Below are 72,089 nucleotides of genomic sequence, written 5' to 3'. Positions count from 1 at the left end.
ACCTTGGCTTGTGGTTTGAGTTCCTAGGATACTAGAGCCATAATGTTTGACATTTAGTTTTAATTCTTGGGTAGTTAGTTGACTCTTGTTTCTATTGACACTAGCTCTTTATAAACTAGTTTGGTAAGTTAGCTAGGACTTATGGATTAAGGTCAATTATGCTTGCTTGACTTACTCCTCGATGATTGGGGTTGACTAGGCGAGATTGACTCATCATAATTACCATAGTTGTGGTTATGGCGATGATAGGATTCCTTGGACCCTCATTCCCAAGTCAAGGCTCTTTTATTGCATTTATAGCATTTCCACTAGTTTTGATCTTGTTTCCTTGTTGCTTTCACTAATTCTAATTTTGCTCATTGCTTAGTTCTTTGATTTCTTAGTTTCTTTAATCTTTCGTTCTTTGATTGCAAAACCCCTTTTTGCCTCTACAACTGGAAGAGAAACACTCCCAATTGTGTCCTAGGGAGAACGACCCCGAGGTTGAAGTACTCTTGATCTCGGTTATTGGATTTGAATTTAAACATTTGATTTATGATAATCAGTTGGTTTTGGACTATACTTGCAACGGACAAATCCTATTTTTATTGTGAAATTCAAACCTATGCTTTTGGTCATTTGTCAGGAGGCCTTCGAAGCGATATTCTGAGTTTCGTTGCACCCATGGAGATCCGGGTATTTTCGGAACTCGTGAACAAGAGTCAAATAGCTGAAGAATGTGTGAGGAATGCAGCCGTGGCAAAGAATGATAACCGGGAGTCCCGCCGAAGAGATTACCGTCAGGACTTGGCACCAAGGAGTCAAGAATTTAAGAGGACTGAGAACTACTGACCCAATAGGCTGTATAAAAACAAGCAAGGACTGTGTTACCGATGTGGATCTCCCGGGCATCTAGTTAAGGACTGTCCTAGTCCACGTGGTGGAAACTCATAATGCAGAACGATCACCATCACCAGGTTGAGGTAATTGCAATGATTGAATTTAAGGAGCAATGTATCATTCTAGAATACCATGATTACTCATAGCCTAAGATAGGAAAGAAAGACCCAGGTTAGAACTGCAAACCAAACTAAATCGTTCCGAATAGGGTATTGCCGTCAAAGCTTGTAGAGCTCAGTGAAGTTTTGGTTGGCATTGCACGAATAATCAAGACTCTTAGAGATGAGCGAATTATGGGAAATAAGGTAATAGTTTGTTCACGTATGAGGGCCTAAGATGACGGTGGGTCACCAGAAAGAGGAGGTAAACTAAAACTGATACTTGAAATTTTGTTTGCATATAGGAAGTGAGACATCACACTTATCCATATTTACAATAAACTAGAATTGTAGGTGTCAAACTTAATAACCCAAAACTGCGAGAAAGAGGCATTTGAGTGCTGAATTTGCTAAATAATGGGAGTTATATATGTGGGCTTGGGCCCAACATGGCTTGGTTCAATCGTTTTAGCCTGTTGGCTCAATTTTGGACCAAAACCTTTAAGATTAATGTTTTAATTCATATTTTAAATATTTTTATTTTTCAATTATAAAATTTTAAATTTTTAACTCTTTTTTCTCATAATTAATTTATTTCTTAATTATTCACTATTTAACGGAATTTTACACTATCGATGAATCTAATTTTAAAATATATTTTTGAGTGATTGTTATTATTCTTAGTATTATTGTTGCTGATGGTGGTAAGGGTGAAATTTTCAGATGAGATTGGGATGGGCCTGTGAAGTGTGTTGGTCTTAGATGGGACTGTGAAGTGTAAGAGATGGCAGGGTGATAAACTATTATTTTATGGTTTATATTGTATTTAATTGTGTGGTTTTATCAAATCTTTACCCATTTATTCATTAAATTAGCATGTATTTACAATTCCTTCCTAAAATTACTCCATGGTTGAAAACTTACTTCCTAGAGACTTTTAATTATGTATTTTAATTCTCCTTTATTCCATTCGATGCCGTGATCTGTGTGTTAAGTGTTTCAGACTTAATAGGGCATGAATGACTTGGAGATTGGAAAGGAGGCTTGCAAAAATGGAAGGAACAAAAAAAATTGAGGAGATGACCAGCGAGAAGCGACGCGGATGCATGGCTCACGTGACCACGCGAATTAGAGGAAATTGCAGTGACGCGCTCGCGTGCCTGATGCGAACGCATGGATTAGAAACTGCACAAGTGATGCGAATGCGTGGACGATGCGCACACGTGGCAAGGCGAAACGTTGGATGACGTGAACGCGTGGATGACGCGATCGCGTGACGTGCGCGATCTGCAGAATCTGCAGAATTCGCTGGGGGCGATTTTGGGCACTGTTTTGACCCATTTTTTGGCCCAGAAAAGCAGATTAGAGCCAGGGAACATGCAGAGACCAAGAACAACAATTCATTCCGCATAATTTTAATTTTAGATCTGATTTTACTCCTCCTCTAGGTTTTCTCTCTACACATTCATAGTTCTTAGGATTTTGATTTTATTGCTTTTTGGATTGGGATATTGAGAAGAGTTGTTACCTCCGTCAAGACTTTGTCATTCTAGTTTGTTTCCTTACTTGTCACCTACTTTTCATATCCTTAATTTCTTCAGAGTTACTATTGGATTATTTTTAGAATTTATTAATACAAGAACTATTTTTATTTTAATTGATCCTTTTGATCATTATTTATCATGTCTTTCTTTATTTTCCTTTCTTATTTCATGAATTTTACATTTATAATGAGCGAGTAGTTCCATAACTTGATTGGGAGTTGGTTGAAAGGAGGACCTTGAGTTGGAATGCCCAAGAGTAAAATTATAATTGGGTTTAGCATTTGGTCGCCATCTAGTTACTGACACTAGTCCTTCCCAAGGGAGAGGATTAGAACTTGTGAGTAGAAACTGATTTCCAACTTGCTTAACTTTCCTTTATCCGGTAAGGGATAACTGAGCAGACAACCTTCAATTATCAATTGATCTTGGGAGAACTCCAACAAGGATAGGCCTTCTGACTAATCTACTCCCGGTCAAGGTTTTTTATTTAAATAACATAAATTCTCTGATTTAATTTCCTGTTTATCAACTCAAACCATTTTAGAAAACATCTGATTAATAAAATAGCACATCTTTCTGCAACTCGTTGGGAGACGACCTGGGATTCATACTCCCAGTATTTTAATTCTACTTTTGTGACAACCCTTCTAAATTGATAAGCGAATTTTTGGTTGGTTAAGAACTATGCTTGCAATGTATCTCTTATAATAATTTCTTAACTCGCCAATTTCTGCCACGTCAATTTTTGGCGCCGTTGCCGGGGAGTTGCAATAGAGTGCTAAGTTATTGATTGGAATTTATTTATTTGCATTTTATTTTATTTAGCTAGTTTGAGCTGCATGTTTCTTTCATTAAATGACGCGTTCACTTCCTGATCCAAGCTTGCCAGTATTTGATCCTGAGATTGAAAGAACTATTTCACGTATAAGGCAAGCTCGGCGTCGGTTAGTCCTCCCCGAGGGCGAATCTGAAACATTACGTAAGGGAGAAATAAGCTCCCGTTCTACTGATTCGGTTGATTTACGTGCAGGTGACATGGCAGCACCTAGGAGAGTTACTATCCAGGAGGCTGGAGCCCCTGATTTTACAATGCAACTGTTTCAAGCGCATCACCCAGCGGTGGCTACAGATTTTGAAATAAAGACTGCACTACTCAACTTGATGCCTAAGTTTCATGGCTTACCTGCTCAAGAGCCTATCAAGCACCTTAGGGATTTCCAAGCAGCCTGTTCTACTATCAGGCGTGATGGTGCAGATGAAACTTCTATTCTGTTAAAAGCCTTCCCATTCTCTCTTGAGGGAAAGGCAAGAGAGTGGTACTACACTCAACCCGCAGCAACCGTTTCTGACTGGGATACGCTTAGAAGAGAATTTTTGGAAAAATTCTTTCCAGCTGAAGTTACTGATAAACTGAGGAAAGACATTTCCATGATTGTTCAGGACGAGTCCCACAGAAGCTGTTGCAGATGTATCTTCTAGCAAGGAGACTATTGCTCTGACTCAGAGTATATGTGAAATGACCAACTTACTGAAGCAGATGCAGTTGAATCAACAACAAGCGCAGCAAAGCCAACAGTTAGTCCCACAGAGAGTGTGCGGGATCTGTGCTGATTATAGCCATTATACTGATGAATGTCCGCAGCTTCAGCAGGAAGACAACACTGTGGCAGCCACTCATAACTTCTATGACCGCCCCAACCAAGGATACAATCAAGGTGGCAGCTACAACCATGGATGACAGGACAATTCCAACCAAGGTTGGAGAGATAATTCTAACCAGAGTTGGAGGGACAACAATAACAGAGGAGGTAGAGATAATCAAGGAAATCAGAGGTGGAATAATAACAACAACAGGCAGCAGAACCAGAACCAGCCTTATAGAGCACCTCACCTGAGGCAATCCCAAGGAGCACAGCACAACCAACAACAAGTTCCGCAGATCACTCAATCTAATTCCTCTCCGAGTGATGAGGCGCTTCAATCCATTGCGCAAGGACAAAGGAACGTGGAAAGTTCCCTTAATGGCCTAGCATCCGCTCTACAAGCTCTCATCTCTCAGCTGGGATCATCCAATACTTCAAACACTCAACATGCAAGCTCCAGTGGAATTCCTTCTCAATCCTTACCCAATCCAAAGGGTGGCATCAATGCCATCACCCTAAGGTCCGAAACCACACTGCAAGAGAGGAATTAGGAGGAGCCAATCCCATCAGAACACGCTTCAGCTGAAGAGGTGGTGGAAGTAGAGGATGCTGAAGAGGAAGAGGACATACAAGACATGGTTGAAGAAGAAGAAGCTCAACCACAGAAAGAAGCACCAACGGATGCAGACGCTGCAGTAAATGCCCTTCCTATTCCATTTCCACAAATTGCAAGGAAGCCCAGGAAGCAGATGGAACTTGATCCTAAAATGGTAGAAATATTCAAAAAGGTTGAGATAACTGTTCCCCTTTTGATGTTATTCAGCAGGTACCTAAATACGCAAAGTTTCTAAAAGATTTATGTATACATAAAGACAAAATTAATGAATTAGAAACTATTCCTTTAGGTAGTTCTACATCTGCTTTAATGGGAGGTATACCTAAAAAGTGTAGTGATCCAGGTCCATGTATGGTTAACTGTACTATTGGAGGTGTGATATTTTCTGACTGCATGTGTGATTTAGGAGCATGTGTTAGTATAATGCCTTTGTCTATACATGATACTTTGAGGCTCCCTCTCTTAAAAAGGTCGGCAACTCGTTTTGTGTTAGCAGATAAAAGTATTATTACAGTGGTTGGAATTGTTGAAGATGTATTAGTGAGCATTAAGAGGCTCACGTTTCCCATTGACTTCTATATCCTGGAGATGCCCCCTAATGACTCAGGAAGGCCATCATCAATCCTGCTTGGAAGACCATTCTTGAAGACTTCAAAGTTCAAGCTGGACGCATTTTCCGGAACTTATTCTTTTGAAATAGATGGCAGAATAGTGAAATTCAGTTTAAATGGAGCTATGGAGCATCCTCCGGATGATCATTCTATCTCCCAATGTGACATCATAGATGAAACTGTGGCTGAAGTTCACCAGGAGGAATTAGAAGAGAAGTACACAGGAGAAGGTCCAAGTGTGGGGACACTTTCAGAGGACAATGAGGGCACTTTGGCATTATCACCAGCTCCGGATGACCCAGAGCCTGGCCATGAGCAGAATTTGGAATTAAAGCCCCTCCCTCCATACCTCAAGTATGCTTACCTTGAGGACAAGTAGAAGTTTCCAGTTATCATTGCAAGGGAACTCACTTCTCAACAAGAAGAACAGCTACTCAGTGTGCTGAGAAAACACAAGAAAGCAATTGGATGGAGCCTGGAAAATATAGTAGGCATCAGCCCTCAAGTTTGTGAGCACAGAATATTCCTAGAAGAGGGAGAAAAGCCCGTCCGTCAACCTCAGAGAAGACTGAATCCCACCATCTTAGAAGTTGTCAAGAAAGAAGTGACTAGGCTACTTGAAGCAGATATCATTTACCCCATCTCAGATAGCGAATGGGTCAGTCCAGTACAAGTGGTGCCCAAGAAGTCTGGAATCACAACAGTAAGAAATGAGCATGGAGAGCTTCTGACAACTAGAGTACAGAATTCATGGAGAGTTTGCATTGACTATAGGCGTCTCAACCAAGCCACTCGCAAGGATCATTACCCCTTGCCATTCATTGATCAGATGCTTGATCGCCTGTCAGGTAAATCACATTATTGCTTTTTAGATGGTTATACAGGCTATTTTCAAATCCATATAGCTCCTGAAGATCAGGAAAAGACTACTTTTACATGTCCTTTTGGCACTTATGCTTATAAGAGAATGCCCTTTGGCTTGTGCAATGCACCAGCTACTTTCCAAAGGTGCATGATGAGTCTTTTTTCTGACCTTATTGAGAACTGTATGGAGGTTTTTATGGATGATTTTAGTATTTATGGTGATTCATTTAGCCTTTGCTTGGATAGTTTATCTAAAATATTAGATAGATGTGTCAGTACAAACCTTGTATTGAATTTTAAAAAATGTCACTTTATGGTAAAACAAGGGATTGTACTAGGACATGTTGTGTCTAATACTGGCATTTCTGTAGATCCAGCAAAGGTGGATGTTATTTCTAGTTTACCTTACCCCTCCTCTGTGAGGGAAGTCCGTTCGTTCCTTGGCCATGCAGGTTTTTACCGGAGATTCATTAAGGACTTTAGTAAGGTAGCACTACCCTTATCCAGATTACTGCAGAAAGATATTGAGTTCGAGTTCAGTGAGGATTGCAAACAAGTGTTTGATAAGCTGAAGACCGCCCTGACTCAAGCTCCAATTGTGAAAGGACCAGACTGGAGCCAGCCATTTGAAATCATGTGCGATGCTTCCAACCATGCAGTAGGAGCAGCGCTGGCTCAGCGTGAAGGTAAGGATCCTTTTGTAATTGCCTATGCATCTAAGACTTTAGACACTGCTCAGTCTAATTACACTACTACTGAGAAAGAGCTTCTGGCTATTGTTTTTGCTCTGGATAAATTCTGAGCCTATTTACTTGGTGCTAAAGTAGTAGTGTACTCTGACCACGCAGCTCTAAAGTATTTATTAGCTAAAAAGGAGTCCAAACCAAGGCTTATACGTTGGATACTGCTACTACAAGAATTTGATTTAGAAATTAAGGACAGGAGTGGTAACCAGAATCTAGTGGCAGACTACTTGAGTCGCCTTGAGCACATTACGGTTACCTCCACTCCTATAAATAATAATTTCCCATTCGACAACTTCCAAGCAGTCACTGAAGTAGTCCCTTGGTATGCACCTGTAGCTAATTATCTAGTTAGCCGCACTTTTCCTCCAAACTTTACTAAGCATCAAAGAGACAAGCTAAAAAGCGAGTCTAAATATTATATATGGGATGACCCATATTTATGGAGATGTGGCACTGACCAGGTAATTAGACGGTGTGTGCCTCAATCAGAATTCCAGTCCATTTTAGAGGCCTGCCACTCATCTGAGAGTGGAGGACATTTTGGCCCTCAAAGAACTGCTAGAAAAATTTTGGACTGTGGATTCTGGTGGCCTACTCTTTTTAAAGACGCTGCTGAATTTTGTAAATCTTGTTCTCCGTGCCAAAGGTTCGATAATATATCCAAGAGGGATGAGATGCCTCAACAGACTATGCTTTTCTGTGAAATTTTTGATGTTTGGGGCATTGACTTCATGGGTCCATTTCCAAATTCTAATGGTTATTTTTATATATTGTTAGCTATAGATTATGATTCTAAATGGGTAGAAGCAATTCCTACCCGCGCTGATGATGCTAACACCGTTGTTTCCTTTTTTAGAACCCATATTATTTGTCACTTCGGATCACCACGAGCAATCGTGAGCGATCAAGGCACCCATTTCTGTAACAGGAAGCTAACAGGATTACTGAAGAAGCATGGAATAGTTCATAAAGTGGCAACAGCCTACCATCCCCAGACTAATGGGCAGGCTGAGGTGTCTAACAGAGAGATAAAGAGTATATTGCAGAAGATAGTCAAACCTAATAGAATATACTGGAGCACCAGGCTACAAGATGCACTCTGGGCATACAGAACAGCATACAAGACACTCATTGGGATGAGTCCCTTCTGCTTAGTTTATGGAAAAGCCTGTCACCTCCCGGTTGAGGTAGAGCACAAAGCCTTTTGGGCAGTAAAGGAGTGCAATATGGAATTTGAGAAAGCCGGAGTTGAAAGGAAGTTGCAACTGCAAGAATTAGAAAGCCTTCGCCTAGAAGCTTATGAGAACTCAAGGCTGTACAAGGAAAAGATGAAGGTTGTGCATGATAAGCACATCAAGAAGAGAGAGTTCAAACCTGGGGACTTTGTCTTCCTTTACAACTCTAGACTGAGGCTCATGCCAGGCAAGTTAAGATCAATATGGGAAGGTCCATATAGAGTAGAGAAGGCCGAGCCATATGGAGTTTTCCACCTAAGTCATCCTTCAAGCTCTGAATTCATCAAAGTTAATGGACATCGCTTAAAGCTATATCATGGTGAGAAGGCGACAAAAACCAAGGAGCTAGAGATCTTCCTCTTGGAGGATCCACCCACAGCAGAAGACTGAGCTAGTGGAGCGTCCAACTTAAGGACGTTAAAGCAAAGTGCTGGGTGGGAGACAACCCACCATGGTGTGATCGTTTCTTTCTTTTATTTCTTTATTTCCTTTCTCAATAACTCTTCCCAGTACTAGTGCCTATAGTTTACATCTTCATTTGCATATTGCAGAAAAAAAAAGAGGGGCACGTGACGCGATAGCGTCGCCGACGCATCCGCGTCGCAGGTGAGCAAGAATGAAAAATAAATCGAACAGAAAGTTACGGGAGAGCGTGGCTGGAGGCGTGCCTTAGGCACAAATTGATCCACGCAACCGCGTCGGTGACGCGTCCGCGTCATGTGGGAAAAATGCCTCCCACGTGTCTGCGTCACCCACGCGGACGCGTGACCTGAAAATCGACATAAGAAAGGGTGCATGGCCAAAAGTTGTGCTGTAGTGGGGCTGGACTGGCGCTAGACGCACAAGCCTTACCATGCAAATGCGTGTCTCACGCGTTCACATCGTCTTCCAATATTGGCCACCCTCGCGATCGCGTCCACCACGCGACCGGGTCACCCTGGAATTTGGCAACAATGAGTTTCAAACAGAGAGTTGTACGAGCGCGAGGCTGCCCTTGCGCCAATAGCACCAAACGAGTCACGCGTCCGCGTGACCGACGCGACCGCGTCGATTCATATAAGCGCCATCCGCGTGAACGCGTACGCCACGCGTCCGCGTCGCTTGCGCCGCACAGCTTATCCTAATCTGCCAAAATATCTTATCTTTCTATTCCCCAAATCCTACTTTTTCTTTTCCCTTTTTATTTCTTTCTTCCCCTTTCCTCCTTCTTCCCTCTTTCTCGCTTTCTACTTTCTCTCTCTCTCACCACCATTATCAAGGTTTTTTTCTTTTCTTCTTCCCTCCTTACTTTTCTATTCTTCTTCTTTATTTTATGTTTTCTTCTTCCGTTCTTTTTTTCTTTTTACTTTCATTATCCATGTTTTCTTTTTCTTTCTTTTTCTTTTAATTGGTGTTGGAAATTTATTTGGGTCATTGTTTCTTATTATATGCTTGTGGATTGTTGCAAAATTGTTTGGCAATTATATATTAATTTTTTAGGGTTGCTTGCATGTTCAATTTATTATTTTCATTAGCTTATTTACCATGCATGCTATGTGTTTGTGAAAACGCCCGTATGGCATTGTGCACTGTTTTGCAATATCTTTTCTCCTACTACTCTAAAATGCTTGCTTTTCACAAAACCCTTTTTCATATCATATTAATTCAATATAATTGTCATTACAAATAGGTTATTAGTTTGCAAGGCTTGGTAATCTAACTTGAACATTGAATGCTTGATCTATGCTACTCATGCCTTTGCCTGCATGCCAATAAACACCTTGCATTTAATTGTCATCATGTGCCCTTGCTATATTTCCGTTGATGATTTTTCATATGTAGTCATGACCATGTGTTAACATTATTCATCTTTTAATGTGCATTGATTACTGATGAGCGGATATTTTATACGCTTTTTGGGGTTAATTTCATATAGTTTTTAGTATGTTTTAGTTAGTTTTTAGTTTATTTTCATTAGTTTCTAGGCAAAATTCATATTTCTGGACTTTACTATGAGTTTGTGTGTTTTTCTGTAATTTCAGGTATTTTCTGGCTGAAATTGAGGGAGCTGAGCAGAAATCTGATTCAGGCTGAAAAAGGACTGCTGATGCTGTTGGATTCTGACCTCCCTGCACTCAAAGTGAATTTTCTGGAGCTACAGGACTTCAAATGGCGCGCTTTCAATTGTGTTGGAAAGTAGACATCCAGGGCTTTCCAGCAATATATAATACTCCATACTTTGCTCAAGGATAGACGACGTAAACTGGCGTTCAACGCCAGTTCCATGCTGCAGTCTGGCGTCCAGCGCCAGAAACAAGTTACAAAGTGGAGTTCAACGCCAAAAAAGGATCCAAAGCTGGCGTTGAACGCCCAAAACAGCCCTATGCACGTGATTAGCTTAAGTCTCAGCCCCAGCACACACCAGGTGGGCCCCAGAAGTGGATTTCTACACCATCTATCATAGTTTGTTCATTTTCTGTAAACCTAGGTTACTAGTTTAGTATTTAAACAACTTTTAGAGGATTATTTCGTATCTCATGACATTTTAGATCTGAACTTTGTACCTTTTGATGGCATGGGTCTCTAAATTCCATTGTTGGGGGTGAGGAGCTCTGTTGTGTCTCGATGAACTAATGCAAGTATTTCTGTTTTCCATTCAAACATGCATGTTCCTATCTAAGATATCCATTCGCACTTCAATATGAATGTGATGAACGTGACAATCATCATCATTCCTCCACGAACGCGTGCCTGACAACAACTTACGTTCCACCGTAGAATGAATGAATATCTCTTAGATCTCTTAATCAAAATCTTCGTGGTATAAGCTAGATTGATGGCAGCATTCAAGAGAATCCGGAAAGTCTAAACCTTGTCTGTGGTATTCCGAGTAGGATTCAAGGATTGAATGACTGTGACGAGCTTCAAACTCACGAGTGCTGGGCGTAGTGACAGACGCAAAAGGATAGTAAATCCTATTCCGGTACGATTGAGAACCTGCAGATGATTAGCCGTGCGGTGACAGCGCATTTGGACCCTTTTCACTGGAAGGATGGATGGTAGCCATTGACAACGGTGATCCACCAACACACAGCTTGCCATAGGAGGACGTGCGTGCGTGAATCAGAAAACAGAGGAAAGCAGAATTTCAGAAGACAAAGCATCTCCAAAACTCCAACATATTCTCCATCATTGCATACAAGTATAATTTGTGTTCTGCCCTTTTATTCCTTGCAATCAAATTTGATAAGTGAATTATTTTATTGTTTTCCTGACTAAGAGTTACAAGATAACCATAGATTGCTTCAAGCCAACAATCTCCGTGGGATCGACCCTTACTCACGTAAGGTATTACTTGGACGACCCAGTGCACTTGCTGGTTAGTGGTACGAGTTGTAAAAAGTGTGATTTACAATTCGTGCACCAAGTTTTTGGCGCCGCTGCCGGGGATTGTTTGAGTTTGCACAACTGACGGTGAATCTTGTTGCTTAGATTAGGAAATTTTTGTCTTTTGGGTCAGAGTCTTTTATTTTCTTTTCAAAAATTTTTCAAAAATAATTTTTCTATTAAATCTCGTGCCAAACTTTAAGTTTGGTGTTTTCTTGTTGGTTTTCCTTTGTTTTTCAAAAATTTTATTTTGGTTTTCTAAAAATTTTAAGTTTGGTGTTCTTTCTTCATGTTCTTGTGTTCTTGTGAGTCTTCAAAGTGTTCTTGAGTTTTTCTTGCGTCTTGATCTTAAAATTTTTAAGTTTGGTGTTCCTTGGTGTTTTCCCTCCAGAATTTTCGAAAACAAGGAGCATTAGATCTAAAAAATTTTAAATCTTGGGCTATCTTATTGTTTCTCTCTTTCCTATTTAAATTCAAAAATATCTTTTCTCTCTATTTTTAAAACAAATTTTCGAAAATTATTTTTAAAATTCAGATTTTTTTCAAAATTCAAAATCTTTTTCAATTCATATCTTTTTCAAAACTTCCTGACCACTTTCTCTCTCCTCATTTTTTCGAAAATCTTCACCTATTTTTATTTATTTTATTTTAATTTATTTTATTTTCAAAATAATTAAATAAATAAATAAATAAATAAAAATAAAATTTTTTATTTTACATCATCTCCCTTTCTCCATCATGGATCTAAGTGGAAATGAACAGTCCAGGAGGACTCTGGGGTCATATGCTAACATCTCTACTGCTTCATATGGGAGTAATATCTGCATACTCTCCATTGGAGTCAGTAGCTTTGAGTTGAATCCTCATCTCATTATCATGGTGCAGCAAAACTGCCAGTATTCCGGTCTTCCACAGGAAGAACCTACAGAGTTTCTGGCACAGTTTTTACAAATTACTGACACAGTACATGATAAGAAAGTAGATCAGGATGTCTACAGATTATTACTGTTTCCATTTGCTGTAAAAGACCAAGCCAAGAGGTGGTTAAATAACCAACCTAAGGCTAGCATAAGGACATGGAAACAGCTGACAGAAAAATTCCTGAATCAATACTTTCCTCCAAAACGGATGACACAGCTAAGGCTGGACATCCAAGGCTTTAAACAAGGAGATAATGAATCTCTTTATGATGCCTGGGAGAGATACATAGAGATGCTACGAAAATGCCCCTCTGAAATGTTTTCAGAGTGGGTTCAGTTAGACATCTTCTATTATGGGCTTACAGAAAGAGCTCAGATCTCTTTAGATTGCTCAGCTGGTGGATCTATCCACATGAGAAAGACAATTGAAGAAGCTCAAGAGCTCATTGATACAGTTGCTAGAAATCGGTATCTGTACCTAAGCAGTGACTCTTCCATGAAAGAAGAGGCTAAAACAGTAACTGCTGAACTCAGTCCTGCAGAGCAAGCTGCTGAATTCAATCAGCAATTGGATTTTCTAACAAAGCAGTTAGCTGAATTCAAGGATAAACTACAAGAGACAAGGATGGCTAATATAAACATGAAAGTACAATTAAAGCAAACAAAGCAGCAGCTGTCAAAACAAATAACAGAAGAATGCCAAGCAGTTCAATTAAGAAGTGGGAAAGTACTAAATACCCCACTTCAAGGCAGCAGGAAACCAAGAAATGAGCAAACCACCCAAAATCCATCTGAGGACAGTAAGCGCCCAGGGAAAAATAATTCTGGCGCCAAAACCTCAGAGGTTGGGTGGAAGGCTGGCGCTGAACGCCTAGACCATGCTCAGGACTGGCGTTCAATGCCAGAAACAAGCAAGGATTTGGCGTTGAACGCCCAAAAGAAGCACAGTTCTGGCGTTCAAACGCCAGGAACAGATGAGGAGCTGGTGTCTAACGTCACTCCAGCTTCTAACTCTGGCACTCAATTACCAGTGAGGGATCAGACACACACAAGTGCTGATGACAACCCATCTAAAAAGGCTTCTTCAACCACTTCTGTAGGAAATAAACTTACAGCAACTAAGGTTGAGGAATATAAAGCCAAGATACCTTATCCTCAAAAACTCCGCCAAGAGGAGCAGGATAAGCAATTTGCTCGCTTTGCAGATTATCTCAGGACTCTTGAAATAAAGATTCCATTTGCAGAGGCACTTGAGCAAATACCTTCTTATGCCAAGTTCATGAAAGAGATCTTGAGTCATAAGAAGGATTGGAGAGAAACTGAAAGAGTTCTCCTCACTAAAGAATGCAGTGCAGTTATTCTGAAAAGCTTTCCTGAAAAGCTTAAAGACCCTGAGGGTTTTCTGATACCATGCACATTAGAAGGTAATTGCACCAAGACAGCTTTATGTGATCTTGGGGCAAGCATCAACCTAATACCTGCATCCACTATCAGAAAGCTTGGTTTAGCTGAAGAAGTTAAACCAACCCGGATATGTCTCCAACTTGCTGATGGCTCCATTAAATACCCATCAGGCGTGATTGAAGACATGATTGTCAGAGTTGGGCCATTCGCCTTTCCCACTGACTTTGTAGTGCTGGAAATGGAGGAGCACAAGAGTGCTACTCTCATTTTAGGAAGACCCTTCCTAGCAACTGGACGAACTCTCATTGATGTCCAACAGGGGGAAATAACCCTGAGAGTCAATGATGATGAGTTTAAGTTGAATGTTGTCGAAGCCATACAGCATCCAGACACATCAAAAGACTGCATGAAAGTTGATCTTATTGACTCTTTGGTAGAAGAGATCAACATGGCTGTGAGTCTCGAATCAGAGTTGGAAGACATCTTTAAAGATGTTCAGCCTGATTTGGAGGATTCAGAGGAAATGAAAGAGCCTCTAAAATTTCCTCTGGAAGAGGAAAAACCTCCTAAACCCGAGCTCAAACCATTATCACCATCCCTGAAATATGCATTTCTGGGAGAAGGTGGCACTTTTCCAGTGATCATAAGCTCTGCTTTAAATCCACAGGAAGAGGAAGCACTTATTCAAGTGCTAAGGACACACAAGACAACTCTTGGGTGGTCCATAGGTGACCTTAAGGGCATAAGCCCAGCTAGATGCATGCACAAAATCTTATTGGAGGATAATGCTAAACCAGTGGTTCAACCACAGAGGCGGCTAAATCCAGCCATGAAGGAAGTAGTGCAGAAAGAGGTCACCAAATTACTGGAGGCTGGGATTATTTATCCTATTTCTGATAGCCCCTGGGTGAGCCCTGTTCAAGTTGTCCCCAAAAAGGGAGGCATGACAGTGGTTCATAATGAAAAGAATGAACTGGTTCCTACAAGAACAGTTACAGGGTGGCGCATGTGTATTGACTACAGAAGGCTCAATACAGCCACCAGAAAGGATAATTTTCCTTTACCATTCATAGACCAGATGCTAAAAAGATTGGCAGGTCATGATTATTACTGCTTTTTGGATGGCTACTCAGGCTATAACCAGATTGCAGTAGATCCCCAGGATCAAGAGAAAACAGCATTCACATGTCCATCTGGAGTGTTTGCTTATAGAAGGATGCCATTTGGGCTGTGTAATGCGCCTGCAACCTTCCAGATATGCATGCTCTCTATTTTCTCTGATATGGTGGAAAAATTTCTAGAAGTCTTCATGGATGACTTCTCAGTATATGGAGACTCATTCAGCTCCTGTCTTGATCACCTGAAACTAGTTCTGAAAAGATGCCAAGAGACCAACCTGGTTTTAAACTGGGAAAAATGTCACTTTATGGTGACTGAAGGGATTGTCCTTGGGCATAAAATTTCAAATAAGGGAATAGAGGTGGATCAAGCAAAAATAGAGGTAATTGAAAAATTACCACCACCTGCCAATGTTAAGGCAATCAGAAGCTTTCTGGGGCATGCAGGATTCTATAGGAGGTTTATAAAGGATTTTTCAAAAATCGCAAAACCTCTGAGCAATCTGCTAGCTGCTGACACGCCATTTGTGTTCGACACAGAGTGTCTGCAGGCGTTTGAAATGCTGAAAGCCAAGCTGGTCACAGCACCAGTTATTTCTGCACCAGACTGGACATTACCATTTGAGCTAATGTGTGATGCCAGTGATCACGCCATTGGTGCAGTACTGGGGCAGAGGCATGACAAGCTTCTGCATGTCATTTATTATGCTAGCCGTGTTTTGAATGATGCCCAAAAAAATTACACAACCACAGAAAAAGAATTGCTTGCAGTGGTTTATGCCATTGACAAGTTTAGATCATACTTAGTAGGATCAAAAGTGATTGTGTACACAGATCATGCTACTCTTAAATATCTACTCACAAAGCAGGATTCAAAACCCAGACTCATAAGATGGGTGTTGCTTCTACAAGAGTTTAATACAGAAATAAGAGACAGAAAAGGGACAGAGAACCAAGTGGCTGACCATCTGTCCCGGATAGAGCCAATAGAAGGGACGTCATTCCCCTCTCTTGAAATCTCTGAGACCTTTCCTGATGAGCATTTGTTTGCCATTCAGGAAACACCATGGTTTGCAGACATTGCAAACTACAAAGCTGCAAGGTTCATTCCCAAGGAATACAGCAGGCAACAAAAGAAAAAATTAATTACTGATGCAAAGTACTACTTGTGGGATGAACCCTATCTCTTTAAGAGATGTGCAGATGGCATAATCCGTAGGTGTGTGCCTAAAGAAGAAGCACAAATGATCTTATGGCATTGCCATGGGTCACAATATGGAGGTCATTTTGGAGGTGAGCGAACAGCCACCAAGGTCCTCCAATGTGGCTTCTACTGGCCTACACTCTACAGAGATTCCCAAGAGTTTGTACGTAACTGTGACAGTTGCCAGAGAGCTGGTAATTTGCCTCACAGTTACGCCATGCCTCAACAAGGAATCTTGGAGATTGAGTTGTTTGATGTATGGGGTACTGATTTCATGGGGCCTTTCCCACCATCATACTCAAACACTTATATTCTGGTGGCAGTTGACTATGTATCAAAATGGGTTGAGGCCATTGCCACACCCACCAATGATACTAAAACAGTGCTGAAGTTCCTCCAGAAACATATATTCAGCAGGTTTGGTGTTCCCAGGGTACTAATCAATGATGGGGGCACTCACTTCTGCAACAAACAGCTTTACTCTGCCATGGTCCGGTATGGGATTCGCCACAAGGTGGCGACTCCATATCATCCACAGACAAATGGGCAAGCTGAAGTCTCTAACAGAGAACTAAAAAGAATCCTGGAACGGACTGTAAGTACCCGTAGAAAGGATTGTTCACGAAGCTTGGATGATGCTCTGTGGGCTTACAGAACAGCATTCAAGACTCCTATAGGGACCTCTCCATACCAACTTGTGTATGGTAAGGCATGCCACCTACCCGTGGAACTGGAACATAAAGCCTACTGGGCAACCAGGTTCCTAAAATTTGATGCCAAATTAGCTGGAGAAAAAAGATTGCTCCAGATAAATAAGCTAGAGGAATTCAGATTCACTGCTTTCGAAAATGCCAAGCTTTATAAAGAAAAATAAAAAAAGTGGCATGACAGAAAGCTGTCATCTAGAATCTTTGAACCAGGACAAAAGGTTCTGTTGTTTAACTCTAGGCTTAGGCTATTCCCCGGGAAACTGAAGTCCCGGTGGAGGGGACCATATGTGATTACAAGTGTATCACCATATGGTTATGTGGAGCTTCAAGATATTGATTCTGACAAGAAGTTCATTGTTAATGGTAGAATCAAGCACTATCTTGAAGGCAATGTTGAGCAAGAGTGCTCAAGGCTGAAGCTAGATTAAAAGCTCAGCAAGGTCCAGCTAAAGACAATAAAGAAGCGCTTGCTGGGAGGCAACCCAGCCATGGGGCATCACTTCCTCTAAGCATTTTGCCCTATTCTTGATTTTATTTGTTTATATAAAGTTCACTGATGCTAAGGTAAAGAGTCAATTGTATAAGTTCACAGGGTTACAGAAGGATTCTGCACACAAAACAGAGAAAAAGAGCTCACTGGCAAGAAAACGCCAGTAAGGATAGCCATCTGGGCGTTGAACGCCAGAAAGAAGCTCCTTCTGGGCGTTTAAACGCCAGATTTGCAGCGTCCTGGGCGTTCAGAAAAATGGCCAGTGACAAAGGAGTTCCTGGCGTTCAACGCCAGAAAGAAGCAATAGCTGGGCATTGAACGCCCAGGAGAGGCAGCATTTGGGCGTTGAACGCCCAAAACATGCAGCGTTTGGGCGTTCAAACGCCAGGATGGTGGGGAGGAGGTAAATTCGTTTTTTCTTCACATTTTTCATTTTAATCCTAATTTTCATGTTTCAATTCATGATTTCTTGCATAAACATGTTACAAACTCTGATTTCTAAAATCCCTAATTTCTAAACACCCTTCTTTAAAAATATTAAATGTATCTTAATCCATAAGCACAAATCCTTTTTTCAATCCAATTCAACTTTTTTTCAAAATTTTCAAAACAAATCTATCTATTTTCATTCAAAAATCTTTTCAACTAATCAATATCTTTTTCAAATCTCCATATTATCTTTTTCAAAAATCCAATTTTATCTTTTTCAAATATCTTTCATATCTTTTCAATTTTAAACTATATCTTTTCTTATCATACTTACTTTTTTAAAAATCATATCTTCTATCTTATCTTTCTCCCTATTTTCGAAAACCCCCCTCCCTTTTAAAAACCCATTTCGGCCTCCTTCATCTCATCCACCATCCTACACTAGCTCTCCTTCTATCCCTCTCCTTTCTTTTCTTTTGCTTGAGGACAAGCAAACCTCTAAGTTTGGTGTGTTTATCCGTGATCACTAAACCATACCCACTAAGATCATGGCTCCTAAAGGAAAACAACCCACTCCAAGAGGCAAGAAAAAAAGTGTTCCAAAACCACTTTGGAATCAAGGGAAGTTCTTAACTAAAGAACATTCAGACCATTATTACAAAATAATGGGTCTAAGATCAGTGATCCCGGAAGTTAAATTTGATCTGAAAGAAGACGAATATCCGGAGATCCAGGAGCAAATCCGAATCAGGAACTGGGAGATCCTAGCCAATCCTGAAACGAAAGTGAGAAGGAATATGGTCCAGTAGTTCTATGCTAATATGTGGCATACAGACAGGCAAAGACTATCTGGATCTGCTATCTATGACTATCGGACCTTGGTCAGAGGAAAGATTGTTCATACCCACCCTGACAAGATCAGGGAGATCTTAAAGCTACCTCAGCTGAAAGATGATCCAGACTCCTTCAATAGGAGAATGATGAGAACAGACAAGGGCCTGGATAAGATTCTAGAGGATATATGTATCCCTGGAGCCAGGTGGACCACCAGCACGAAGGGTGTCCCAAATCAACTCAAAAGAGAAGATCTCAAACCAGTCGCCAGAGGATGGCTGGACTTCATTGGGCATTCTCTACTGCCCACTAGCAACCGTTCTGAAGTCACTATTAGAAGAGCAGTGATGATCCATTGCATCATGATGGGAAAAGAAGTGGAAGTTCATCAACTGATTTCAACTGAATTCTACAAAATTGCAAACAAAAATTCCAAAGATGCCGGGTTGGCTTATCCAAGCTTGATTTCTATGCTCTGCAAGGACGCTGGAGTAAGGATGGGAATAACTGAGTATATCTCAGTTGAGCGGCCAATCACCAAAGCATCAATGGAAAAACAACAAGCACAGGATGACCCCATCAAAAAGAGAACACAGGAAATTCTCCCAGAAATCCCTCAATCTGAATACTGGGAGTATCTTGAAACATCTATTACCAAGATGCAAGAAGCTATGGAACAAATACAGAAAGAACAGAAGGAACAAAGTAGCATTCTTTGCTATTTGCTTAAAGAACAGGAGGAGCAAGGGCGTGATTTAAGGGAATTGAAGCGCCAGAAATTATCTCTTGAAGGACCAAGCACCCCGCAGATTAGAAGAACATCCACTTTCCAGAACAAAGGTTGTTGAATTCCAATCTTAGCCTTAACTCTGTGATAACTGTTTTTATTTTAGTTTTACCTTAGGAGTCATATAGTAGTAATTAATATCTATATTTTTGATTTTATCCCCAATTAAGCTATAATTTAATTTTATCATCATCATTAAACATGAATAAAATAGAAGAATTTCTTTAGAATAAGAGGCAATATTTTTTGAGTTTTTAATAAGAAATTCTAATTATTCACATGTGGTGGCAATGCTTTCTGTCTTCTGAATGAATGCTTGAACAGTGCATATGTCTTTTGAATTTGATGTTTAAGACTGTTAAATATGTTGGCTCTTGAAAGAATGATGAACATGAGACATGTTATTGATAATCTGAAAAATCATAAAAATGATTCTTGAAGCAAGAAAAAGCAGTGAATACAAAAGCTTGCAAAAAAAATAGAAAAAGAAAAAGAAAAAGCAAGCAGAAAAAGCCAAAGCTCTTAAAACCAAAAGGCAAGAGCAAAAAGCCAATAGCCCTTAAAACCAAAAGGCAAGGGTAATAAAAAAGGACCCCAAGGCTTTGAGCATCAGTGGATAGGAGGGCCTAAAGGAATAAAATCCTGGCCTAAGCGGCTAAACCAAGCTGCCCCTAACCATGTGCTTGTGGCGTAAAGGTATCAAGTGAAAACTTGAGACTGAGCGGTTAAAGTCAAGGTCCAAAGCAAAAAGAAGAGTGTGCTTAAGAACCCTGGACACCTCTAATTGGGGACTTTAGCAAAGCTGAGTCACAATCTGAAAAGGTTCACCTAATTATGTGTCTGTGGCATTTATGTATACGGTGGTAATACTGGAAAACAAAGTGCTTAGGGCCACGACCAAGACTCATAAAGTAGCTGTGTTCAAGAATCAACATACTGAACTAGGAGAATCAATATCACTATCTGAATTCTGAGTTCCTATAGATGCCAATCACTCTGAGCTTCAATGGATAAAGTGAGATGCCAAAACTGTTCAGAAGCAAAAAGCTACTAGCCCCGCTCATCTAATTAGAATCTGAGCTTCACTCAAAAACTCTGAGATATTATTGCTTCTTAAATTATTTGTATTCTATTATATTTATCTAGTTGCTTGAGGAAAAGCAACAGTTTAAGTTTGGTGTTGTGATGAGCGGATATTTTATACGCTTTTTGGGGTTAATTTCATATAGTTTTTAGTATGTTTTGGTTAGTTTTTAGTTTATTTTCATTAGTTTCTAGGCAAAATTCATATTTCTAGACTTTACTATGAGTTTGTGTGTTTTTCTGTAAATTCAGGTATTTTCTGGCTGAAATTGAGGGAGCTTAGCAGAAATCTGATTCAGGCTGAAAAAGGACTGCTGATGCTGTTGGATTCTGACCTCCCTGCACTCAAAGTGGATTTTCTGGAGCTACAGGACTCCAAATGGCGTGATTTTAATTGCGTTGGAAAGTAGACATCCAGGGCTTTCCAGCAATATATAATAGTTCATACTTTGCTCAAGGATAGATGACGTAAATTGGCGTTCAATGCCAGTTCCATGCTGCAGTCTGGCGTCCAGCGCCAGAAACAAGTTACAAAGTGGAGTTCAACGCCAGAAAAGGATCCAAAGCTGGCGTTGACCCGCCCAAAACAGCCCTATGCACGTGATTAGCTTAAGTCTCAGCCCCAGCACACACCAGGTGGGCCCCAGAAGTTGATTTCTGCACCATCTATCATAGTTTGTTCATTTTCTGTAAACCTAGGTTACTAGTTTAGTATTTAAACAACTTTTAGAGGATCATTTCGCATCTCATGACATTTTAGATCTGAACTTTGTACCTTTTGACGGCATGAGTCTCTAAACTTCATTGTTGGGGGTGAGGAGCTCTGCTGTGTCTCGATGAACTAATGCAAGTATTTCTGTTTTCCATTCAAACATGCGTGTTCCTATCTAAGATATCCATTCGCACTTCAATATGAATGTGATGAACGTGACAATCATCATCATTCCTCCACGAACGCGTGCCTGACAACCACTTACGTTCCACCGTAGAATGAATGAATATCTCTTAGATCTCTTAATCAGAATCTTCGTGGTATAAGCTAGATTGATGGCAGCATTCAAGAGAATCCGGAAAGTCTAAACCTTGTCTGTGGTATTCCGAGTAGGATTCAAGGATTGAATGACTGTGACGAGCTTCAAACTCGCGAGTGCTGGGCGTAGTGACAGACGCAAAAGGATAGTAAATCCTATTCCGGTACGATTGAGAACCTGTAGATGATTAGCCGTGCGGTGACAGCGCATTTGGACCCTTTTCACTGGAAGGATGGATGGTAGCCATTGACAACGGTGATCCACCAACACACAGCTTGCCATAGGAGGACGTGCGTGCGTGAATCAGAAAACAGAGGAAAGTAGAATTTCAGAAGACAAAGAATCTCCAAAACTCCAACATATTCTCCATCATTGCATACAAGTATAATTTGTGTTCTGCCCTTTTATTCCTTGCAATCAAATTTGATAAGTGAATTATTTTATTATTTTCCTTACTAAGAGTTACAAGATAACCATAGATTGCTTCAAGCCAACAATCTCCGTGGGATCGACCCTTACTCACATAAGGTATTACTTAGACGACCCAGTGCACTTGCTGGTTAGTGGTACGAGTTGTAAAAAGTGTGATTTACAATTCGTGCACCAATTACCACCTTTCCCATTCTCTTCCTTGCTCTAACCCTTGACATTTTAACCTACTTTCTCTTTTCTTTCTTTTAGGATGGCCACCAAGAAAGGAAAGGAGAAAGCTACTCCCAAACCACCAGCAAGAAGAGGAACAAAAAGAGCATTAGTCGCAGAGCCATCTTCAACTGCAGTTAAGCCCTCAACAAAAAGAATTAAGAGGATTATAAAGGTTGATGAAAAAGAGAAAGGCTTCCCAGCAAAGGACACTGCGCGATTTACCAATCGCTACTGTGAGCAGATGTTCCCCATCCTGGCAGAAAGGAGTTACAACAAAGAATACCTTCTTATCCTCCCGACCCGTATTGCTGAATTTGTTGAGCCATAAATTGAACGAAGACAATGAAGTTTCCTACAGAGACAGCCATGGCAGGTTAATCTTTCCTTGGTAGTCAAGTTCTACTCTAATTTTCACCTGCCAACCCTGTAGTCTGTCTATGTCTGACAGAAGCAAGTCCCCATTACAGAAGAGGCCATTCAGCGAGCTTTAGATTTCCCCCCTACTCCAAAAGGACTAGACGCATTTCAAGAGGCCACACTCAAGCGCCAGATGTACCAATTTGACTGGGACACTGTTCTCAGAGTTATTGCACTACCTGGCAGCAGATGGATCTACGGATACCATCGTTCCCGACCTAAGGGAATATTGGCTTCTCCACTTACCTTGGAGGCTCGCGTATGGGCACAGATTATGTCCCACTACGTCTTTTCGAGCACCCACGAGTCCTCCTTCACTGCAGACATGGCCGTTCTATTATGGTACATCCTTACAGACCAGCCTCTGAACCTTCCAAGACACTCCGGAATGCTTTGGGACACGTACAAATTGCGGGCAACTTACCCTTTCCCGCCCTGGTTTCAGATCTCGTCTCAGCAGCCGAAGTCTCCTACAGAGCTAGAGACACCAAAGCCATGCTCCCACGGGATGATCAGTACGTCCCTAACGGGAAATATATCAGACTTCCAGCAGCCACTACAAGCCAGCCTACTGAACCGGCTGAAGACATTCCTCCTTCAACACCACAAGCACCTACAACAAACCAACTGCTCGATCAGATACTTGAGAGGTTGGATCGGCAGAAGCACAAAGCAAAGCTAAGAGAGCGCCGTGACAAGCCCCGATTCACATACCTCAAGGAGCTACTTATGGGAAAATACAAAGACCCAGACACCCCGGACTCCACTTCATTTACCAGCACAAAGAGCCATGACGGTCCCGACTGTGGAGATACTGCTACCAACCCACCTTTGTTCCTGACAGATGGCACCGAGGACGGTGCAAAGCCTTAAGTGTGGGGAGGTCGGTCAGTACCTGACTTCCGGAGGTAATTTCTCTTCCCTAACACCAATAAAATAGGATATTTAGTTAGTTTTTCTTTTGTAGAATAGGATAAATTGCATAGTAATAGGTTTGTTGCATGCATGTTCTACTTGATTGAAAAGATAATAAGTTTCTTCTAAGACTCTATTTTTAGAACAAAATTTCACTAATTTTAGTCAAAATTTTTATGTTAAATTTGCTTGAAGTTGTATTTGGAACATGGTTTTTGAGCTAAAGAACACACAACCTGTGAGACTTTGAGCCTAAATAAATGGTTACATTATTTAACCATAATTATTTTATTCTTGCGTGTTTACTTCTCTATGATTGTAATCTATATTTTGTTTCATCCTATATGTCCAATGTTTAATATATTTCTATGCTTGCATATGATTGAGGCCATTATTTGTTTAGCTCACTTATCCCAAATAAGCCTACCCTTTCTAATTACCTTTGTTAGCCACTTTGAGCCTTTAAATCCCATTTGTTCTTTATTTTACCACATCACTAGCCTTAAGCGGAAAAACAATTATATATCCCAATTGAATCTTTGGTTAGCTTGAGATAGAATTGTGTGTTAATTGAGTACGGGAATATTGTGGGAACAAAAGATAATAAGGGAATGTGTCATGATAACATAATGGGAATTTGGGTACCTACTCATGTGAAACTATAAAAGAAAAATTAAAACTCTATGTGCATTGATAAGCTGTGTTTATGTTAAAAAAAAATCCAAAAATATTCAATAAATAAATAAGGGGACAAAATTATCCCAATGCTAAGTTAAAATTCAAGGATCAATGCATATATGATAAAATTAAAATAAAAGTTGATACATGAGTAAGAAATATGAAAGGGAAATTTTGGGTAGCTAGGTATGAAATTTAAGTTATATAGAATGTATATATGTGTGTTAGGTGAAAGCTTGGGTTAATTAAAGATTCAATTTATAAGCTTACTTAGCCATATATGTACCCTTACCCTTACCTTGGCCCCATTACAACCTTGAATAGACCTCATGATGTTTGAATTGGTACATTAAATGTTGTTGATTGGTTATATTAGGTGAAGAACAAAAAAATTAGAAAGCATGATTAGAGAAGGATAGAGTGATTACCCTATACACTAGAGAGATTAGAGCGTACATACATCATCAGTGAGGGTTCAATGCTTAAATTCTATGTTCCCTGCTTTCATGAGCTACCTTCTTGCATTTTTATCGGCTGTTACTATATAAGAATTGAATTAGTAGAATTTGACTTGTGATTGTCTTGAAGAGCTTATTTACTTTTAACCAAGTGGACAAGAATCATATAGTTGCATTCATATGTATAAGTTGCATTGCATAACATAAGTTTTACATGTTCCTGCTCATTTATTTTATCTCCTTCAACTAAGCATGAGGACATGCTTATGTCTAAGTGTGGGGAGGTTGATAAACCATTATTTTATGGTTTATATTGTATTTAATTGTGTGGTTTTATCAAATATTTATCCATTTATTCATTAAATTAGCATGTATTTACAATTCCTTCCTAAAATTACTCCATGGATGAAAACTTGCTTCCTAGAGACTTTTAATTATGTATTTTAATTCTCCTTTATTCCATTCGATGCCATGATCTGTGTGTTAAGTGTTTCAGGCTTTATAGGGCATGAATGACTTGGAGATTGGAAAGGAGGCTTGCAAAAATAAAAGGAACACAAGAAATTGAGGAGATTACTAGCGAGAAGCGACGCGAACGCATGGCTCATGCGACCGCGCGAATTAGAGGAAATTGCAATGACGCGAACGCATCGATTGGAAACTGCATAAGTGACACGAATGCGTGGACGACGCGTACGCGTGGCAAGGCAAAATGCTGGATGACGCGAACGCGTGGATGACGCGATCGCGTGATGTGCGCGATCTGCAGAATCTGCAGAATTCACTGGGGGCGATTTTGGGCCCTGTTTTGACCCAGTTTTTGGCCCAGAAAAGCATATTAGAGCCAGGAAACATGCAGAGACCAAGAACAACAATTCATCCCGCATAATTTTAGTTTTAGATCTGATTTTACTCCTCCTCTAGGTTTCTCTCTACACATTCATAGTTCTTAGGATTTTGATTTTATTGCTTTTTGGATTGGGATATTGAGAATAGTTATTACCTCCGTCAAGACTTCGTCATTCTAGTTTGTTTCCTTACTTGTCACTTACTCTTTCATATCCTTAATTTCTTCAGAGTTACTATTGGATTATTTTTAAAATTTATTAATATAAGAACTATTTTTATTTTAATTGATCCTTTTGATTATTATTTATCATGTCTTTCTTTATTTCCATTTCTTATTTCATGAATTTTACATTCATAATGAGCGAGTAGTTCCATAACTTGATTAGGAGTTGGTTGAAAGGAGGACCTTGAGTTGGAATGCCCAAGAGTAAAATTATAATTGGGTTTAGCGTTGGGTCGCCATCTAGTCACTGACACTAGTCCTTCCCAAGGGAGAGGATTAGAACTTGTGAGTAGAAACTGACTTCCAACTTGCTTAACTTTCCTTTATCCGATAAGGGATAACTGAGCAGACAACCTTCAATTATCAATTGATCTTGGGAGAAATCCAACAAGGATAGGCCTTCCGACTAATCTACTCTCGGTCAAGGTTTTTTATTTAAATAACATAAATTCTCTAATTTAATTTCCTGTTTATCAACTCAAACCATTTTACAAAATATCTGATTAATAAAATAGCACATCTTTTTGCAACTCGTTGGGAGATGACCTAGGATTCATACTCCCAGTATTTTAATTCTACTTTTGTGACAACCCTTCTAAATTGATAAGCGAATTTTTTGTTGGTTAGGAACTATGATTGCAACGTATCTCTTATAATAATTTCTTAACTCGCCAATTTCCGCCACGTCAATTTTTGGCGCCGTTGCCGGGGAATTGCAATAGAGTGATAAGTTATTGATTGGAATTTATTTATTGGCATTTTATTTTATTTAGCTACTATGAGCTGCATGTTTCTTTCATTAAATGAAGCGTTCACTTCCTGATCCAAGCTTGCCAGTATTTGATCCTGAGATTGAAAGAACTATTTCACGTATAAGGCAAGCTCGGCGTCGGTTAGTCCTCCCCGAGGGCGAATCTGAAACGTCACGTAAGGGAGAAACAAGCTCCTGTTCTACTGATTCGGTTGATTTATGTGCAGGTGACATGGCAGCACCTAGGAGAGTTACTATCCAGGAGGCTAGAGCCCTTGATTTTACAATGCAACCGTTTCAAGCGTATCACTCAGCTGTGGCTACAAATTTTGAAATAAAGACTGCACTACTCAACTTGATGTCTAAGTTTCATGGCTTACCTGCTCAAGAGCCTATCAAGCACCTTAGGGATTTCCAAGTAGCCTGTTCTACTGTCAGGCGTGATGGTGCAGATGAAGCTTCTATTCTGTTAAAAGCCTTCCCATTCTCTCTTGAGGGAAAGGCAAGAGAGTGGTACTACACTCAACCCGCAGCAACCGTTTCTGACTGGGATACGCTTAGAAGAAAATTTTTGGAAAAATTCTTTCCAGCTGAAGTTACTGATAAACCGAGGAAAGACAGTTCCATGATTGTTCAGGACGAGTCCGAGACTCTCTACAAATACTGGGAGCGCTTCAACAATCTTTTGGAAGCATGCCCCCACCATATGATTGACAACATAGTGTTGCTCGGCTACGTCACACAGGGCATGTGTAACGACCCAACTCCCAGTATGCCATGGTCATACAAGAAGCTAAGTGTTGCTAACTTATTGGTGTGCAAAATTGTGATCTAGATGTGAAATTGTTGTTCGAAATTGATTCCCTGGCAATGGCTCCTAAAACGTGTGCACAATACCATGGTCCAAACATAACTTCACAACTTCGCGCAACTAACCAGCAAGTGCACTGGGTCGTCCAAGTAATACCTTACGTGAGTAAGGGTCGAATCCCACGGAGATTTTTGGTATGAAGCAAGCTATGGTCATCTTGTAAATCTCAGTCAGGCGGATTAAATTGTTTTAAGAAATTATAGTGGATGAAAATAAATAAAATATAAAATAGGATAGTGGTACTTATGTAATTCATTGGTGAGAATTTCAGATAAGCGTATAGAGATGCTTTCGTCCCTCTAAATCTCTGCTTTCTCGCTGTCTTCATCCAATCCTTCCTACTCCTTTCCATGGCAAGCTGTATGTAAGGCATCACCGTTGTCAATGGCTACTTCCCATCCTCTCTGTGAAAATGGTCTGATGCGCTGTCACTGCATGGCTAATCATCTGGAGGTTCTCGATCATACTGGAATAGGATTCACCCTCCTTTTGCGTCTGTCACTACGCCCAGTACTTGCGAGTTTGAAGTTCGTCACAGCCATCCCTTCCCGGATCCTACTCGGAATACCACAGACAAGGTTTAGACTTTCCGGATCTTAAGAATGGCCATCCATGGGTTCTAACTTATACCACGAAGATTCCAATATCTCAGACTCGGTCCTCTGTATTAGATATCCAAGAGATACTCATTCTAGCTTGTTTGCATGTAGAACAGAAGTGTTTGTCAGGCACGCATTTATAGGTGAGAATGATGATGAGCATCACATAATCATCACATTCATCATGTTCTTGGGTACGAATGGATATCTTAGAATAGGAATAAACTTGAATTGAATAGAAAAACAGCAGTACTTTGTATTAATTCATGAGGAACAGCAGAGCTCCACACCTTAATCTATGGAGTGTAGAAACTCTACCGTTTGAAAATACATAAGTGATAATGGTCCAGGCATGGCCGAATGGCCAGCCCCCATGAAAGTCTAAGATAGCATAAAACTAATCAAAGATGATTCGAAGATGTAAATACAATAGTAAAAAGTCCAATTTATACTAAACTAGTTACTAGGGTTTACAGAAATAAGTAATTGATGTAGAAATCCACTTCCGGGGCCCACTTGGTGTGTGCTTGGGCTGAGCATGAAGCTTTCACGTGAAGAGGTCATTTTTGGAGTTGAACGCCAGTTTGTAACGTGTTTCTGGCGTTGAACTCCACTTTGCAATTTGTTTCTGGCGCTGAACGCCAGACTGCAACATGGAACTGGCATTCAACGCCAGTTTGCGTCGTCTAAACTCGGGCAAAGTATAGACTATTATATATTTCTGGAAAGCCCTGGATGTCTACTTTCCAACTCAATTGGAAGAGCGCCATTTGGAGTTCTGTAGCTCAAGAAAATCCACTTTGAGTACAGGGAGGTCAGAATCCAACAGCATCTGCAGTCCTTCTTCAACCTCTGAATCTGATTTTTGCTCAAGTCCCTCAATTTCAGCCAGAAAATATCTGAAATCACAGAAAAACACAAAAACTCATAGTAAAGTCTAGAAATGTGATTTTTAATTAAAAACTAATAAAAATATACTAAAGACTAACTAAATCATACTGAAAACTATGTAAAAACAATGCCAAAAAGCGTATAAATTATCCGCTCATCACAACACCAAAGTTAAATTGTTGCTTGTCCCCAAGCAACTGAAAATCAAATAGGATAAAAAGAAGAGAATATACTATACTTTCCAAACTATCAGTGAAACATAGCTCCAATCAGATGAGCGGGACTTGTAGCTTTTGCCTCTTGAATAGTTTTGGCATCTCACTTTATCCATTGAAGTTCAGAATGATTGGCATCTATAGGAACTCAGAGTTCAGATAGTGTTATTAATTCTCCTAGTTCAGTATGTTGATTCTTGAACACAGCTACTTTATGAGTCTTGGCCGTGGCCCTAAGCACTTTATTTTCCAGTATTACCACTGGATACATAAATGCCACAGACACATAACTAGGTGAACCTTTTCAGATTGTGACTCAGATTTGCTAAAGTTCCCAATTAGAGGTGTCCAGGATTCTTAAGCACACTCTGTTTTTGCTTTGGACCTTGACTTTAACCGCTCAGTCTCAAGTTTTCACTTGACACCTTCACGCCACAAGCACATGGTTAGGGACAGCTTGGTTCTGCCGCTTAGGCCAGGATTTTATTCCTTTAGGCCCTCCTATCCACTGATGCTCAAAGCCTTGGATCCTTTTTATTACCCTTGCCTTTTGGTTTTAAGGGCTACTGGCTTTTTGCTCTTGCCTTTTGGTTTTAAGAGCTTTTGGCTTTTTCTGCTTTCTTTTTCTCTCTTTTTTTTTTTCTATTTTTTTCGCTATTTTTATTTTTTTCTTTTATTTTTTTCTGCAAGCTTTTGTATTCACTGCTTTTTCTTACTTCAAGAATCATTTTTATGATTTTTCAGATTATCAAATAACATGTCTCCTTTTTCCTTATTCTTCAAGAGCCAACATATTTAACATTCATAAACATCAACTTCAAAAGACATATGCACTGTTCAAGCATTCATTCAAAAAACAAAAAGTATTGTCACCACATCAAAATAATTAAACTAGTTTCAAGGATGAATTTGAAACCCTGTACTTCTTGTTCTTTTGTAATTAAAACATTTTTCATTCAAGAGAGGTGATGGATTAATATTCACTACTTTAAGGCATAGACACTTGAATACTAATGATCATGTAGTAAGACACAAATATAGATAAACATTTAACATAAAAATGAAAAACAGAAAATTTAAGAACAAGGAATGAGTCCACCTTAGTGATGGTGGCGTTTTCTTCTTGAGGAACCAATGATGTCCTTGAGCTCTTCTATGTCTCTTCCTTGTCTTTGTTGCTCCTCCCTCATTGCTTTTTGATCTTCTCTAATTTCATGGAGGATGATGGAGTGCTCTTGATGTTCCACCCTTAGTTGTCCCATGTTGGAACTTAATTCTCCTAGGGAGGTGTTGATTTGCTCCCAAAAATTCTGTGGAGGAAAGTGCATCCCTTGAGGCATTAGTGGTTATGAAAAAAAACAAAAAAAGCAATGTTTTTCCCACACCAAACTTAAAATGTTTGCTCGTCCTCGAGCAAAAGAAGAAAGAAAGGATGAGAAGAAGGAGAGATGGAGGTGTGTTGATGGTTTAAATTTGAGTGGGTGGGTGTAGGTGGGTTGTATGATGGTTTTAGGGAAGTAATGGATGTGAGTGGTGAAGAGGTGATGGGGAAGAGAGATTAAGGTGATTGGTGAAGGGTTCTTGGGAAAGGGTGATATAGGATTTTGAGGAGGGAAGGTGAGTGGAGGTAGGTGGGGATCATGTAGGGTCCACAGATCCTGAGGTGTCAAGGATTTACATCCCTGCACCAATTAGGCTGTAAGACGCCTTTGCATGCAATTCTGGCATTTAAACGCCGAAGTGATGCTTGTTCTGGGTGTTCAACGCCCATGTGCAGCATGTTTCTGGCGTTGAACGCCAGCTCCATGCTTGTTTCTGGCGTTCAGCGCCAGCTCTTCTCAGGGTGTATTCCTGGCATTTAAACGCCAGGATGTTGCTTGTTTCTAGCGTTCAACGCCAGATCCATGCTCTGTTCTGGCGTTGAACGCCAGCCAGATGCTCCTTACTCGCGTTTAAACGCCAGTAAGCCCTTCCTCCAGGGGGTGATTTTTCTTCTACTGTTTTTGATTCTGTTTTTAATTTTAATATTTTTTTCGTGACTCCACATGATCATGAACCTAATAAAACATAAAAGATTAATAAAAGAAAAAATAAAATTAAATAAATAAAAATTGGGTTGCCTCCCAATAAGCGCTTCTTTAATGTCAATAGCTTGACAGTGGGCTCTCAAAGAGCCACACAGGTGATCAGGTCAATTTTGTAGACTCCCAACACCAAACTTAGAGTTTGGATGTGGGGATTCAACACCAAACTTAGAGTTTGGCTGAGGCCTCCCAACACCAAACTTAGAGTTTGATTGTGGGGGCTTTGTTTGACTCTGTACTGAGAGAAGCTTTTCATGCTTCCTCTCTATTTTTACAGAATGATAGCCTTGGGTCTTAAACACAAGGTAGTCCCCATTCAATTGAAGGACTAACTCTCCTCTGTTAACATCAATCACAGCTCTTGCTGTGGCTAGGAAGGGTCTTCCAAGGATGATGGATTCATCCTCATCCTTTCCAGTGTCTAGAATTATGAAATCAGCAGGGATGTAAAGGCTTTCAACCCTTACTAGCACGTCCTCTACTAGTCCATAAGCCATCTTCATAGATTTTTCTGCCATCTCTAATGAAAAATTGGTAGCCTGTACCTCAAGGATTCCCAGTTTCTCCATTACAGAGAGTGGCATGAGGTTTATCCCTGACCCAAGGTCACATAGAGCCTTCTCAAAGGTCATGGTGCCTATGGTACAAGGTATTAAGAACTTTCCAGGATCTTGTTTCTTCTGAGGTAATGTCAGTTGATCCAGATCACTCAGTTCATTGATGAGCAAGGGAGGTTCATCTTCCCAAGTCTCATTACCAAATAATTTGGCATTTAGCTTCATGATTGCACCAAGGTACTTGGTAACTTGCTCTTCAGTAATATCCTCATTCTCTTCAGAAGAAGAATACTCATCAGAGCTCATGAAGGGCATAAGGAGGTTCAATGGAATTTCAATGGTCTCTAGATAAGCCTCATATTCCTTTGGTTCCTCAAAGGGAAACTCCTTGTTGATCACTGGACGTCCCAGGAGGTCTTCCTCACTGGGATTCACGTCCTTTTCCTCCCCTGTAGGTTCGGCCATGATGGTTATATCAATGACCTTGCACTCTCTCTTTGGATTCTCTTATGTATTGCTTGGGAGAGTACTAGGAGGAGTTTCAGTGATCTTCTTACTCAGCTGGCCCACTTGTGTCTCCAAATTTCTAATGGAGGACCTTGTTTCATTCATAAAACTCAGAGTGGCCTTAGATAAATCAGAGACTAAATTTGCTAAGCTACATGGATTCTGCTCAGAATTCTCTGTCTGTTGCTGAGTGGATGATGGAAAAGGTTTACTATTGTTAAACCTGTTTCTTCCACCATTAGTAAAGCCTTGTTGAGGCTTTTGTTGATCCTTCCATGAGAAATTTGGATGATTTCTCGATGAGGGATTATAGGTGTTTCCATAGGGTTCACCCATGTAATTCACCTCTGCTATTGCAGGGTTCTCAAGATCATAAGCTTCTTCTTTAGAAGATGCCTCTTGAGTACTGTTGGCTAATTCCTTCAATCCATTCAAACTCTGAGAGATCATATTGACTTGCTGAGTCAATATTTTATTCTGAGCCAATATGGCATTCAGAGTATCAATTTCAAGAACTCCCTTCTTCTGAGGCGTCCCATTACTTACAGGATTCCTCTCAGAAGTGTACATGAACTGGTTATTAGCAACCATGTCAATGAGTTCTTGAGCCTCTGCATGCGTTTTCTTTAGGTGAATAGATCCACCTGCAGAATGGTCCAGTGACATCTTTGATAGTTCAGACAGACCATCATAGAATATATCCAGAATGGTCCATTCTGAAAGCATGTCAGAAGAACACTTTTTGGTCAGTTGCTTATATCTCTCCCAAGCTTCATAGAGGGATTCACCTTATTTCTGTCTGAAGGTTTGAACATCCACTCTAAGCTTACTAAGCTTTTGAGGAGGAAAGAACTTGGCTAAGAAATCCGTGACCAGCTTATCCCAAGAGTTCAGGCTATCTTTAGGTTGTGAGTCCAACCATGTTCTAGCTCTGTCTCTTAAACGCCGAAGTGATGCTTGTTCTGGGCGTTCAACGCCCATGTGCAGCATGTTTCTGGTGTTGAACGCCAGCTCCATGCTTATTTCTGGCATTCAGCACCAGCTTTTCTCAGGGTGTATTCCTGGCGTTGAACGCCAGCCAGATGCTCCTTACTGGCGTTTAAACACCAGTAAGCCCTTCCTCCAGGGTGTGATTTTTCTTCTGCTATTTTTAATTCTGTTTTTAATTTTAGTATTTTTTTCGTGACTCCACATGATCATGAACCTAATAAAACATAAAAGATCAATAAAAGAAAAAATAAAATTAAATAAATAAAAATTGGGTTGCCTCCCAATAAGCGCTTCTTTAATGTCAATAGCTTGACAGCGGGCTCTCAAGGAGCCACACAGGTGATCAGGTCAATTTTGTAGACTTCCAACACCAAACTTAGAGTTTGGATGTGGGGATTCAACACCAAACTTAGAGTTTGGCTGAGGCCTCCCAACACCAAACTTAGAGTTAAATTGTGGGGGCTTTGACATTTTAACCACCTTTCCCATTCTCTTCCTTGCTCTAACCCTTGACATTTTAACCTACTTTCTCTTTTCTTTCTTTTAGGATGGCCACCAAGAAAGGAAAGGAGAAAGCTATGACCAAACCACCAGCAAGAAGAGGAACAAAAAGAGCATTAGTGGCAGAGCCATCTTCAACTGCAATTAAGCCCTCAACAAAAAGAATTAAGAGGATTATAAAAGTTGATGAAAAAGAGAAAGCCTTCCCATCAAAGGACACTGCACGATTTACCAATCGCTACTGTCAGCAGATGTTCCCCATCCTGGCATAAAGGAGTTACAACAATGAATACCTTCTAATCCTCCTGACCCGTATTGCTGAATTTGTTGAGCCGTAAATTGAATGAAGACAATGGAGTTTCCTACAGAGACATCCACGGCTGGTTAATCTTTCCTGGGTAGTCGAATTCTACTCTAATTTTCACCTGCCAACCCTGCAGTCTATTTATGTCCGACAGAAGCAAGTCCCCATTACAGAAGAGGCCATTCAGCGAGCTTTAGATCTCCCCCCTACTCCAGAAGGACTAGACGCATTTCAAGAGGCCACACTCAAGCGCCAGATGTACCAATTTGACTGGGACGCTGTTCTCAGAGTTATCGCACTACCTGGCAGCAGATGGATCTACGGATACCATCGTTCCCGACCTAAGGGAATATTGGCTTCTGCACTTACCTTGGAGGCTCGCGTATGGGCACAGATTATGTCCCATTACGTCTTTCCGAGCACCCACGAGTCCTCCTTCACTGCAGACATGGCCGTTCTACTATGGTGCATCCTTACAGACCAGCCACTGAACCTACCAAGACACATCCGGAATACTATGGGACACGTACAAATTGCGAGCAACTTACCTTTTCCCGCCCTGGTTTCAGACCTCGTCTCAACAGCCGGAGTCTCCTACAGAGCTGGAGACACCAAAGCCATGCTCCCACGGGATGATCAGTACGTCCCTAACGGGAAATATATCAGACTTCCAGCAGCCACTACAAGCCAGCCTACTGAACCGGCTGAAGACATTCCTCCTTCAACACCACAAGCACCTACAACAAACCAATTGCTCCATCAGATACTTGAGAGGTTGGATCGGCAGGAATACAAAGCAAAGCTAAGAGAGCGCTGTAACAAGCGCCGATTCACATACCTCAAGGAGCTACTTACGGGAAAATACAAAGACCCAGACACCCCGGACTCCACTTCATTTACCAGCACAGGGAGCCATGACGGTCCCGACTGTGGAGATACTGCTACCAACCCACCTTTGTTCCTGACAGATGGCATCGAGGACGGTGCAAAGACTTAAGTGTGGAGAGGTCGGTCAGTACCTGACTTCCGGAGGTAATTTCTCTTCCTTAACACCAATAAAATAGGATATTTAGTTAGTTTTTCTTTTGTAGAATAGGATAAATTGCATAGTAATAGGTTAGTTGCATGCATGTTCTACTTGATTGAAAAGATAATAAGTTTCTTCTAAGACTCTATTTTTAGAACAAAATTTTGCTAATTTTAATCAAAACTTTTATGTTAAATTTGCTTGAAGTTGTATTTGGAACATGGTTTTTGAGTTAAAGAGCACACAACCTGTGAGACTTTGAGTCTAAATACATGGTTACATTATTTAACCATAATTATTTTATTCTTGCGTGTTTACTTCTCTATGATTGTAATCTATATTTTGTTTCATTCTATATGTCCAATGTTTAATATATTTCTATACTTGCATATGATTGAGGCCATTATTTGTTTAGCTCACTTATCCCAAATAAGTCTACCCTTTCCAATTACCTTTGTTAGCCACTTTGAGCCTTTAAATCCCATTTGTTCTTTATTTTACCACATCACTAGCCTTAAGCGGAAAAACAATTATATATCCCAATTGAATCTTTGGTTAGCTTGAGATAGAATTGTGTGTTAATTGAGTATGGGAAGATTGTGGGAACAAAAGATAATAAGGGAATGTGTCATGATAACATAATGGGAATTTGGGTACCTACTCATGTGAAACTATAAAAGAAAAATTAAAATTCTATGTGCATTGATAAGCTGTGTTTATGTTAAAAAAAATCCAAAAATATTCAATAAATAAATAAGGGGACAAAATTAGCCCAATGCTAAGTTAAAATTCAAGGATCAATGCATATATGATAAAATTAAAATAAAAGTTGATACATGAGTAAGGAATGTGAAAGGAAAATTTTGGGTAGCTAGGTATGAAATTTAAGATATATAGAATGTATATGTGTGTTAGGTGAAAGCTTGGGTTAATTAAAGATTCAATTTATAAGCTTACTTAGCCATATATGTACCCTTACCCTTACCTTGGCCCCATTACAACCTTGAAAAGACCTCATGATGTTTGCATTGGTACATTAAATGTTGTTGATTGGTTAGGTGAAGACCAAAAAAATTAGAAAGCATGATTAAAGAAGGATAGAGTGATTACCCTATACACTAGAGAGATTAGAGCATACATACATCATCAGTGAGGGTTCAATGCTTAAATTCTATGTTCCCTGCTTTCATGAGCTACCTTCTTGCATTTTTATCTGTTGTTACTATATAAGAATTGAATTAGTGGAATTTGACTTGTGATTGTCTTGAAGAGCTTATTTACTTTTAACCAAGTGGACAAGAATCATATAGTTGCATTCATATGTATAGGTTGCATTGTATAACATGAGTTTTACATGTTCCTGCTCATTTATTTTATCTCCATCAACTAAGCATGAGGACATGCTTATGTCTAAGTGTGGGGAGGTTGATAAACCATTATTTTATGGTTTATATTGTATTTAATTGTGTGGTTTTATCAAATCTTTACCTATTTATTCATTAAATTAGCATGTATTTACAATTCCTTCCTAAAATTACTCCATGGTTGAAAACTTGCTTCCTAGAGACTTTTAATTATGTATTTTAATTCTCCTTTATTCCATTCGATGTCGTGATCTGTGTGTTAAGTGTTTCAGGCTTTATAGGGCATGAATGACTTGGAGATTGGAAATGAGGCTTGCAAAAATGGAAGGAACACAAGAAATTGAGGAGATGACCAGCGAGAAGCGACGCGGACGCATGGCTCATGCGACCACGCAAATTAGAGGAAACTGCAGTGATGCGCTCGCGTGCTTGACGCGAACCCATGGATTGGAAACTGCACAAGTGATGAGCGGATATTTTATACGCTTTTTGGGGTTAATTTCATGTTGTTTTTAGTATGTTTTAGTTAGTTTTTAGTATACTTTAATTAGTTTCTAGGAAAAATTCATATTTCTGGACTTTACTATGAGTTTGTGTGTTTTTCTGTGATTTCAGGTATTTTCTGGCTGAAATTGAGGGAGCTGAGCAAAAATCTGATTCAGACTGAAAAAGGACTGCAGATGCTATTGGATTCTGACCTCCCTGCATTCGAAATGGATTTTCTGGAGCTACAAGAGTCCAAATGGCGCGTTCTCAATTGCCTTGGAAAGTAGGCATCCAGGCCTTTCCAGCAATATATAATAGTCTATACTTTTTTCAAGGATAAACCACGTAAACTGGCGTTCAACGCCAGTTCTATGTTGCATTCTGGCGTTAAACGCCAGAAACAGGTTACAAGTTGGAGTTAAACGCCCAAAACAGGTTACAACCTGGCGTTTAACTCCAGAAACAGCCTAGGCATGTGTAAAGCTCAAGTCTCAGCCCCAGCACACACCAAGTGGGCCTCAGAAGTGGATTTCTGCACTATCTATCATAGCTTATTCATTTTCTGTAAACCTAGGTTACTAGTTTAGTATTTAAACAACTTTTAGAGATTTATTTTGTATCTCATGACATTTTTAGATCTGAACTTTGTACTCTTTGATGGCATGAGTCTCTAAACTCCATTGTTAGGGGTGAGGAGCTTTGCTGTGTCTCGATGAATTAATGCAATTATTTCTGTTTTCTATTCAAATACGCTTGTTTCTATCTAAGATGTTCATTCGCACTTCAATATGATGGATGTGATGATCCATGACACTCATCACCATTCTCAACCTATGAACGCGTGCCTGATAACCACTTCCGTTCTACCTTCGATTGAATGAGTATCTCTTGGATTCCTTAATCAGAATCTTCGTGGTATAAGCTAGAATCCATTGGCAGCATTCTTGAGAATCTGGAAAGTCTAAACCTTGTCTGTGGTATTTCGAGTAGGATTCAGGGATTGAATGACTGTGACGAGCTTCAAACTCACAAGGGTTGGGCGTAGTGACAGACGCAAAAGGATCAATGGATCCTATTCCAGCATGAGTGAGAACCGACAGATGATTAGCCGTGCGGTGACAGCGCACCTGGACCATTTTCACTGAGAGGACAGATGGTAGCCATTGACAACGGTGATCCACCAACACACAGCTTGCCATAGGAGGAACCTTGCGTGCGTGAAGAAGAAGATAGGGGTAAAGCAGAGATTCAAAAGACAAAGCATCTCCAAAAACTCCAACATATTCTCCATTACTGCATAACAAGTATTTAATTCATGCTCTTTTATTTTTCGCAATCCAAACTGATAATTATAACTGATATCCTGACTAAGAATTACAAGATAACCATAGATTGCTTCAAGCCAACAATCTCCGTGGGATTCGACCCTTACTCACGCAAGGTATTACTTGGACGACCCAGTGCACTTGCTGGTTAGTGGTATGAGTTGTGAAAAGTGTGAATCACAATTCGTGCACCAAGTTTTTGGCGCCATTGCCAGGGATTGTTCGAGTTTGGACAACTGACGGTTTATTTTGTTGCTTAGATTAGGAAATTTTTTCTTTTTGGTTTAGAGTCTTCTATTATTGTTTTTGGTTGAAATTTTTTTTTAAAAAAAATCCTTATTTTCTCTTTTTAAATTTTTTCGAAAATTTTATAAACTGATAATTGAGTTTTTCTATTTGAGTTTAGTTTCATATTTTAAGTTTGGTGTCAATTGCATGTTTTTAATTTCTTTTAAATTTTCGAATTTGTGTTCATTGTTCTTTCTTAATCTTCAAGTTGTTCTTGTTTATTTTCCTTGTTTGATCTTTAGTTTTTCTTGTTTTGTGATTTTTCTTGTTTCTGTTGTGCATTTTCGAATTATTAGTATCTATAATATATATATATATATATTATAATAGTTCTTCTCTGTTTAATCCTTGCATTTCTTGAATGTGTCTATGTTCTTGTGAATAGTTGCTCCTTTGAGTCTTCCTTTCTAAAATATTTTCAAAAATAATCTTTCTTTGATTAAATCTTGTATCAAGCTTTAAGTTTAGTGTTTTCTTGTTAGTTCTTATTTAATTTTCGAAAATTTATTTTTGGTTTTCAAAAAAAAATTAAGTTTGGTGTTCTTTTCTTATGTTCTTGAGTCCTTTGAGTCTTTGAATTTTTGTTCTTCATGTTCTTGTTGTTCTTGCGAGTCTTCAGAGTGTTCTTGAGTCTTCCTTATGTTTTGATCTTAAAATTTTTAAGTTTGGTGTTCCTTGGTATTTTTCCTCCAAAATTTTCGAAAATAAGGAGCATTAGATCTAAAAACTTTAAGTCCTGTGTCATTTTATTGTTTTTCTCTTTCCTCATTAAATTCAAAAATATCTTTTCTCTTTATTTTAAATTTAATTTTTGAAAATTACTTTTAAAAATTCAGATTTTTATTTTAAAATCAAATCTTTTCAAAATTCAAAATCTTTTTCAAAAATCATATACAGAGTTTTTCAAATCTTCTCAATTAAGCAATTATTCTCATTTTCAAATTTATTTTTCCCTTGGTTTTCGAAAATTACATTTTAAATTTCTAATTATTTTATTTTATTTTATCTTATTATTTTTATTTATCTTAATAATTTGGTTTGTTCTACTTCAATAAAATAAAAATAAAAATATATCTTCTTTACAATTCATATCAATTCCATTTTATCCATCATGGATCTAAGTGGAAATGAACAGTCCAGAAGAACTCTGGGATCATATGCTAATCCCACTACTACTGTATATGGGAGTAGTATCTGTATACCCTCCATCAAAGCAGGCAGTTTTGAGCTAAATCCTCAGCTCATTGTCATGGTGCAGCAAAACTGCCAGTATTCCAGTCTTCCACAGGAAGAACCTACTGAGTTTCTGGCACAATTCTTGCAAATTACTGACACAGTACGTGACAAGGAGGTAGATCAGGATGTATACAGGCTGTTACTATTTCCGTTTGCTGTAAAAGATCAAGCCAAAAGGTGGTTAAATAACCAACCCACAGCAAGCATAAGGACATGGAAACAGTTATCAGACAAATTTCTGAATCAATATTTCCCTCCAAAAAGAATGACACAGCTAAGGCTGGATATCCAAGGCTTTAAACAAGACGATGATGAATCCCTTTATAATGCCTGGGAGAGGTACAGAGGGATGCTAAGGAAATGTCCCTCTAAAATGTTTTCAGAGTGGGTACTGATAAACCCATATTTCATGAGTTCTTTTGTGCTTAATTTGAGTGATTTATACAATCCTTCACCCACTTATTCACATTAATTATATGATTTTACTTTCCCTTCCTTATTATGTGATGTAAATGAAAAACATGTTTCCTAAGCTTTAAAATTAATTAATTTAATTACCTTTATTTCCATTCGATGCCGTGATTAGTGTGTGAGTAGTTTCAGATTTTCTAAGGCAGGATGACTTAAAGGACGGAAAAGGAAACATATAAAATGGAAGGAGAAAGCAAAACGGAGCTTTAAGGAAACTGGCATCCACGCGATCGCATGGATGACGCGATCGCGTGCCAAGCACGAATCAGCAGCGACGCGGCCGCATGACTGACGCGACCGCGCGCCTTAAGCAGAACGCACATGACGCGGTCGCATGACTGATGCGACCGCATGGCAAGGAAAAGCTCCAAATGACGCGACCGCGTGACCCACGCGGACGCGTGACAGGGGTCACGTATCAGAATTTACAGAATGCGCCCCCAGCGAATTCTGAAGCCCTTTTTGGCCCAGATCCAAGTACAGACAGCATAGACCAGAGGTTATAAAGTGTGGGAATGCACCCATTCAAAGGGAGCTCGCATATTTTACCTTTCAATGATTTAGATTTAGTTGAGAGGGAGATCTTCTCTCTCTCTTTTAGGATTTAGGATTTCTTCTTGTTTTAAGAGTAACTCTGGATCCCAGGTTTAATGTTCTTTTATTTTAGTTTTACTTTTATTTATTTATTCCAACATTTGAATTGATTATTATAATTTGATTTAAGAATTCTTCCATGTTACAGACTGTTATTTGAATTAATGATAATTGAGGTATTTTCAGTTTATGATTGTTCTCTTCGATTTAAGTTACCATTGCTTCCCATCTAAGGATATTTTTATTATTCCAGTAATTTTACTTTTTCCCCTTTTGGTTCTGGTTAAGAATTTAGTAACTCAACAGTTATTAAACTCAACATAATTGATAATCGTTATCTTGCTAATTGAGCTGAACTTGAGTAATCCCAACCTTTTCTTAGGAAATAAATAGGATTCAAAGGTCAATTTAATTAGTCCCTTGACTTTCCCTTGCCCTAGTACAGGTTGATCAAGTGGAGTTTAGATTCAACTTTCATTATTGTTGAGAGAGATAACTACGTTGGACCTCCAACTTCTCTTACCTTGCCAAAAGTCTGCTTTATAGTATTTATTTATTTTAATTGCCATTTACTTTACTTGTCATTTAAATTACTTGCTTCTCATCTTCTAAACCCCGATTACAACCTTTATAGCCAATAGTAAGAACATACTTCCTCGCAGTTCCTTGAGAAGACGACCCGAGGTTTGAATACTCGGTTAACAATTTCTAAAGGGGTTTGTTACTTGTGACACCCAAAACGTTTGTACGAAGGGATTTTTGTCGGTTTAGAGACTATATCTACAACGCAACTATTTCTATGAATCTCTTTACTGGTAAAAATCCCAACGTCAAAATGGCGCCGTTGCCGGGGAACTGCTAACGTGTGCCTTATTATTGGTTATTGTAAATATTTTTCTTTTGCTTGCTTATTTATTTTTGTTTTTCCTTTTTACCTTTATTTGCTACTATGAACTCTCACCCCTCTCGCTTTGAGTTTGGTTCTAATGTTGTTAAAGGAAATAGAAGTTACAGCAGGAATGTGTACCAAGGTCAGACCAATCAAGGATGGATGGAACCAAGAGGATCTAATCAACCCTTTTGGCAGCAACACCCTCCGAGATATCCTGGACAAAGACCATTCCACAGTGCATACCCAGCTGGAAGACATGGTGGACAACCTTGTAAATACCAACAAGCCCCACCCCGTGCATATAAACCATCCTTTCAACATAACCTCGAACCACCACACTCACAAGCTTCTCTTCACCATTCGCCACCATATGATCCATCCTTACCCCAATACCAATCCAATCGCTCCCAATCACCACCACTTTCCTTTGTAGCATGTCCAAGTCCAGCAACCCGAGAAGCAGAGGATCGCCTAAGGAAAACAGTAATTAAATTTCAAACAACCATTAAACAACTGGAGCAAGCAATGATTCAATGGGATTCTAGGCGCTCAAATATACAAGAATCAACCACAGCTCCATGTGGACAGCCCAATGAAGAGCGTAGCATGAAGGAGATGCCAGAAACTCCAGTAGACAAGACAGAGAATGAATTTGTACTAGAACAATTAGAAGAAGCTGTCTTTGTTCAAGAAGAAGAGTTGGTTGAAGGCCTAGGAGATGCTGAACTTCCATGGGAATCCAGAATTGAGGAAAACTTCATCCAGGATGCTACAGTTGATGCTAAGGAGGATACTGTACAATCTCCAAGGCAAGTCGTTTATGAAGAATTAGACGAAATAATCCAGAAGCAATTTCCCTTGATGATATTACTCACAAGTCTAGCTCTCTTGGTGATGAACTTGCATCCGCAAGTGAATTCTCTGAGATAGAAGAATCTTCCCCAAGTGAATATGAAGATGATGCAGAGGTAGATTTCTCTCAACCTCCAATCTATGACTCAAGTGATGAGGAAGACATAGAAGACTTTGACCAGGACACAGATACAATTGAAGATCTTTGCAAAGAAGTGGAGGAATTCATAGAAGAGCATAAGGAAACGGAACTTGCAGAACCACCAAAAACACCTATCCCAAGGCCATTACCACCTAATACAAGCTTCAAGTGGGTACAATCCTTAACTTATAACTTTACTTATTCACTTGAATATGGTTTGCTTGAAACAGATGGCCAGCTTAGAGCTCTCTGCGACTTTAAGAGTAAGAGGAAAATGGCTCGTACTCAGAGCTGGTGCACAAGGCTCAATAAGGTTCCACGCTTCACTTCGAAGTACACGGATTGGTATCATGCTCAATTACATGGATCAAGGAAAACGTTTGGTCACCAAGGTGAGATTCTACTTTTTAACCCGCCCGAATGGAAACATGCAGATCAAGACGGAGGCGGATTTAAAAGCAAGGCTTGGAATCCTGAACTATATCCTGACATTCGTTAACAATACATTTGAAGCTGTTTAGAAGCTTTGCGGGCCTAGTTTGGGACCCCGGAGGCTATTGGCATTCCAAGCACTGGTGGAGATTTCTGGACGAATTTAAACATAAGCCACCATAACAGGATACTCCTCCAATGTCCAACTTAAAGACTTTAACTAAAAGTGCTAGGTGGGAGACAACCCACCATGGTATGGTCGCTTCTTTTTCAATTTATTTTTTTTAATTGCTTTCATTTTTCCTTTCTCATTTTAATTTATTAAACCTGGAATCATGCATAGCATTCATGTTAATCATTGCATTCTGCATTTTTCATGCATAAAAAAAAAGGGGTGCACGACGCGACCGCATGCTCCATGCGATCGCGTCATATTGCGAAAAACACCACCCGCGTGACCGCGTGACCCACGCGGCCGCGTGATATATATATCAGCGTAAGGATCCAACGAACAGAAAGTTAGGCTGGAATCGTGCAGTCCTTGTGCGTTTCGCACAAATTGGCCCACGCGATTGCATGTCCCATGCGATCGCGTCACTTGCACAATACCAATCCCACGCGACCGCGTGAGCGACGCGATCGCGTCGTATGGATTGCACATCACCCCAAAAGGAGACAGAGAGTTGCGCTAAAACGGCGCTGGAGTCGTGCGTTTAGCACGAATTCCAGCGACGCAATCGCGCGACCCACGCGATCGCGTCACCCCTCTTTCCCCCTCTCATGCGATTGCGCACCCCACGCGATCGCATCACTCCCATTTTCGTCCCAACCACGCGACCGCGTGCCCCACGCGGCCGCGTGGATTCGAAAATATAACCCCCCAGCCCGCGAACCCTATCAGTCGCGAAGCCCCCCACCCCCAACCCTCTTCTCCCTCTCTGCTCCCTCTCCCTCCAACCACCACCCAGCACCACCCAGCCGCCACCGCCGGCCACCCAGCCGCCACCGCCGGCCACCCAGACGCCGCCGCCACCCCGGACGCCGCCGCCGCAACCCCCTCCCCTCCCTTCTTCTCCCTTCTTCCTCTCCCCTCCCCTCGCGACCACCGCCCGCCCACCCCCCCACCGCCGGCCACCCAGCCGCGCTTTCCCCCCTCTCTCTGCCACCCACCCGCAAACCCCCCCCTTCTTCTATCACTAACCCTAAACCCTCCTTCCGCCACAAACCCCCTCAGCCGCCACCGCGACACCGTGCCCCACCACCGCGCCGGCCGCCGCCGCAGCCCCCTTCTTCCCCGTTCCACCCCTTCCGCCTACGAGGTTTCGCAAAACGCAACCCCCTTTTATCCGTTCGTCGTTTCTTCTGTACTTTTTTTCCGTTTCTGTTCATCATTAGGATAGATAGATATGCATGCTGTAGTGGATTTTTAGGTTGTTAGGTAGCTTAGGCTCTGGTTAGTGGATCTAGGTCTGTTTACTTGCATTGTTCCTGTTTATGTTTTATCATAACTGTAATTTTGCTGTTCCTGTGACCTCGTTCATATGATGTGATTTCTTGCAATTGCTGCTTGTTACTCTAAATTTTCCTGTTTCTATTCATTGCTGGTAACTGCAGCTAGTTTTTAAATTCATATGAACTGCTATGATTGCTGTTTATTTTCTGGGATAATCCAATTTTAGCCGGAATGCTGCCCAAATTTTTAAAAAAAAATTCATTCATGTTTTGGTTTGGCATTTCTGAACTCTGTTTTACTCTGCTTTACCCAAACCATTTCATGAATGCTATGGCAGACTTTCTTATCCTCTTTGATTTCCTGGTTGATAAACTGCATTTGTGATTCACTGATTCCAATTTTTACTTTCTTTATTTCTATTCGAATCAGCATCACCCTGTTTTCCTTGTTCGATTATGAGTACTTCTATTCTTACCTGTGAATCCTTGTTATATGAAATTTTTCTATGCCACTTACTTTAACCCGCACTTTACTAACTCACTAATTTTAATTTACTAATTTCTTTTTCAAATTCTAACCATACTAACCATTTTAATCTCTTTTCTGATTATTTTCACTTTCCTCTAACTTTCTAACCATGGCATATTGTTTATTTTTCCATTTAACATGAATTCAATCACATTTCATTTACTCATTTTTCTTATTCTATTTCTCCCTTGCCGCTTTGAGTTTCCTTTATTTAATTGCCTATTTGCTTTCCTATTTTATCCATATCCTGATTTTTTGTTTTTCAGGATGTCTGCCTCACAAAGAAAAGGAAAAGGCAAGGCTACTGGCAAGTGCAAGAGAGGATATTCCTCCCAGTCCATCATTGCTCTAATGCATGATTCTTCATGGCGGGAGAAGAACTTCACACAGTAGGAAAAAGCTGACCAGCTGCTCCCTGCGAATGATCCTATAAAATTTGCAAACCGGTACTGTGAGCTGAAGTACCCGGCTTTTGCAAACTCCAGAAATCTATATCTGGAACGAACTCTGAAGATTCCAGAAGCACTCCAGCAGTACACCACTGAGCAAATCAAGCAAAGGGGCTGGTTCTTTCTGGAAAGAACACTGACAGAGGTTAATTCATCTTGGGTACGGGAATTCTACTGCAACTACTATCTCACTACCCTAGATGCAGTGAACCTGAGAGGAAAACAAATTCTAGTCACTGAGGAGGCCTTAGAGGACATTCTCCGGCTCCCAGCCAAGTCCGATCAGCCTGATGGTTATTCAAAGGCTGAGGAGGACATGCGCCAGATGAAGTTTGATTGGGATGCCGTAAAGGCACGGATAGCTCTCGACCCGACAGTTCCTTGGGAGATAGGTCAGGACACTACCATGCCTAGAGGGATCAAGAGAGCATAATTAAATGATGAGGCTCGGTTATGGCATCAGATCTTGAGTAATTATGTGATGCCGAGTACTCACGAGACGGAGATCCCGGCTGCTATGATCACCCTCCTTTGGTGTGTGCTGGAGGGTAAGGACCTTTATCTGCCACGTTTCATTCGGCATTATATGGCCAGGGTCCACGTCCGAGGCACCCTCCCCTTTCCATATCTAGTTACACAGCTTGGCCGTCGAGCTGACGTGCCATGGGAGGATGCCGATGAGAGACCACCAGCGGCGGATTGCAGGAAGATCATTCCGCACAGCCAGAACTTCTTAGCCTTGGGCCACAGACCACCACCATTCACTGCTACTGATGAGTCAGCCCCACCGTCTGCTGGACCATCTTCCTCCACTGCTGCACCACCTACCCCTGCTACCACCACTGCACCTCCACCTGCCACAGAGCCCGTCTTGTAGAACCTATGCACAATTACTCAAGAGGGGGGGTGAATTGAGTATTGCAACATCAATGAATCTTTTTGCGGAAGTTAAAGACAATATACAAAAGTGTTATTGTACTAGTATTTTTCCAAGAGCTTAACTCAATTGCTAAGCATTTACAAGGAGCTTTTACTTTCCAATAGACACCAACTCAAATAAATTGATCAAGCTTTTCACCAATCGGACTTAAGCTATTCCTTAAGTACTTACGAAGCTACTTTTCGATCACAATTTATTTGCTCAAAGGTAAAAGACAATAATATTGAAGAGATGAGTTTGGAGAGATGCAAACGCTATTTAGAGTGGTTCGGCACAATCCTTGTCCTACGTCCACTTTCTTTCTCAATCGCTATTGAGAAGTTCCACTATTGCCAAGCTTCAAGGTGCTCGCGCAAAACCTTTTACAATCCGAGTCCTTAGTTTCTAACACCTCACGGTATATGATCACCACTCGTATACTAACCCACTCCACTTAGAGATACCTTCTCTAAGATTTGCCTTGAGTACTTAGTATACTTCTTTGGTATCCTCACCGACTATAGTGTTTATAACTCTTGACTCAACCTTGGAGATCACACTCCAATTTACAAAGTGTACAAGAAAACAATTCTCAAAGAATTGTTGAGACGAAATGAGTACTCTCTAGAAGAGTGTATGATTACAAGTTTAGCACTATTGAACCAATTGATATTGATCTCTCAAATTGTGTATTATAACACCTTAAAAATGTGTAGAATGAAAGAATATGAACAAGATAGTTTGCAAAAACTCACGTGTATGAAATAAGGCTTCAATCCATCTATTTATAGACTCCCCAAACCTTAGAAACGTTGGGGAGTTAATGGGATGGAGCCGTTTTGTCAAAACTAGCCGTTTTTTATGTTTTTGAATCATTTGCATCGATGCATAACACTTTGCATCGATGCAAATGTGTCTTTGAAGCTGAAATTTGAATTTTCAGCTAGGTTGCATCGATGCAAACATCTTTGCATCGATGCAACAAGTCGTCGCATGCTTTGCATCGATGCAAGATGAGTGTGCATCGATGCAAACCTTAAAGAATGGCTTAAAATCACTTCAAAATGCTTAGGATTGATCTCAAACTTGTTGGAGTCAATTCCTATGCTTTTGTACCTTTGAAAACAAGTTTTTAAACCATTTGGCTAGCATCGAATTGCAAGATGTGCATCAAAACATTTTGTGAGTGTGTGTTGAGAGATTTAGCAATTGGTTCTTAACAAGAAGTTACCTAAGTCCTAAGACACTATACTTGTCTTCAAATGTTGTGGACTTGAGTTTCTTGTTGTTGTTGTGTTGCTTTCAACTCTTCATTCCTCAACGTTGAATGTTGGTTGATCTTTCAACATGCTTTTTCATTCAAGTTGTTTGTTGGTTTGTCTTTCATGTCGTTTGTTGGTTTGTCATTCATCAAAACCTACGAATACAAACTTTGCATACAAGCAACATGATTTACAATTTCCCCCTTTTTGATAATGACAAACCAATTTTGAGGATATGCATTTATAAATGATTTTGAAAGCAACAATAATGCACTTTGTTTTATAGAAAGCTTTGGAGAAGACTTCACAAAAAAAATCTTGCAGGAGTTCCCCCTAAATATGTGCATTTGTTCCCTTAAAGGGCGTTTATCAAAGAAAACGATTTAGATATCAAAAGTTTTTGCTTAGCGGAAGTCTTTTTGAAATCATTGTTTCGCAAACTTATTTCTTCTTTTCAAATCCTCAAACTTCTTCTTTTTCAAAAGTTCAAAACTTCAAATATCCTCAAACTTTTCTTCCCCCTTTTGACATTATCAAAAAGAAAGGAGTTTGAAATGTGTCATAGAAGCATGCATAAAACAATGAATTTTTTTAAGTTCAATATCTCTATTAATCTCAAGGATGAGATATTCCCCCTTTCAAAAAGAATTTGATTTCCTCTTTTTATATATAACAAGCATGCATAATTCCCCCTAAAGAAGTGAAATATATCAAGGCATGCACATTAACTTAAAATAGGGGTACCAAGCCTATTTTGAGTTATTCACCAAATAAGCATACAAGCATTAATCATTAAACAAAATTATGAAGGAAATATCAAAGTATTTAAACCATAATAGAAATCCTTAGCTTACTAGGAGTTAGTTTAACAAAGTGGGGAAGAAGATGATGAAAAAGTGGGATTTTGTTGCTCAAAAATGCCAAATTCACGTGTTTTTGTGCAATTTGGTCGTGTTTGCATCGATGCAATAGGCTTTGCATCGATGCACATAGCACGTTGTGTGCTTTGCATCGATGCAAAGCTTGGTTGCATCGATGCAACATGCATCATTTTGCCCAAAATCACCAAATTTTCATCCTTTGGTGGTTCTTTCTTCAATCCTTTGAGTTCCATCATGTATATACTCACTTAAACCATTATAAACTTCAATTTGTTGATCTTCCATTGTTTATAATCTTCAAATTCTTCAATCTACCTCAAGATTAATCACTCATTCATCAACTCATAAACCTACAAAACAATGGCTAATTGGATATCTCCAATGCTTAAGTTAGTAAGAGATACAAAAATAGCAATATAAATACAATGAATTCAAACAAATCATATTAGATTAGAATCCAAGATACCAAGTTCATTTCGGATGTTAAAAAAACTTTCTTTACATAAAGGTTTAGTGAAGATGTCCGCTAGTTGTTTACTAGTTTCGACAAATTCAATAACCACATCACACTTTTCAACATGGTCTCTTATGAAGTGATGTCTAATCTCAATATGCTTGGTTCTTGAATGTTGAACCGGATTTTTGGTTAAATTTATTACACTAGTATTATCACATTTGATAGGAATGTGATCAAGCATGAGTCCATAGTCCACAAGTTGTTGTTTCATCCATAAAATTTGGGCGCAACAACTACCGGCGGCTACATACTCGGCTTCGGCAGTAGATAAGGCTACACTTACTTGTTTCTTACTATGCCATGAAACAAGAGAGTTTCCTAGCAAGTGACAAGTGCCGCTAGTGCTTTTCCTATCCAATTTGCAACCGGCAAAATCGGAATCGGAATAACCAATCAAATCACAAGTGGATCCTTTCGGATACCACAATCCAACATTTAATGTTCCTATGAGATACTTCATAATCCTTTTCACCGCACTTAAGTGAGATTCCTTAGGATTAGCTTGGTATCTCGCACACATGCATACACTAAACATGATATATGGCCTACTTGCCGTTAGATAAAGTAAAGATCCTATCATGCCTCTATACTTCTTTACATCTATGTTTTTACCTTGTTCATCTTTGTCAAGGTAGCAAGTAGTGCTCATTGGTGTGTCCATTGCCTTAGCATTGTCCATTCCAAATCTTTTGAGCAATTCCTTGCAATATTTGGTTTGGCTAACGAAAGTTCCTTCTTTTCCTTGTTTGATTTGAAGACCAAGGAAGAAGTTGAGTTCGCCCATCATGGACATTTCAAATTCACTTTGCATGAGGTTTGAGAAAAACTTGCAAAGTGATTCGTTAGTTGAACCAAATATTATGTCATCGACGTAAACTTGTACCAAAAGGATATTTTTGTTTTCAATCATGATAAATAAAGTTGTATCAACCTTCCCTCTTCTAAAACCCTTTTCTATTAAAAACTTGCTCAAACGTTCATACCAAGCTCTTGGAGCTTGTTTAAGACCATAAAGAGCTTTCTTGAGTTTAAAAACATGATTAGGATTTTCATAATCCTCAAAACCGGGAGGTTGTTCAACATATACTTCTTCTTGAATGAAACCATTAAGAAAGGCACTCTTAACATCCATTTGATAAAGTTTGAAGTTATAAGAGGATGCAAAAGCAAGTAACATCCTAATAGCTTCTAATCTAGCTACGGGAGCATAAGTTTCGCCATAATCAATGCCTTCCTCTTGATTATAACCTTTAGCTACCAATCTAGCTTTGTTTCTAACAATTGTACCATTTTCATCGAGTTTATTTCTAAAAACCCATTTTGTTCCTACAATTGTTTGATTACTTGGTTTAGGCACCAATTCCCAAACGTCATTTCATTTGAATTGGTTAAGCTCCTCTTGCATTGCCTAGCCCAATGTTCATCATCAATTGCGGACTCAATGGTAGATGGTTCAATTTGAGAAACAAAAGCACTATAAGCAAATAAATTTCTAAAAGTGGATCGAGTTGTTACCCCTTTCGAAACATCACCAATGACGTTGTCTAGAGGATGATCCTTTGAAGTACGCCAGTCCTTTGGAAGTGCATTTATTTGTGCTTATGATGGTTCAATTTCTTCAACTTGAACACTATCCTTTGTTGAGCTTGTAGAGGCTTCATTTAAATCTTTTTCTTTGTCTTCACCATTCAAATTTAGTGAATCAAAGTTTTCTACATTTTCATCAAAATCTTTTCTAGCACAACAACGGTTAGTTTCATCAAAAGCGACATGAATACTTTCTTCCATAGTCATGATGCGTTTATTATATACTCTAAAAGCTTTGCTAGTTAAAGAGTAGCCTAAGAAGATTCCTTCATCAGCCTTAGCATCAAATTTGCCTAAGTTATCTTTTCCATTATTTAGAATAAAGCATTTACAGCCAAAGACGTGAAGGTGGGAAATATTTGGCTTTCTTCCTTTGTACAATTCGTACGGTGTTTTCTTAAGAATAGGTCGAATGATAATCCTATTCATAACATAACACGCGGTACTAACCGCATCCGCCCAAAAGTACTTAGGAATATTAGCCTCATTGAGCATAGTTCTCGCCATTTCTTCTAAATGACGATTTTTCCTTTCAACCACACCATTTTGTTGTGGTGTTCTAGGAGAGGAAAAATTATGCTCAATACCATTTTCTTCACAAAAAGTTTCAAAAAGATTGTTTTCAAATTCTCCACCATGATCACTTCTAATAGATGATATATGCAAATTCTTTTCATTTTGAATAACTTTGGCTAATCTTTTGAATGCTCGAAATGCATCACTCTTGTTTGCTAGGAACAAGGTCCATGTAAATCGAGAGTAATCATCAACAATAACTAAAGCATAGTAATTGCCACCAAAGCTCATAGTCCTGAAAGGACCAAATAAATCCATGTGCAAAAGTTGTAATGGCCTTGTTGTTGAAACAATGTTTTTGGATTTAAAAGAGGCCTTTACTTGTTTTCCCTTTTGACATGCGTCGCAAAGGACGTCTTTTTCAAAATGTAGCTTTGGTAAGCCAATTACTAACTCTTTAGAGACCAACTTGCTAAGATGGTCCATGTTAGCATGAGCTACTCTACGATGCCATAACCAAGTTTCATCATTTTTACTAATAAGGCATTTCACATCATTTGAGGAAACTTCATCTAGATTAATCATGTATACATTGTCAACACGGTGTCCAATTAGCACAATTTCATTAGTGTCTTGCCTTTTTATCAAACAACATTTTGAATCAAAGGTGACTAAGTTTCCTTTGTCACAAAGTTGGCTAACACTAATGAGATTATGTTTGAGACCTTTGACAAGTATAACATTATCTATGGAGGTAGAAGAATTTTTACCAACTTTTCCAACGCCGATTACTTTGCCGGTGTTGTTGTCTCCATAGATCACGTTTCCTCCGTTTGTAGGCTCTATTGCGGTGAACTTTGATTCATCGCCGGTCATGTGTTTGGAGCATCCACTATCAACATACCAATTTGTATCCTTAGCTCCAACACGTACCTACAAAACAATTAAAATTGGGATTTAGGTACCCAAGTGAATTTGGGTCCTTGATGGTTAGTATGAGCATAATGCCCATAAGGTGCCCATCTCGTATCTTGACTACGAAAGTTTATATGTTTAATTCTAGTAAAGCATACGGGTGCTATATGACCTACTTTATTACAATAATGACATATGACATTTGGATTATGCATCCTATGCATGTTTCTAAATGGTTGCCTAGGTTGTTTCCTAAATGCAACATCTTTTGATCTATATGCATTGTGATTATAATTTCTAAATGAAGCATGTTGAGGAGGATGTTTAAAGGCTTCATTCCTTTTAGGCATGCTTGCCTTTTGGGCTTGCAGTTGCCTAATAGGAGTTTTAGTATTTTTAAATTTTCCTTTTTCAAAACCTAAACCTTCCTTATTATGAACATGCTTTTGGTTTTTCAACATTTTATCTAAGTTCTTTGAAGATTCATTGAACTTAGCTAAAGTGTTCTTAAGATTTGTAATTTCATTTTCATGCATTTTACAAGATTTGTATGGATCACTACTTGTGCTACACTTATCTTTTCCAAGATTGATATTCTCGTTTTTCAACATCTCATTTTGTTTTAAAAGATCCATATTCTTTTTCTTTAGGAGAGAATAATCTTGGGTAAGTTTTGTGTACACCTCAAGTAAGGCATCATATTCATCTTGTAAATTAAAAGAAGTGGAGTTGTCATCACTAACCTTTTCTTCGCTTGCCATTAAGCAAAGATTTGCAACCTCGTCGTCATCGGAGTCGGATTCATCCTCGTTCTCCCATGATATGTATGCTTTCTCCTTCTTCTTAAATTTCTTGTTTTTGTCCTCCTTTTGAAGTTTTGGACAATTGGGTTTAATGTGTCCAACTTCTCCACACTCATAGCATTTTGGTACCTTTGTTTTGCTCTTGAAGTTTTTCTTCATTGCAAACTTATTGAATCTTTTTAATAAGAGTGCAAATTCTTCATCTCCTTCTTCTTCATTATCATCACTCTCTTCTTGTAGTGACGTTGTTTTAAGGGCGAGACTTTTCTTCTTGCTTTCTTCACCTTTTTGTCTATTTAGCATAGTCATTTCATAGGTGAGAAGATTACCTCGTAGTTGATCAAATGTAAGTTGATCATAGAGCCTTCCTTCCACAATGGCGTTCACTTTGGAGTTCCATTTTGGTGTAAGGCTTGTAAGCACCTTGGTCATAATTTGTTTATCATTGTATTTTGTGCCAAGCATGCTTAGGTTGTTGAAGATCTTGGAGAGTCTTTCAAGAGCTTCTTCAATGCTCTCTTCATCTTTAATTTTAAAATTTTCCCATTCATGAACCAACATAAATACCTTTGATTCTTTAACGTGGCCGGTTCCTTCGTAAGTGATTTGGAGTTTATCCCAAATCTCTTTAGCGGTTTCACATGTAGAGATCTTCATATAATCATGCTCGTTAAGTGCACAATGAATGAAGTTGATGGCTTTATCATTCATTGCCACTTTCTTCCAATCATCGTCACTATATTCATCTTCTCCTTTCGGTACTTGCTTTAAGACGGAGACTTCTCCTTCTTTAGCGCTTGTTGTTTTTGTTGGAATGTGATTTCCATTCTCAACCACTTTCCAAATTCTCACATCTTGAGAACGGATCCAAATTCTCATCTTATTTTTCCAATAAGAGTAATTTGTTCCGCTAAAAAGAGGAGGTCTAGCGGTTGAGTTACCTTCACTAGTGTTGTTGTTGTTAAAGCTTGTGCTTGCCATGATCTTTTCCCTTAAACGGTTAAGTCTTTCAAAGGGTTAAGCTCTGATACCATCTGTAACAGCCCAGACCACCCCGCTAGCATGATATTGTCCGCTTTGGCACACAAGGCCTCACGGTTTTGCCTTTGACGATAGGGATGATAGCCTAAGCCCCCCACACTCACTCGTCAAAACGCGTCATGCTAGGGAGAAGTATCCACACCCTTATAAGGCATGCTTCGTTCCCCTCTCCAACCGATGTGGGCCTTACAATCCACCCCCCTAAGGGAGTCCAGCGCCCTCGCTGGTACATCGATCCGGGTTCTGGCTCTGATACCACTTGTAGAACCTATGCACAATTACTCAAGAGGGGGGGTGAATTGAGTATTGCAACAACAATGAATCTTTTTGCGGAAGTTAAAGACAATATACAAAAGTGTTATTGTACTAGTATTTTTCCAAGAGCTTAACTCAATTGCTAAGCATTTACAAGGAGCTTTTACTTTCCAATAGACACCAACTCAAATAAATTGATCAAGCTTTTCACCAATCGGACTTAAGCTATTCCTTAAGTACTTACGAAGCTACTTTTCGATCACAATTTATTTGCTCAAAGGTAAAAGACAATAATATTGAAGAGATGAGTTTGGAGAGATGCAAACGCTATTTAGAGTGGTTCAGCACAATCCTTGTCCTACGTCCACTTTCTTTCTCAATCGCTATTGAGAAGTTCCACTATTGCCAAGCTTCAAGGTGCTCGCGCAAAACCTTTTACAATCCGAGTCCTTAGTTTCTAACACCTCACGGTATATGATCACCACTCGTATACTAACCCACTCCACTTAGAGATACCTTCTCTAAGATTTGCCTTGAGTACTTAGTATACTTCTTTGGTATCCTCACCGACTATAGTGTTTATAACTCTTGACTCAACCTTGGAGATCACACTCCAATTTACAAAGTGTACAAGAAAACAATTCTCAAAGAATTGTTGAGACGAAATGAGTACTCTCTAGAAGAGTGTATGATTACAAGTTTAGCACTATTGAACCAATTGATATTGATCTCTCAAATTGTGTATTATAACACCTTAAAAATGTGTAGAATGAAAGAATATGAACAAGATAGTTTGCAAAAACTCACGTGTATGAAATAAGGCTTCAATCCATCTATTTATAGACTCCCCAAACCTTAGAAACGTTGGGGAGTTAATGGGATGGAGCCGTTTTGTCAAAATTAGCCGTTTTTTATGTTTTTGAATCATTTGCATCGATGCATAACACTTTGCATCGATGCAAATGTGTCTTTGAAGCTGAAATTTGAATTTTCAGCTAGGTTGCATCGATGCAAACATCTTTGCATCGATGCAACAAGTCGTCGCATGCTTTGCATCGATGCAAGATGAGTGTGCATCGATGCAAACCTTAAAGAATGGCTTAAAATCACTTCAAAATGCTTAGGATTGATCTCAAACTTGTTGGAGTCAATTCCTATGCTTTTGTACCTTTGAAAACAAGTTTTTAAACCATTTGGCTAGCATCGAATTGCAAGATGTGCATCAAAACATTTTGTGAGTGTGTGTTGAGAGATTTAGCAATTGGTTCTTAACAAGAAGTTACCTAAGTCCTAAGACACTATACTTGTCTTCAAATGTTGTGGACTTGAGTTTCTTGTTGTTGTTGTGTTGCTTTCAACTCTTCATTCCTCAACGTTGAATGTTGGTTGATCTTTCAACATGCTTTTTCATTCAAGTTGTTTGTTGGTTTGTCTTTCATGTCGTTTGTTGGTTTGTCATTCATCAAAACCTACGAATACAAACTTTGCATACAAGCAACATGATTTACACGTCTATCATCTGGTGCACTGCTTGTTCCGACGACTTGACCAGATGGAGCGTCGCAACAAGCGGCGCTATGAGCACCTAAAGCTGATGATACGATCCGGCGACATCTCCTCCGAGCCCGACACACCATCCGAGGCATCTGAGGAGGAGGCGGATGCGCCCGAGGCAGAGACCCATCCCCAGGAGGCAGCACCTGCCGCACCACAGGCAGCGGTCCCACATCAGATTGAGGCTGCGGATCTTGAGATCCCGATCCAGTCAGCACCCCCTCCACAGCAGCCAGACCCTCAGCCCACCACCACCACTGAGACTCCAGCTACCATCCCTCCCAATGATGACACTCCTTCACACCCGGCTTGATTGAGCATCGAGGACGATGCTTCCTTTTAAGTGTGGGGAGGTCGCCATCTCTGGCGATTATTTTGGTGAACCACTACATACTTTTTCTTTTATTTTGGATATTTTTCTGTATTTTCCTTTTACTGTTATTTTCTGAGTACTTATACATTGCTTTTATGTATTTTTACTCTATTTTCTGCATTTTGCATCTTTAGTTCATATTTTAGCCATTTAGTTTATTTTAGTTATTTAGTTTAGTTTGTAATTATGATTTATTAGTGGATTAATTAGTATAATTTACCCTTTTTAGCATAAGATAGTATAGTTTAAATTGAAAAATATAAAAAGGAAGTAAGCTAGAAAATTGAACATAACAGATTTAAATCCACAAACCTTGTATATAGCATTACATGATGTAGTTAAGCTGACAACATGTCATCAAGGAGGAACATTAAAACTTTAAAAGCTACCCTAAATAATTTTTTTTTTTGAGAATAATGGGAATTTTTAACTAAACCTGCATATAATATATAAATGATGTTCATTCTTTTCTGTGTGATGAGCGGATATTTTATATGCTTTTTGGGGTTAATTTCATGTAGTTTTTAGTATGTTTTAGTTAGTTTTTAGTATACTTTTATTAGTTTCTAGTCAAAATTCATATTTTTGGACTTTACTATGAGTTTGTATATTTTTCTGTGATTTCAGGTATTTTCTGGCTGAAATTGAGGGAGCTGAGCAAAAATCATATTCAGGCTGAAAAAGGACTGCAGATGTTGTTGGATTCTGACCTCCCTGCACTCGAAATGGATTTTCTGGAGCTACAAAAGTTTAAATGGCAGGCTCTCAATTGCGTTGGAAAGTAGACATCCAGGGATTTCCAGAAATATATAATATTCCATACTTTGCTCAAGGATAAACGACGTAAACTGGCGTTCAACTCCAGTTCCATGTTGCATTCTGGAGTTAAACGCCAGAAACAGGTTACAAGTTGGAGTTAAACGCCCAAAACAGGTTACAACCTGGCATTTAACTCCAGAAACAGCCTAGGCACGTGTAAAGCTCAAGTCTCAGCCCCAGCACATACCAAGTGGGCCCCAGAAGTGGATTTCTGCACTATCTATCATAGCTTATTCATTTTCTGTAAACCTAGGTTAATAGTTTAGTATTTAAACAACTTTTAGAGATTTATTTTGTATCTCATGACATTTTTAGATCTGAACTTTGTACTCTTTGACGGCATGAGTCTCTAAACTCCATTGTTGGGGGTGAGGAGCTCTGCTGTGTCTCGATGAATTAATGCAATTATTTCTGTTTTCTATTCAAACACGCTTGTTTCTATCTAAGATGTTCCTTCGCACTTCAATATGATGGATGTGATGATCCGTGACACTCATCACCATTCTCAACCTATGAACGCGTGCCTGACAACCACTTCCGTTCTACCTTCGATTGAATGAGTATCTCTTGGATTCCTTAATCAGAATCTTCGTGGTATAAGCTAGAATCCATTGGCAGCATTCTTGAGAATCCGTAATGTCTAAATCTTGTCTGTGGTATTCCGAGTAGGATTCAGGGATTGAATGACTGTGACGAGCTTCAAACTCACAAGGGTTGGGCATAGTGACAGACGCAAAAAGATCAATGGATCCTATTCCAGCATGAGTGAGAACCGACAGATGATTAGCCGTGCGGTGACAGCGCACCTGGACCATTTTCACTGAGAGGACGGATGGTAGCCATTGACAACGGTGATCCACCAACACACAGCTTACCATAGGAGGAACCTTGCGTGCGTGAAGAAGAAGAAAAGGGTAAAGCAGAGATTCAGAAGACAAAGTATCTCCAAAAACTCCAACATATTCTCCATTACTGCATAACAAGTATTTAATTCATGCTCTTTTATTTTTCGCAATCCAAACTGATAATTTTAACTGATATCCTGACTAAGAATTACAAGATAACCATAGATTGCTTCAAGCCAACAATCTTCGTGGGATTCGACCCTTACTCACGTAAGGTATTACTTGGACGACCCAGTGCACTTGCTGGTTAGTGGTACGAGTTGTGAAAAGTGTGAATCATAATTCGTGTACCAACAAGTGATGCGAATGCGTGGACGACGCGCACGCGTGGCAAGGCAAAACACTGGATGACGCGAACGTGATGAGATATTTTGGAGGAAATATAATCTCTCCCAAAACACCCAAAACTAACCGGCAAGTGTACCGGGTCGTATCAAGTAATAAAAACTCACGGGAGTGAGGTCGATCCCACAAGGATTGAAGGATTGAGCAATTTTAGTTTAGTGGTTGATTTAGTCAAGCGAATCGAGTGTTGGTTGGGTGATTTGTGATTTGCAGAACATAAATTGCATGAAAGTAAAGAGTGCAGGAAATTAAATTGTTGAATCTTAAGGAACAAGAAATTAAATGACAGAAGCTTAGAGTGCAAGAAATGTAAATTGCAGAATCTTAAATGACAAGAAATATAAATTGCTTGAAATGTAAAGGGGATTGGGATGTGGATTTGCAGAATTTAAACAAGGAAAAGTAAATTTGCATCAAATAGAAGAGGGAAAGGAAATTGGGATTGAACCGGATATCAAGCAGAAAAGTAAATGAACATAGAAAGCAGTAAACAGGGAATTGAAATGGGAAATTTAGATCTCAGGACCCAGAGACTAGAAAGCCAAGTCTAGATCTCAATGCCTTCCTAGATCCAACAAGAACAATTGCAAGAGAATTGTAAATTGCAAAGAGAATAGATGAAGAGCAATGAACCGGAAATTAAATTCAATTAACAGTAAAGAAACAGAGAGATCCAAGATTGAGATTGAAACAGAATTTCTTCAATTCTCCAATCCAAGATCCAAGACAAATGTAAAATGAAAGTGAAAGCAATGGAAACAAAGAAATTAAAGTTCAAAAGCTCTCCGAAAACTATTATGAAAATTCTTAAAAGAAAGCTCCCCGAATAACTTGAATTCTATCCTATTTATACACTTTCCAAAATGATCTTCAAGCCTTGAGTTGGGCCTTTGTTCTTGGTGGAATTGGGTTGAAAGAGGCCTTGGTTGATTGCTCTTGAAGTTTGAAGAAGAACCGAAGTGAACCAATTGAACCGGTTTTGAAGTTAGCCATAGTTGGTCCCAACGTTAGGGTCAAAGTTAGGGGTCTAACTTTGACCCTAACTTTTCATAGCAGCAAGCATAATTCTCTGGTTTGGACGTTGGTGCCAACGTTAGGGGTCTAACTTTGACCCTAACGTTGGCCTTGCTTAGTGCTAGTGGCGCCAACGTTAGCCTCCAAGTTAGGGGGCTAACGTTGGCGCAAACGTTGGTGCCCCTCCCTTTGTGATTCATGTGCCAACGTTAGCCTCCAAGTTAGGGGGCTAACGTTGGCGCAAACGTTGGCCTTCTCCCCCTTTATAACTCATGTGCCAACGTTAGCCTCCAAGTTAGGGGGCTAACGTTGGCGCAAACGTTGGCTGGCCCAAGGATGAGTTTCAAGTTTCTCTTGCCAACGTTAGCCTCCAAGTTAGGGGGCTAACGTTGGGGCTAACTTCATGCCTCCAGGATCAATTTCACTTATTCCTTTCTTCACTTCTAGCCATTCCTTCTTGCTTCAACCTTTCTCCAAGCTTTCTTCACCTATCATTAATCAACCAAACTCATCAAAGCTATGCTCAAAATCATGAGATATTCAATCTTTCATAATATGCAACAAATATAGCCTAAAACCTCATGAAATGGCATGAATTCATATATGGTTGGTTCAATCAAGGGAAACATGAAAATCTACTCAATTAGCTTGCTTGTAGCTCAAGAAAGTGCATAATTCTAATGAAAACTAAAGAAAAAGACTAGCTAAAATAGGCTAGGATGACTTGTCATCACAACACCAAACTTAAAGCTTGCTTGTCCCCAAGCAAGAAATGAATTATTAAGAAGAAAGAATGAAATGGAAGAGGAAGTTCATGCTAGTAGAGTATTATTGATAGTTCATGGGGTTTTGTGTGGATATGTAAATACTCACTTCTTATTGATTTCTAGGCCTAGAAAGTCTCCTTCAAGCTTCAAGTGACATACTGCTATGACCTCTCATTATTCCTTTATCCTTGGCTATTACTTTATTCAAAAGCTTTATTTGAGTGTCATGTGTAGCAAGTTCATTTTCTTTTCTTTAAACTTGACACATTATTCACCATAGACACTTGGCTCACATTCCTTCTTAAAACATTGATGCCCAGCACCTCTTTGGCTACTAAATGCCTTGTAGTTAGGTTGCTCTTGATAGTGGACTTTCAGCTGATGATCCCGGGTTAGTTAACCCAAGTCACCAAGTGTTGAGGCACTCCTAAGAGCTTACTAATCCAAGCAGATCCTAGTACAGAGACATCACAGGCATATATTTTAAGGTTCAAGCTATTGGTGTCCAGCTTTGTTTCTTTTTGTTTTTCTTTTGTTTTGATACTTTCTAACTATCTTTTTCTTCTTTCCTTCTTTTTGTTTTTCTTTTTAACCAAGGAATTTAATTCAATTGAGATTCATAGACAGCAGCCACTCTTTACTTAGAAAGGGATATCCTAGCTCTTTATTCACTAAAAGTGAGCTATTATACAATCACACACATACCACCACTTACTTTTATTCTACTTCTAACTAACAGAGACTATTTTACTTCACATTCAAACTATTCTTTTATTGAATTAAAAGATGCAGGGGATAACATATGCTTCTTGTTAAGTGAAAATAACATACAAGCCAACATAAAAACTAGCCTACTTATTTTGAAAGAAACAAACATAATGCAAAGATTTTTAATTAAAACGGACTACTTGGAAATGCAAAGACAATTTAGAACAGATTGAATTTGTAGTGATGAATAAGGAGCAAGTCCACCTTTCATTTGTCATGCCTTTTCTTTCTCCTTTCATACACTTGGCTGCTAGTGTTCCCACCATCCTTGTTTGGTTCTTGTTGATCTTGCCAAAAGCCAGCCCTATTCATAGCCTCTTCCACTCTATCTTCAAGTCTCATAGCCCTGTTCACTTCCATCTCACTTCTCATTTTGAAAAATTCATCAAAAGTTGGGAATGCCGGATCCATGTTGTGCATATGTTCTCCAATATAGTTTAGTTTGATTTGGCTATTGACATTATAATCGGCTTGCACTCATACCTTGCTTCTTGGAGTGTTGTGAACTCCTTGAAAGCTTTCAAACTTTCAGCTTGCATTTGTTCCAACTTCCCAAAAGATTCATGAGATTGAAAGGCATGTTCTTCTTGCATCGCAAGAAATCTTGATTCGAATTCATTTTGTTTGTTGATTATTCTTAGCTCTCTTTCTTCTTGTGCTTGTTGGTTTTGCATGTACAGAGAATGGTACTCCTCTTGCCTCTCTTGGATTCTCGTGTACTGTTGAGACAATCTCCCTATTGCTTCTTGCATTTGAGTCATATCCATATTGCCATGTGGGAAAAAGTGTGGCTGCTCCTCCTCCTCTTGTGGCTCTTCTTCCATGTGTGGCTCATCTTCTTCCATTGGTTCTTCTACTTCCCTTCCTCCATGTGGCCTTCGGCCTTGATGTGCTTCAAGGGGCATCATCATCCTTTCAATGGTTATGGGCATGCCTTGGCTTAACCACATTGGATTCTCTTCTTCCAATGGAACTTTAGCCTTTGCACACAACTTCCAAATGGTGCTCGGATAGTACAACCAAGATCCGGCCGAATTCTTTTCAGCTATCTTTTGAATGTCTCTTGCAAGGATCTCATGAACTCTTATCTCTCCACCCACCATGATACAATGCAGCATCAAGGCTCTCTCCCTGTTAACTTCTGAGGTGTTCACTGTCCCCAGAATTGACCTTTTCATCAACTCATACCATCCTTTTGCTTCCGGAGTGAGGTTACATCTCTTCAGGAACTTGTATCTGTTCTTGTTATCTCCCTCCCATTCTGAGTTCTCAAAACAAATGTCTCTTGCAATCTCTTCATAATTCTGCTCCTCACTCAATCTTTGTTGGTATCCCGGTTCATCAAAGCGGACTGATTTTAGTTTCAAGACTTTCTTGATTGCATCCGGGCTAAAGTCTACTTCCACCCCACGCACATAGCTCTTGTACGTTGGGGGTTCACGCATGTCAATCCTTGGGACATTTGCATAGAACTCTCTTATGATGTTGGCATTAACTCGGGTGGTTGGCGATGTAAATTCCTCCCATCTCCTCTTCCGGATTTTGTTCTTTATTTCTTGACATCCATCATCCGGCAACATGAATGGAATTTCAGGATAGATTTTTTTCTCGTTCATCCATTGAATTTGCATTTGATGAGACCAAGACTTGAACCTCCATTGGTCATATTCATGTGTTTCTTCCTCCACTATTGGATCTTTTCCTTTTCGTCGTTTGGTTCTTGAGGAGGATGCCATGATCACTTGGTTGGTTGAGAGGGAATGTGAAGAATGTTGGAGAGTTGATGTGTGGTTGGAGGAAAAAAAGATTCGGACTGAACTTGTTATGACAAGAAATTATGAAGAGAAGTTTAAGTGGTTGGAGTTTAAAGTAGAAGAAAGGTTGCACAAAGCTTGTTATGTTAAGGAGTGATTCGGTTATGTGCATGGCTTGAAGGTGGTATGCTTTTAAATGAGCAATGAAGGGCTAGGATGCAATTAGACATTATGGGAATCAAGGGTGTGCATGTATGGACGAATGAAGACAAAATTTGCTCCTTCCCTTGCCTTTGCCGTGATCATTCTCAAGGAGTGGCAGATTTCTTACTTGAAGCATGTGATAGGATTTTGTCCTTATGCTATGCTTTCCTTTGTCTTGTCTTTTTCATTGAAGATTCTTTGACCTCCTAGTCATCACAACAAGACACATACATTAGTCTTATCCAACCGTAGCAATATTGTTCTTTTTAGTAAAAATATGTGAACTATCAATTCTTATCTCATGTGAACCGTGACACTTCCTTTGGAGGACACCAAACTTGATGTTTGGTAATATATAAAGAAAATGAGTTTCTTCCTCCAATTAGAGAAGTTTAAATGTTCATAAGAATTGTTCTCATCATACTTTCTTTTTCTCTTTTTTTTTTTTCATGAAGGATTAATTGTATCCTTGAATTGGTGCATCAAGGTTTGATGAACACCAAACTTGTTTCTTGTCAAAGGGTTCATCACAATTAATGTCTTCATTAAAAAATAATTCTATTTATAAGGTTTTGAAAAATAGCAAATGTATGATTATTGATGCATGAATTTCAAATTTTCATGAAGCTATGTGGACACCAAACTTAGTGTTCGGCCATATGCTCTATCAAAACATTTTAAGCATGTGAAACAAAATCCTTTGTAATATTGGCTAAGTGTGCTTGAAGGTACACCGAACTTAGTACATGTTTCAAAATAGAGCATGCAATAAATGGACATGTTCATGAAAAGAGAAAAGAATTCATGCATCAAGTGATCATAACTTATTGAATTTAAAATGACATGAATCTTAAATCATGGGTTGCCTCCCATGGAGCGCTCTTTTATTGTCACTAGCTTGACATTGAGGCTTTCTTTTATGGTGGTTGGTGCTTGTAGGGCCTCAATTTGTCTCCCCTGACCGTGATCCTCTTCTTTGTTCTCTGGTGTTCAATTTCAGCATGTTCTAATGATAGTATGTTGCTGACAGTGTAGTAATCCTCGGTTTGTTGATTTGCCTCCAGCTGTTGATATATCAGTTGCACTTTGTCACCTTTAGAAAGCCCCTCTGTTGGAATCTTTCTATTCTTCCAGCCCCTTTTTGTTTTGTTTCTGCGCTTCATCTTTCCTTTTGTTGATCTTTCTTTTCTGGTTGTAGGCTTTCCTTGGGAACCTCTCTTTTCAGTGGCCATTACTCTAACATCTTTTTGGGCTTTTTCATCAGTCTGCACATTCCTTAGCATTGGGATGTTGCTGTGACTCTCCTGGGCACTCTTCATATAGTCTTTCTTCTCCTTGCTGAATTGTGCCTCTGGTAATACCTTCAGAGTGATGCTCTGGTCGTGCATCCTGAGAGTTAATTCCCCTTCCTCTACGTCTATGATAGCTCTAGCAGTGGCCAAGAATGGCCTTCCCAGTATAACAGAGTCACCATCATCATTGTTTGATTCTAGAACCACAAAATCAGCAGGGTATATAAAACTGCCCACCTTGACCAAAAGATTTTCAATCACACCTCTGGGGTATACCATTGACTTGTCTACCAGCTCTAGAGACATTTGTATTGGTTTGACCTCCTCTATATGCAGCTTCTTCACCAAGGAGGATGGTATTAAGTTAATACTCGCTCCGAGATCGCACATTGCTTTAGTAATGGTCAATTCCCCAATGGTGCAAGGTAACAGGAAGCTTCCTGGGTCCTCAAGCTTGGGAGGAAGCCTCTTTTGAATCAAGGCCCTGCATTCCTCAGCAATCATTATGGTTTCTTTCTCATCCCAGCTTCTTTTCTTGTTGATAAGATCCTTCAGAAACTTGGAATATAGAGGCATTTGCTCAAGTGCTTCAGCCAAGGGAATGTTAATTTCCAACTTCTTAAAAATCTCTAGGAATTTGTGAAAATGCTTGTCTTTAATCTCTTTGTTGAACCTCTGAGGGTAAGGCAGTGGGGGTGTGATGCTTTTTTTCATTTGCTGCTGCCCCTGAGGTACTTCCTTTGAGCTATGTGGCTGGTTGTTCTTATCTTTGAGTTTCTCAGTGTCTTTGTTTGGCATCACCTCTTGCTCTTTATCCTCATCTGCCTTTGTTTGATTCTCATCCTCTGTTGGTTCTTTGATGTTTTCTGCTTGCTTCCTTGTAGTGTCATTGTTGCTTGTCAATGCTCTTCCACTCCTTAATTGTATTGCCTTGCATTCCTCCTTGGGATTTGGAATTGTGTCACTGGGCAGTGCGTTTGAAGATCTCTCAACAGATACTTGCTTGGAGATTTGCCCCATCTGTCTCTCTAGGCTCTTTATAGAGGCTTCCTGATTCTTGGCTACCATTTCTTGGTGTTTCAACATTTTGTCTATCATGGCTTCCAAGTGAGTGATTCTTTGGGCTTCAGGTGATACTTGAGGTGGGTTATGAGATGTGGGTGGTGAATGGTAGGCATTTTGGTTGGTGGGTTGGTTATTAGATTGGTATTGGTTGATGTTGGGGTAGTTGTTTTGAGGTTTTCTGAAGGGGTTTTGGTTAGTCTGCTGCTGGTTGTGATTTTGGTTGTTTCTTGGATTGTGTTGGTTTGAGTTCCTCTGCCATGGTTGTTGGTTTTGGGTATGGTTATCTCCCCATCTGAGGTTTGGGTGGTTCTTCCAGGATGGATTGTATGTATCACCATACACTTCATTTGGTCCTTGGTTGTGCATATACTGAACTTGCTCTTGTTGTTGTTCTTCTTGAGTTTCTTCACTCTGTCCCCATGTGGTTGATGGTTGGCTAGTGTTGACTGCTGCAACTTGGAGACTATCAATCCTCTTGGCCATTTGCTCAAATTGTTGTTGAATTTGCTGCTGCATCATCTTGTTTTGAGCTAGGATTGAATCCACTCCTTCTAGTTCCATTACTCCTCTTCTTTGTGATGGTTGGCGGCTTCTTTGATGAGCAAAGAAATATTGGTTGTTGGCCACCATATCCACAAGATTCTGAGCTTCCTCAGCAGTTTTCATTAGTTGTAGTGAACCTCCAGCAGAATGATCTAATGCCTCCTGAGATTTCAATGTCAGGCCTTCATAGAAATTTTGCAGTACGTCCCATTCATTGAACATCTCTGGAGGACACTTTCTGATTAAGGCTTTGTACCTCTCCCATGCTTCATACAAGGATTCAGCATCTAATTGTGTGAATGTCTGCACCTCGGTTTTCAGCCTGATGACTCTTTGGGGTGGATAGAATTTGGCTAGAAATTTAGTCACCAAGTCATCCCAACTAGTGATACTTCCTTGGAGAAAAGTTTCAAGCCATTGTGCAGCCTTATCCCTTAATGAGAACGGGAACAGCAGAAGCTTGTAGGTTTCAGGATTCACGCCATTGGATTTGACAGTGTCACAGATCCTAAAGAAGGTAGATAGATGTTGATTTGGATCCTCCAATGGTCCTCCCCCAAATGAGCAATTGTTCTGGACCAATGTGATGAGTTGTGGCTTCAGTTCAAAGTTATTTGCATTGACATTAGGGGTGAGAATGCTACTTCCACAATGTCTAGCATTTGCAAAGGCATAGGAAGCCAATACTCTCCTTTGTTGTGGTTGATTATTAACTCCTCCTCCTGGATTAGATGTATCTCCTTCCATTTCGTGGTATTCTTCCTCAGATTCGTCTTCTCCAACAATATTTTTCCCTCTTTCGGCTCTTCTTATCCTTCTAAGAGTTCTCTGATCAGCTTCAGATAAAACAGGAACAGATCTCCCTGTACCTGACATACAAACAGGACAAAAGAAACACCAGCAAGATCACTTCAATCTATTGCTAGAATGAAGTTTAGTTCAAGCAAAAATTCAAACAGTTAGTGGGTTAATCAAAAATTAAAGAAAAATAAAGAAAAAGTGCTTGATCTAGATCACCACCTCGCTTAATCATTGTCAATCTAATCAATCCCCGGCAACGGCGCCAAAAACTTGATGAGATATTTTGGAGGAAATATAATCTCTCCCAAAACACCCAAAACTAACCGGCAAGTGTACCGGGTCGTATCAAGTAATAAAAACTCACGGGAGTGAGGTCGATCCCACAAGGATTGAAGGATTGAGCAATTTTAGTTTAGTGGTTGATTTAGTCAAGCGAATCGAGTGTTGGTTGGGTGATTTGTGATTTGCAGAACATAAATTGCATGAAAGTAAAGAGTGCAGGAAATTAAATTGTTGAATCTTAAGGAACAAGAAATTAAATGACAGAAGCTTAGAGTGCAAGAAATGTAAATTGCAGAATCTTAAATGACAAGAAATATAAATTGCTTGAAATGTAAAGGGGATTGGGATGTGGATTTGCAGAATTTAAACAAGGAAAAGTAAATTTGCATCAAATAGAAGAGGGAAAGGAAATTGGGATTGAACCGGATATCAAGCAGAAAAGTAAATGAACATAGAAAGCAGTAAACAGGGAATTGAAATGGGAAATTTAGATCTCAGGACCCAGAGACTAGAAAGCCAAGTCTAGATCTCAATGCCTTCCTAGATCCAACAAGAACAATTGCAAGAGAATTGTAAATTGCAAAGAGAATAGATGAAGAGCAATGAACCGGAAATTAAATTCAATTAACAGTAAAGAAACAGAGAGATCCAAGATTGAGATTGAAACAGAATTTCTTCAATTCTCCAATCCAAGATCCAAGACAAATGTAAAATGAAAGTGAAAGCAATGGAAACAAAGAAATTAAAGTTCAAAAGCTCTCCGAAAACTATTATGAAAATTCTTAAAAGAAAGCTCCCCGAATAACTTGAATTCTATCCTATTTATACACTTTCCAAAATGATCTTCAAGCCTTGAGTTGGGCCTTTGTTCTTGGTGGAATTGGGTTGAAAGAGGCCTTGGTTGATTGCTCTTGAAGTTTGAAGAAGAACCGAAGTGAACCAATTGAACCGGTTTTGAAGTTAGCCATAGTTGGTCCCAACGTTAGGGTCAAAGTTAGGGGTCTAACTTTGACCCTAACTTTTCATAGCAGCAAGCATAATTCTCTGGTTTGGACGTTGGTTCCAACGTTAGGGGTCTAACTTTGACCCTAACGTTGGCCTTGCTTAGTGCTAGTGGCGCCAACGTTAGCCTCCAAGTTAGGGGGCTAACGTTGGCGCAAACGTTGGTGCCCCTCCCTTTGTGATTCATGTGCCAACGTTAGCCTCCAAGTTAGGGGGCTAACGTTGGCGCAAACGTTGGCCTTCTCCCCCTTTATAACTCATGTGCCAACGTTAGCCTCCAAGTTAGGGGGCTAACGTTGGCGCAAACGTTGGCTGGCCCAAGGATGAGTTTCAAGTTTCTCTTGCCAACGTTAGCCTCCAAGTTAGGGGGCTAACGTTGGCTCAAACGTGGGGAGTCCAGGGAGTGATCTTCATGCCCAACGTTAGCCTCCAAGTTAGGGGGCTAACGTTGGGGCTAACTTCATGCCTCCAGGATCAATTTCACTTATTCCTTTCTTCACTTCTAGCCATTCCTTCTTGCTTCAACCTTTCTCCAAGCTTTCTTCACCTATCATTAATCAACCAAACTCATCAAAGCTATGCTCAAAATCATGAGATATTCAATCTTTCATAATATGCAACAAATATAGCCTAAAACCTCATGAAATGGCATGAATTCATATATGGTTGGTTCAATCAAGGGAAACATGAAAATCTACTCAATTAGCTTGCTTGTAGCTCAAGAAAGTGCATAATTCTAATGAAAACTAAAGAAAAAGACTAGCTAAAATAGGCTAGGATGACTTGTCATCAGAACGCATGGATGACGCGATCGCGTGACGTGCGCGATCTGCAGAATTCGCTGGGGGCGATTTTGGGCCCTGTTTTGACCCAGTTTTTGGCCCAGAAAAGCATATTAGAGCCCGGGAACATGCAGAGACCAAGAACAACAATTCATTCCGCATAATTTTAGTTTTAGATCTGATTTTACTCATCCTCTAGGTTTTCTCTCTATACATTCATAGTTCTTAGGATTTTGATTTTATTGCTTTTTGGATTGGGATATTGAGAAGAGTTGTTACCTCCGCCAAGACTTCGTCATTCTAGTTTGTTTCCTTACTTGTCACTTACTCTTTCATATCCTTAATTTCTTCAGAGTTACTATTGGATTATTTTTAGAATTTATTAATATAAGAACTATTTTTATTTTAATTGATCCTTTTGATTATTATTTATCATGTCTTTCTTTATTTCCCTTTCTTATTTCGTGAATTTTACATTCATAATGAGCGAGTAGTTCCATAACTTGATTGGGAGTTGGTTGAAAGGAGGACCTTGAGTTGGAATGCCCAAGAGTAAAATTATAATTGGGTTTAGCGTTGGGTCGCCATCTAGTCGCTGACACTAGTCCTTCCCAAGGGAGAGGATTAGAACTTGTGAGTAGAAACTGACTTTCAACTTGCTTAACTTTCCTTTATCCAGTAAGGGATAACTGAGCAGACAACCTTCAATTATCAATTGATCTTGGGAGAACTCCAACAAGGATAGGCCTTCCGACTAATCTACTCCCGGTCAAGGTTTTTTATTTAAATAACATAAATTCTCTGATTTAATTTCCTGTTTATCAACTCAAAATATTTTAGAAAACATCTGATTAATAAAATAGCACATCTTTCTGCAACTCGTTGGGAGACGACTTGGGATTCATACTCCCAGTATTTTAATTCTACTTTTTTTACAACCCTTCTAAATTGATAAGCGAATTTTTGGTTGGTTAAGAACTATGCTTGCAACGTATCTCTTATAATAATTTCTTAACTCGCCAATTTTCGCCACGTCACGGGAACAATGGTGATGATAGGTAACAATGGTGGTGGATGGTGGTGAAGGAGTGGCAATGGCAGTAGGTGGTAGTGATGGTAACGGTTGAAAAAAAAAGTGAAAAGTGAAGATGATGATGATGACGACAATAATAAATATTAGGGATAGAACTAGAAAAAAATTAACTAATTATTGACTGTCAAGAAATTAACAAAAAGAAAAAAATTGAAATTTATCAAAATCGTAAGAACAAAATTAAAACAAACTAAATGTTAAGAGTATTTTTTAAATTTCTTTTTAAAACGTTAGGAACGTAAAGTATACTTTATTCTTTTTCTTTAATTTGGACCTTTAGATTTATTATCCAAAATTTGAATGTATTATTTATTAGAACATCAAATGCTCCAAATTCCCATGAAATATTTTACACGCCTCCACCAAATTGATGTGCCTTTTACATTTATAAAAAAGGAATATGAGAGGATCATAGAATTTATTAATTTTGTCCATTAATATTTAAAAGTGTAGGTTAAGTATATTATTAGATTACTAAACTAAATAAATTAATAGTTAAAAATAATGGCCAAAACAATAAACTGTGATGTCTTTCTATTTTTCTTTATAAAATGTGATATCTCTATTGGGGTGAGTCCTCTATATTGTTTACAATAGTTGAAAAATTAAACACGTCTGTTCGATATATATACAAGGTATACAAGGTATTTTTAACAAAATCTATAAGTTCTACAAAATATCATTCCCATAAAACATCATTGATGAATTGTAAGCTTTCTAGTGCATCAACGAACCTATTTTGCTTGTGACTTTTGTTCTTGTACCCTTGCGATCCTCTTCTTTTCTATATTGTTCATTTTTTCGTCAAAAGTAGTCAATTTGTAATCTGGAGGAATTGCAAATAGGTCTTGGCTATCATCTATCATACTACTTGGTTCAACAAAAGAAGATGACCGTGAGGGGGCTTTAATCCACTGAAACCACGACGATGATGAGGATTGCGTCAATGAAGGGTTATTATCTTCACCGGCACTAGTAGGACTTGATGGTGCTGATTCAAACTCATCTTTATTTTGTAATTCTTCAAACTTTGTAAATGTAACCAGTACTCTAACTGTGGAAATCACAGGGATGGAGACCTGCATTTGCCATGATAATCATTTTTATTATAACACAAAAGGAGAAAAGGCCTAATGTAACCATGAGAATAACACAAAATTTAATGCATGACAAAGACAAAAAATTCTGTTTTCCCAAGTTATAAATTTTATGCATTTACGAAGTTTACTTCCCACAATATTTGTATAATTACTGCTATAGTGCTATGTTTGGTTTTCCATAAAAATAGGGGGGAACTATATGGATGAGTTTTACGTGTAAAATTTACATATCAAGTTTTTTTAGTAAAATGTACAAGATCAACAAGAATTTTATGATTAGATGACAAAATAATAGTTTGTTTAAAGATTTGTATGATTGATTAAGCTTAATATGAGACACGAATTCCTCCCAAGCGTGTAAGAAATCATGGAATACAAAGTGGAAAGCAATAGGTAAATAGAAATCGCACATAAAAGATTTTAAAGCTCTAATGTTGTGCCAATAAGTTTTAGATATTTTGTAAATATTCAAAGAAGATGCACACACACACACACCTTAACCGGAAAAGTATCTTTAGGAAGTTTTGTTGTGAGGACTTCCCGCACACGACGAACTGCTTTAACTTTTTCGGACAAAATGTCAAGCAACGGGAACAATTCTTCAATTTTCAGTGGATAATTTTGTGAAAGCCACAGAGAAGGGTTCATTCCTTTCTTAAAAACTTCATCACTCCCATTACCGTTACCATTACCAACACTACTTCCACCAGAACTAGCATTTGTTTTATTCCCCTTTTCTTTATGCCCTCCACTACGCCCTTTCTTTTCTTTTTTTCCATGACCTTTATGACCGTTATTCTCTTCTGTTGAATTCAGTGCAACTTCCAATTGCTTTCTCTCTTCAGGTGTCAAAACCTCATCCAGCTCCTTGTTGCTCTGTTCCTTATTACATTGTCTAGAAGCTAGCTCGATGTCGGGTGGAGCTCCTGGAATGCTTTTGGATTTCACACTTAGAATGACATTCTGCATGTCATAGACCTTCGCCTTCCATGACCCGACCGATTCCTTCCTCTCCTTTCGCCTCCACGTCAGCTGCGGAACAAGAACAGCCTGGCTCACATCAATTGCAACACTCACCACTTTGTTGTCTCTGTACTTTCTAGCCAGAACTTGTCGAATCTCTCTATCACTTGGTTTCGAAGGCCCAGGAAGCTTAGAAGTAACAATCAATTCCTTCTTCTTGTGGGAAAGAACACACAGCGATCCGGGGACTCTCTTTCCATCTTCTGAACCATCGCCAAGAAAAAGAATGCTTTGATCAGACCGCTTGATTTTCAAGCCGTCGAAACCGGCCAATGTCATATCTGCCCTCATATTAGCACCC

The 72,089-nt window shown here is 39.4% G+C and overlaps 1 protein-coding gene across 1 annotated transcript in view; it reads right to left on the bottom strand.

The window, feature by feature from the left end:
- Window positions 1-70,323: 70,323 nt before the first annotated feature.
- The window catches only part of LOC107627218 (uncharacterized), a 2,320-nt gene continuing 554 nt past the window's right edge, over window positions 70,324-72,089 (bottom strand). Inside the window, exons 1-2 of the mRNA XM_016330070.3 lie at window positions 71,261-72,089; window positions 70,324-70,744 (exon numbers count right to left, since the gene is read on the bottom strand). The exon at window positions 71,261-72,089 is cut by the window's right edge and continues 554 nt beyond it. Of these exons, the coding sequence (XP_016185556.1) occupies window positions 70,400-70,744; window positions 71,261-72,089 (1,174 nt within the window). The 3' untranslated portion in view covers window positions 70,324-70,399. The remainder of the gene's footprint in view (window positions 70,745-71,260) is intronic.

The sequence above is a fragment of the Arachis ipaensis genome, chromosome B2 (genome assembly GCF_059453495.1).
Source record: "Arachis ipaensis isolate K30076 ecotype BB chromosome B2, ASM5945349v1, whole genome shotgun sequence".
Taxonomy (NCBI): Eukaryota; Viridiplantae; Streptophyta; class Magnoliopsida; order Fabales; family Fabaceae; genus Arachis; species Arachis ipaensis.
This window is presented reverse-complemented; position numbering and strand designations above follow the sequence as displayed.